Here is a 72,089-nt window from a genome sequence, read left to right on the forward strand (position 1 = left end):
GCACAGTAACGTAATTACTGCAAGGCAGAAGTTTCACAGTTATTCAATTCACCTCACAGAAGAAAATCCTCTTGTCTTCCCTTTACTCTGCTTCCCCAAATACTTGTGCTGCCTCCCCAGCTATAATACTGGATTGTGTCACTTCCTCCTTTACCTATGGATGTCCCCTGGTATGACTTTTCATAATTAACTTGTGCAGGAGAATTATGACAATTTTCAGAAAAGTTTTTTAAAATATAGTGCCCTACTATGGCTAAAGAAAATCCAACAAATAAAATAGCCATCTTCAACTTACCAGAAAACATCAGCACCAGCGTATACGCGTTTACATACACTCAGGTTTGTGCCTTCGCCATCTGGTGGCAAAGCACGATCATAGCATGTCCATAGAGCTGAGAAAGTTTTTGGACCGTATATATTTGTTTGAAAATAGGGATTCTAAATTAATAAGTAAGATGGTTGAGAAAGTTTCCGTTTTTCAACGTTTATTGATAATACCATCAGTTATATATACACATCATTTGGAGATCTTCTATTTTGTAAATAGGTGATACTTATTGTTTACTGCTGCTACTTGTTTTAATGTATTATCTTGTAATTATATTGTACTGACCAACATTGCATTGCATCATATCTGAGCATTGTGGCACAAAAATATCCGACATGCTCTTTTCAGATAGTTGACTATGCATCTAGTCATAGGCTTGAGCAAAAGGCTGTCCCAGCTTATTGCAGTTAGAGCTGAGCACATTGATTTATCTTACCCAAATTTAAACCTCCGCAGAAGATTTGAGTTCATCTGACCTCACCAATCTAATCTTCCTTTAAGGTGTAAAAAAAAAGGGCACTTCTTGGGCACTGTTCATCTTTTCTTAGAAGAGACATCTTCATACCCCGGGATCCATGAATCTTCTTTGTAAACTATGAAGAACACGAGATGAACAGCTTAGGTGAAGGCGATTACTTCTGAGATCATATCTCTTACATCATAGAGAGCCAAAGCGCATACAGCAAAAACCTCACATCTTGTCCTTCCAACTGGGGAATCCAAGTCAGTGAGTGTAATTATAACCTGGTTACTTTCTCATGTATCCTGAAATATTGGAGCTGAGAAAGATATCTGAGCCATATTACATACTAAGATCAAATTTAAAAAAAAATTACTTCTTCTTTTTTCTAACTCTTACATTATGTAGGAGGGGATTTACTAGTTGCACTGGTTAGTATGAAATTTGCATTTGCCTGGCCTTAGAAATTGGTAGCTGAAAGATCTATTTCCCATCTCTAGTTTCTTTGCTATGAAGGATGGCCATTCATTTTCTTACACCCACTGCTTAATCCTGCCTGCTACAACACTGGATTTCAACACAGGTGGAGTTGCTTGCTTTCTCAGCTGGGAAGTAACATCTGTGTTCACTTTGGAAGTTCTTGTATGATCCAAGCATAAGTTGCTATGTAATTGCTTGCAAGTCTTCTTCTTCTTTTTTATTTTCCCCCAATAAGGACTGGATTATTTACCAGATTTGCTTATAGACCCTTGATCTCCAGATGTCTATACATACATATAGAAGCTCCATCGTTAACCAGATGAAAGCCTGTTCAGATCTCCTTCTTTTTCAGAGTGCTGGGTATTACCAAGAGTGGAATAAATCCAAATCTTCTCAACATTTTGGAAAGAGACCATCTCTGTTATACAAAACTGAAATAACAGAGATAAAGTCTGTTTCTATTTAAAAGTAGACTGAAATTTAGCAAAACATCATGTCAGGACAATGTGGAAGTAGAATACTACAGTATAGGAATCCTAGAATAGCCTCATTTTCACACGTGTTCTTTGTGGCTTCTATGTCCAATTTATTGATAGAATTGATACAGCAGCAGCAGCAGCAGACTGTAGTGATGTATTCTTCTGTGCAAACAAATTGCAGTTACTTACCTTTGGTTTAATAAAGACATGATAAGTGAAAATGGATATGAATTTAACTCTTTTCATAGTCCTGGAGTTTAAGTGCAGCTGACATCTACTCTGGAATATCATTGTAATCCCATGCAGACAAATGCATGTGAAACCTTATTTTCCCCAGAGATGCTGACCATCCATTTCTGTCTTCACAGGTAACTCTGTATATCCTGCACACCTTCAAAAGTCAGCTCATGAATTCATACATCCATTTACCTACTAGTAGACAGTCAGTTTGTTATGAGTGAGAATGGAGCTTGGTTTGGTGCAGGAACGAGCAGAATTAATCAAAGAGTGTTTTCTATCAGACATTTGTCTAGTAGAATGCCATCAAGTTGACTGGAAACAGTTGGAATCCAAACAGCGGACTTTAATATCTTTTTCTGAATACAAAAAAAATATTAGTATCACAGTTATAAGTAAGGCACTGAAGGAATAGTTGGTTTATTTGTAATAAATCTGGAGTAGCTCTACATGCATATGCCTGCTTATGGAATTCATCTCACCTAGAGATATACCTTTAAGCATGCCTTTGTTTCTGTCTTCCATCTTAGTTTCTTCTCAATAGGGAGGGGGAGGAAAAAAAAAGTAACAGGTGTTTTTACAGAATGGTTCATGTGAGTATCTTAGACATCTGCTACCTGATGAGATGAGTTATGCCACAGAAGTGCCCATTTTTTCTTCCTTTTCCCTGTTCAGGATGTGTAGAATGATAAGTTCAGGAGGCTGCAGCCAGGGCCTGTCCCTCTGGCCCTGAGCCAGGTGGGCAGAGAAGACCTAGAGATGGTAGCCGAGTTCAACCAAGAGTCCAGATGACCAGGAGAGTTCCTGGTGATGAAGCAGGTATGAGGTCAAGCTGAGAAGTCAGCCTGCGGGTCAGAGTCAGGATCAGGCCTGGTGAGGGTAACCAGGGACAGAGAGAGTCCAGTGCCTACTGGGCAGGCCCAAAGTGACAAGATAGGTCCAGGGTCAAGCTGGGAAGTCAGTCCACAGGGCAGGGTCCACAGCAATGGAGCCTGCACGCTGAGCTGAGCTGGAGATCAGTGCTCCTCTAGGGAAGCTCAGACAGAAACTGAAGGCCCAGGGTTGAGCTTAAATGGGGCTCCTGGGCTCATGGGGCAGGAGGTGCAAGTAGCTGCCACAGGCGAGGATGATCAGGCCCATTAAGGCCTGTTAGTGCCCTCAGACCCTGAAAACAGTAGTAATATTAAATATGAAATATTAAAAATAAATATTAAATATTAAAAACTTTTCTGTAATAGCAAGAGCTACAGCTTTACTGTGAGAAAGTACAATTGTGACACTTTTGACGGTGATTAGTTTCACCTAAGTTTTTACTTTCAAGTTTGATGCCTTGAAGATATCCCAGCTTTGTTTTCAACTGTTGCTAACTAGTACCAGTTCAGCAGTATTGCTTCCATGTTCTGTTTCCATTCCCTTACCTCATACATCCTTGTAGTCTTTTTTTTCCTGACTCCCAGTCTGAAGGTGATCATTAACCTTTTAGCAATAGTGGGTCACATTCATCAGGCACCTTAGACTGTTTACAGTATTAGTGATGTGGGTGACTCGAGTCTTCCATGCAAGAACAAAGTTACCACACAGCAGATGGTCCTGAGGGACAGCCTACCCTCTTTTGTTGTGGGTGAATATCCTTGAACCAATTCACATTCATCGCAGGCTAAAAATGTGCACACAGAAGAATTTTTTACAAATGCTGAGGCTGGGATTCATCTTACTTAAGTTTAGACTTCTGTTAATGAGCTGCCAAAGCATAAACCAAACTTGTAGGCTCTTTCTATAGCTCATGAAGGCAAATAAAAGTCTGTTTGCCTCCATAGTTTTGGAAGAGAGGTTGATCACACCTGTCTCTGTCTCCCTTGAAAGGTCTATATTTATATCTATGAATTACAGGAAGAGTGTAGAGTGACCAGCTCAGGTTTATGGAATTATTTCAAGTCCACGTTAATGCAGCTTAATGCTGCCCTGAGTTCTGGTTTTGGATCGCATTCCATCTGACTCAGGGAGCTGGCTCTCAGAGAACAAAAAGCCACTGGCTTCAGTAGAGAAAGACTTCAGTCTCAGCTGCTTTGGCCATGGAAGTAGCACAGAGAAGGAAACGGAACCTGCTATAACACTGCCTCAACACACAGAGTTATTGGACAAATGGGTGTAAGACCATTTTTCCCTATCCTTAGGAAGGACTGCAAGTAAAGGTCCCATAAAAAGCTACACTCCCTCTCACTGGGGGTCATCACTCAGAGCAACCCATTCTGCCCATCCTGAACCACTTAGACCCCTTAATGTGTAAACGTAGTGTCTGAGGAAGAAATATGTTCCACTCTTCCATATCCTTAGCTTTATCATTAAGACTGACAGGTGTCATTAAACAATAACCAGTCAGTTCCCAGAGCAACTCTGGCAGGATCTAGAAGCACAAATTTTCTGCAAGCAAACATTTTCATGCTTCCTAGAATACCATGGAGGTTTCAGATATTCCTGACTAAACTGTGAGAGAGGACTACAGGAAAGAAAGATAAATAACCCAGACAAGCAATACCTGTTGATCCACTTTTAACCCAGCTATCTTCTGAACACCATGGCTTTCTCATAGTCTAGACGAGAACTCCGGGAGCCATTACATTGCCAGTCTAATGCAGTCTGGAAGAGGACTCAGTCCAGTGCAAATACATTGCAGACCTCATGGTGCAGCCCAAAGAGACGAGCTTCCCTCACTCATCATCTTACACATGGCACTGCACATTCCTTGTCCCGGGAGTCGCCCCCACTCCACAACACGAGCAGCCACTGTAAGCACAGTCTAACTAAGGCTGCGTTACCTGGGACATTTCTGCCTGCCTAAGCCCCACTGATGACTTTCCCTGCTAGGGACGGTCAGAGCAGATCACTCTTCAGCTGAGTAACCCAATTCAGCTCTCTGCTCTGAAGGCCAACAGTTTGTCGAACAACCTCTAAGCCCTCGAAGTAGCACAAGTAAGCTAGCTTTTCTGGCAGGTAGAGATGTCCTTAAACTCCTGCCAGAATCAGGGGAAGGGTCTTTGTTCGTATGTCTCAAAGGCTCCTCAGCTTCGCAGAACAGCTTTCTTCATCATCTTATCGTAAAGTAATTTCAATAAGTGTCCAGTGATATTGCAAGAACAGAGAGAGGTTAATGGCAAGCTGTTACTAAAGCATGATATCTATGTCAACATCTTCCAATAGACCATTATTTTTCTTTTCCTTAAAAGAGTTAATTATTCAAGGACCTTAGAAGAAAAATATATGTGGGATTGGGTGCAAGTGCAAAGGCAGTGTTAAGGCAGAGGCACCAGAACTCTAAGCAAATCACCAGCGATTACCTACCTGAAGAATTTTCTATCTGCATTTGAAGAAAAATCTACGCCGATGGATGGACACATAATCTGAGCCTGGATGGTCCACAGATGAACAGGTTATCACAGCAAAATATCTGCTCCACAGATGAGCAGGCTGCCTGAAACTAGATGGTCCATGAGCCAAAGAGGTTATCTAACAAAGGACACGAGTCCAAGGGTAGATGTGTTATTAGAGACAACAGGAGTCTTCTGTGGAAAAACCAGCTAATTGTGTATCAGGACTGTGCATTTTAATGAGAGGAAGAATTATCAAGTTTGATCATAATTAATAACAGAGGTGGATTCACATTCAGATGGCATACTTAATGCTTAAACTCCACAGAGTTGCACTGCAGCTCTTCAGAGTCAGATAAGCAGAACTGATTCCTCTGATATCTTACACTGTACTGCTATTTACGTGAATATGGTCTTGTTATTATTAAAAAAATTTGTATTAAAGTTTGCAGTCTAAAGCTTTGTTAAGCTTTTTTTGTGAGTTGATAGGGACAGACTAGGGTTCACTGAATTTGCTAGGACACTTATGTCATCAGTTTCACTAGTAAAAAGTGGTAAGGGCAGGGAATGAGATGGGCATGTCCTGTAATCAATGACAACAAAGACACCCTTAGAGGATGATTCCTTCTGCTTATCACACTTATCTTAAGATGGGATGAATTGTCCTTTGAAGGTGATATTGCTTCCTTTGTCTATAGGAGGAGCCCAGAATAGATGTTGACTAGACCCCTAACCAAGGGTAGGGGAAATTAATTCACAGAAAGATTCTTCATTAGAGTGCATCTGCTGAGACTCCTAATTAAGGCCTGGTGTCTTGCAGGAGATCTAATTTACAGACAATAAACTGCATCGAGAGTCATAAATACACCAAGTACTTCAGTAACACCATTTTTCTGAAGAAAGAATTCCGAAGCGGCAAGCTGAGTGTTAGAATATCACATTTAGAATATCACATTTCATATTGAAGTTGTTTCTCAGCATGTCACTCCACTAATGTTTCACAACGCCCAGGCTGCAGGTCAGCTGCAACATACAGGGAAAAGAATGAGCTCTTGCTCTAAAGGCAGTACTGAATTGCATAGTTCTGCAAACATCGAAGCAAAGAACATTTATCTGGGCATTTATCTGGAGCAGGGAGGGGCTCTACTGCAAGTGTGAAGTCCTAAAGTTTTTCTGTTTAGATAAATCTTCTGATTTGTTTCATTAAGATGTCTTTGAAGTGAAGAAGGAAGCTACTCCTCCTACGAAGGTACATGAAATGTTTGTAGCTTTTGAAATAAGAGTTTATTTCTGGGATCAATACTGCCTAAAATATCTCGCACCTTCATGCAAGGAAGGTAGGCCTATTTCTTCATTTTAGAGATCAAAAAGATCATTTTCAATCTGCAGATAGAATCATAGAATCATTTAGGTTGGGAAGGATTTCTGGAGGTCATCAAGTCCAACCTCCTCCTCAGAGCAGGTTCAGTCAGATCAGATTGCTCCGGCCCGATCCAGCTGAATTTTAAATGTCAGCACAGATGGAGATTCTACAAATTTGCACCTAATCCAGTGTTTGATCACTCACGTTGGGGCAGGAGAGGGAAATTTCCTCCTTCAGTTTCCCAAGTAGTCCATGGAAGAGAGCAACCTGTTGATAGCAAGCTCATTGAAGCCCTTTTCTGAGAATTAACTGGGCTAGTTGCTGTGCTTTAGGGCAGAAAAGGTTGGGTAGGTTGGAGATAAACAACAGCCAGCTATGCAAAGATAACTCAGTGTGTAAAGGCAGTCTGGTCTTTTGTGCATCTAAGCAGGGTAAGCATTTTGCTCACTTAAACTGTGTACCTAACCATTATAGGCTGGTTTTAATCCTGCTGTCTTGAAATGGGCAAGTACTTCTGAAGATTTGGTTCAAGCAGGGAATAAACTGGCTTGGTATGTACAGTATCTACTCTTGTCTTACTGGATAAAACAGCTCAGTATTTCATTTGGTGACTCTTCCCAATTTATTCCTGAGCAGAAAATGGCCACTTTTCCTTGACAACGGGGATGCAAGCAAATGAGAAATCCTTTCTCAGCCAAACCTGAACGATCTTGTGGTATCTCCTCCTCTTTGGGAAGATGCAAAGCTGAGTTTTCCTGCTGCTGTTGCCATTTAGTGCTTGCCGCCATTTCTTTCAAAAGAGGAAACTCTTACTTTCTTCTGCCAGGTTGTGGATTTGTTATTTGTATGTTTACAAGTTGCAGTCCCAAAGGTCAGGCTGGTGGAGGTCCATGTAATTAAGGCAGGTCCTACCAACTTGGCACAGCTGCAGCCTAACCATTATATTCCTATTTCAGCAAGGCTGAACAGGGGCTGCTTTGCCCTTTTAATGGACTTTGTGGCCGATACTGAGCTATAACTACACTGCTACCAATGCCCGGGGGAGTTAGCTAAGAGGCAAAAAATGTATTGGTGATTGCAATACAGGAAGAATGATGTCTGAACTAGTGTCAAGACCATGTATCTTCAGGAACAAGCGGGCCATTGCCCTTGGAGTGGGCCATTTGGATGATCCTGTACACGCAACCGTGGCCACGAGTGAGGGGAGAAGAGTGCTCCATAGATGTCCTCAAGAAAAGCAGACTTTTTTCCTTAAAAGAGGAGAAAGAGGGCACACGAAAACCATTGTAGTGCCAGACTAGGAGTGGTGTTTCACAGTGCTGCTGCTGCCTTTTGAATAAATTATTTTATCTTTCTGCGCTTTCTTATCTCACCTGAAAAATAGGAACAGTACTCCCTTGTATCACAAGTCATTTCAATGTGTAATTAAAGAAGTCTAGTCAGAAGCTATGAAGAAAATGCACCGTACTTCCTTGTGCCTACTGAGACAATCAATTGTGTGTTGCCAGTTTCCCATTACTTCTAGGTGTTGAAGCAGTTTCTTGTCGGGAGATTATATGAGTGTGCTAGCAACATGCCTGAGAGGAATCACTGTGTGGCCATTGATTTTATCCTCTCTGGACTAACAGAAAGCCAAGAGGTGAAGGTAACCCGCTTTTTTTAAGCACATTAATAGGGAATCTTGGAAGGATCATGTAGATGAAGGTTGATCCCCCGGCTTCACACACTGTGTACCTTTCCCTCAGTAACTTGGCTTCTGTGGATTTCTGTTACTCCTCAGCTATCTCCCCAAGGCTGCTGGTGAACTCTTCAGCAGTGAGGAGAGCCACTTCAGTCAGTGCCTGTGTGGCACAGCTATTCACTTGTCTCCTCATGGCTAGTGCTGTGTGTCTCCTGCTGGCAGTAATGGCATATGACTGCATGTGGCTCTCTGTAACCCTCTCCTTCATGCAACTGTCATGTCCTCAAAAGCCTGTACAGAGATGGTAATCATCTCCTGTTTCATTGGCTTTGTCCACACACTTGCACAAACTATCTCCACCTTCACATTCTCTTTCTGTGACTTCAGTGTTATCAGTCATTATTTCTGTGACATCCCCCTAGGATCCAGCTTTCATGCTCTGACACCTATAGCAAAGAGATGGTACTTCACATTTTTGGTGTGTTTCGTGGCATCTTCACATCTCTGGCAATTCTCATCTCCTCCATCTACCTCATCTCCACCACCCTGAGGATCCACTCCTCCAAGGGCAGATGCAAAGCCTTCTCCACCTGTGCTTCCCATCTGAGAGCTCTCTTCTTGTTTTATGGGAGCACCGTTTTTATGTGCGGTAGCCCAATATGCAGCTACTCATTGGACTGAGATAAATGGGCCCCTCTTTTCTCTACAGTGGTGACTCCAGTGCTGAATCTTATCAGCTACAGCCTAAGGAATAAGGAGGTGAAGGATGCTCTGAGGAGAGTTTTAGGTCATATCAGAGAAACTTCAGCAGACTTGTTAGAAAGAGAACTTTGTTTGGGGAAAATTTATCAAAACCTTGGTACAAAGAGTAGGACTTCCAAGGAAGATTTGATCCGCTTCCAAGGGTGAGATTCAGAAAGGTACTTAATTGTTAGAAGTGCTTTTAGGTGGACTTTTAACTGGTTGTATCTGCAACTTCTATCTTGAAAGACTGTGTTCCTCTGCTGCTGAAAGCTGGAGGAATCCTGACTCTTAACTTGCAAGTTCCAAGCACAACCAGGACTCCTGCCTGAGGAGTGCGTGGCACAGAATTGCAGTTCTCTGTTCTTTTAGGAACGTTTGCTCATGTAGGAAAAACACCACTCTGTCAAGATGAGAAAAAGCTTTCAAAGATATTCAAGAGGAGAAAAGCAATGTGATTTGAATTTATGGCCACTTCTCCTACATCTTCAGTATTTGAAAGGAGTAGCCTCTTCCAGTGCAACACACAGAACCTGAAGTTCTGGAAAGGAAATCTTGGAGAGGAGACACCCGTGGTTTTGCCCCCCAAACACTAGGGAAAGTAACTGTCCCTCTTCTGTTAAATCTCCCTCTTCTGTCACTCATTACTACCTCCTTTTTCCCCTTCTGCCTGGAAACATGAAAAAACTACAGAAATGCAAAAAAGACTGACTTCTAATTTTGCTACCATTGTGAAGTAACAAGAACTTATTCCTGCTTTTCATCTCCACATATCAGCAATCCACTTGAGGCAACTGAGTGAACTGGTAGTTATTTTAAGGACATTGGACATAATCTGAAAGTTAATCAAGCTGCAGTGTTCTTTCACTTAAAAGAATGACGGAATAAGATGGTGACTTACCAACTACATGTCTGTCGTAAATGTGATTTTGAGAATAAACGACCAATCATTTCTGGGAGATGAGAAAGTTGGGAAAGGCTTTGGAATCCTTTTATCAATTCAACTAAGCTAGCTCTAAGGATAGGTGTTCTATCACTAGTAGATGTTTCATCCCTTCTGGCTGAGTTTACAAATGCTGTCCCTCAGTTGGCAGAAGGAGTTGAAATCTTTATTGAGCTGAAAGTGACAGAATTAATCTCAGACAGGTGAGAGGTTCCTGCCTCTGCATAAGGTTTACAATCAAAGGGGGATGGAAAGAAGTCTTGCGGATTCCCTTTGCATTTCACTGCAAGCCTGTTAGGGCTGTTATTTCCCCTGACTTCCTCTCCTTAAAGCTGTGCATAACTGTAGCAAAGATTGTGTCCCTGTGATCATCTATGGCACCCTAAAGAAGGATTTTACAAGTCTCAGGAAAATGTAGCCTTTTGGTCCTGCTAGTTGCCATCTTTCTGTTGCTGCAGAGGCTGAAGCTCAAGGTTTATCTCTTGTTTCTGATTATTAAGTATCATCAGATATGTGAAGATCACAGTTTTTACACGTATCAATGTTGTGCTTTCCTTATCTTGAACAGAGAAGTGAGATTTTTAAACCAGATTTCTGAGGTGTCCAAAATTGTCTCTTTCAGTGGACTCCCAGCTTACAGGAAGGAAATAGCTTGAGAAAAAACCACAGGCATCATTTTACTTTACTGTGTATGTTTACAGGTCTCTGGGAAGAGCAATGTACAATACTACTCTTCCAGAAAAAGACAGGTAGATTGTCATCAAAGAGCTTCCCTGCACAGCAATGAGTCATGTCTGCACACCTCTCTCTGCGCTGATGTTTAAGATAGTCAAAGCCATCTAGAGCTAAGCATCAGCAGAACCGGCAGCATGTTTCAATCAAGAATCACAATCTCAAACCTAAATATGCTTTCTGACAAATATCATCAAAAAGAACAGATTTTCATAAGCCCCACATTCATCTAAGTCCTGCATTCACCTATCCCTTAGTCTCCACCTCGAGAAACCCAGACAAAATTAGGGAATTTAAAAAGTTAAAGAGCTGCTGTCTCTTCAAATCTACAGTTTGCTTTTCTAAGAAAGCCTTCTGATCCACCATCCAGAATCCTGTTCCTCTTCTTTCCTTCCCCAAATCTCAGTTCCAGGAGGAGAATTGGGAAAATCCCTGCCTTGAATCACTTGTCATGACAGCAATGCTAAAGTAAGTCCATTTGCGGTAGAACAGCATTGCCCAGAGTCAGGAGGTCGTAGGGGCATTTGGGGGTTTCCCTGCTGCAAACAGCTGAGGAAAACTCGATGGATCAAGAACAGTACTGTTAAGAATTTTAGGGAAATTTTCAGTGTTCAGCTAGGAATTAGGTTATATTGTGTGGAGTATGGAGAGATATTGGATCCCCGTATTTCCACTGAGATACCTATTCCTTAGATCTTTATAGTGTAAAGCACCAGACGACTGGCCAAAGTATGAAACTTCATCCAGTCTCTAAATAAAGCCGTGAAAAATGTCCCGATAATTGAACTGGATTGTGGCTCCAACATTGACTATGGTATTTAACCATGCTTGGATTGCTGCTCTGATAGATTACAAAGCTCAGCTATGACATAAGGTCAAGGCCTTGGAAAGGTGTTAGCAGAGCTCCTTTAAATGAAGCGTTCCCGGAGACACCAGGTTGGCACAGACTGATGAAAATCGGAGTGAATGCCTGGCATCGGGGAACGGCCTCTGTGCCCACCAGTGTTCCTGGGAGCCTTGGAAAGTCTAGTACAGTGTATGTCACCCTTCACTGTAAGGCAGACACCTAGTGCAGCATCCTGCTCCTCTCATGCTCCTATTTACTATGCAATGAATCGCAGTCCCCTCAAAGATCTCTTGCTGTCTTCAGCAGCTCTCTCAAGTTGAGGCACCTCATGTCAGCACACCAATATATGTGAGATGAAACCTGCTTGTGCTGTGCCATCCTGAAGGATTTGCTTTCTCTTGGAAGCTTAGCACCACCATCACTTTTTTTGTGTAGAAACGTGAGCAGACACCACTCTCTGAAGCTCGTAGGAGCTAGTGGGAAAGCATACCCTCTCAAAATACCTAGTTATTCCTCTTAATGCCAGGAGAAGCCTAGACCTGAGACTTACACAGCTCTAAGGTGTCTAAAGGTAAAAGCCACAATACCACCCCAAAGGCTTGGGTTTGACTGGTGACAATATGCTCACATCGTTTTGACTGACAATTTCCAAAGAAAGATGAGAGCTACATGAAACCTTGAATTTAGTTTCAGTTCTACTCTTGTCTTCTGAGAAGATGGTGGAAGGGCGCATATAGATGAAAACGCATGGCCCAAAGAACAGAAGTGCAACAGTGATATGGGAGGTGCAGGTAGAGAGTGCTTTGAGACGCCCTTTGGAAGAGTGTGTCCTCAAAGAGACCAAAATAATGACACAGGACACAACAAGAACAAGCAAAGAGCCCGAGGAAATCAGACCACTATTGGCAACCACTATGCAACCAACCACGTAGGTGTCAGTGCAGGCCAGCTTCAGCAAAGCGTGTACATCACAGAAGTAGTGGTTGATCTCATTGGGCCCACAAAACACTAGCTGAGCGGTCAGCAGGGTCTGCACCGGGGAGTGCACACAGCCTCCCACCCACGAAGCTGCCACCAGCCGGCCACACACATGCTTGTTCATAATGCCTGTGTAATGAAGCGGCTTGCATATAGCAGCGTAACGATCATACGCCATTGCTATGAGGATGAACATCTCCGTGCAGGCAAAGAGATGGACCCCAAAGAGCTGTGCTATGCAGCCCACAAAAGAGATGGTCTTCTTTTCAGCAAGAAGGTGATAAATGAGTTTGGGAACTGTGACAGTAGAGTAACTGATATCTACAAAGGACAAGCAGCTCAGGAAGAAGCATGGGGTGGGAGAGTCCAGCTGTTGACTGTTCTGTATAGTGATGATGATAAGCAGGTTTCCAAGAATAATAGTGGCATAGAAGACTAAGAAGAATGTGAAGCATACTTTTGCTAATGTATCATCTTGTGTGAGTCCCTGGAATACAAACTCCATCACATTGTTCTTGTTCTTCATGTACATCACGTAGACAGGACCTGAAGCACAGAATAAAGCCACCTGTGATGGCATTAGAAACACAGTGTTATCAGTACACATCCATGTCGATCACTGGTATGTTCAATATCAATGTATTCCCTTTTATGCCTTTTGGGGAAAGTTTCCTTTCAAAGTCAATGCTTCTCTCAAGGAGTGACAGTTGATATCTAACTCAGAATGTATTACTGAAGTGTGTATTAGTGAGCTCCACTTATTTGCTTGAGGGAGTTGGTGGAAATATCCTCCAGATTCATATTTCTGATCTTTGCCCCTTTTAAAAAGGAAGACTACCTACTAGGTTACCTAAACATCCACTTTTGTTGTGTTGATTTGGAAACGAAAAACTGACTGAGAAGGGTAGTGCATGTTTTGATTTGAGTCTCAACACATTAGTCATGCCCTAAGGAATTCTGCTCAAGCAGTGAATGTACCTTCTTTTTCAACCCTCTGAGGGAATTCAACAGAACTAGTCCTTGCTATTGCTCTCTGACTCTGGTAGAATGTCCATGCATTTTTGTGCAACCATCAGTATTCACATCATGACACAAGGCAGCTGGCTAATTAACATCACTTCAACTATCAGTGTAGATCCTTCTGGAGGAGGTAAAGTGGACACCTACCTCATGTCTGTCTAGCAGAGATGTGCCTTTAGGCACAAATTGTCTTTAAGGTGCCCTAAGTGAAATCAGACCATGTTCAAGGGATGCCAGGAAACCTGAAGCAGGAGAGTCATTGTCCTATAAGTGCTGTACTGGGCTACATCTTGTGTGGATTGGTTCCAGTTATTGCTTATGAGTTTCTGGGTTGCGACCTCAGTCTCCAAAAGAGCGGGCTTGTATTTTCTCAGACCACCTTTCCTACAGCACATGGGTGAATACTGGAGATAATCTGCATTAATGATGTGTCAGTAAGGTTTTTGTACACCTCAGCCAAGTTCTGGACTAGGCATGGAAACCCCCATAAACACACCTGTGATGCCCCTGGGGTAATAAATACACCACTGCTGAATCTCCTTTACTCACCAACACCCTTGTATTCACCTTTGCTGCACTCTAGTGCAGTACGCAAGTATCACTAGTGTTCCGTTTCTACACTGAAAAGATAGATGGCAAGAGCTGCATAACAGTGTCCACAATACTGGCAAGTCCTTTGGGCTCTTAATCCTGTTCCACAATCACAGGTCAATCACTTCCTTCTCACGAGATCTCTGCCTCTTCCACCCTCCAACTTCAGCAGCAGAGGAAATATTCTTTCATGTCTCCGTCCCTATCTCCATGCCACTCCGTGGGCAGAGGGAAAGCAGTGTGGGGAGGCCCAAAGCGTGTGTGTTAAGAGCATTGTTGCCACGATGTGTACAGCTAGAGGGGACAAGTTAAGACTGAGTACATAGGCAGTGCTGCAGCTACCTATTGACTCCTTGACTCTGTAACACCAGAAACTTCCTTTTGACAGATATTTCTGGAAATGGCATATAACTGAAAAATAAGCAAAGACGACACCAATTAAAAGAAAGGGTAAAAAAAAATTGAGTTCTTTCTACTTCATAAAATGCACCTCACAAAAGTCACTCAACAATAACGCCTCTTTTCAAAGGCAGGATTTCATAGTCATGCTTGAACAAAGCAAAGAAGCAAGATCAGAAAACTTGCACAGTTTATATTTGCTAGTCTCCAACAGTTTGCCTGCTATTCTCCTCTGATGACCTTCTCGGACCACTTCAGGCAGTTTCATCAAAACCTCTCAGCTCCAAGCTGCTTCTTATGTGTCACGAGAGCAGTCCACATCTCTGCCAGGGCTGAAAACTGCAGAGGATGAAACGGACAGCCTGAATGTCTAGCTCCATTTCTCATTCTGCTAAAACAACTTCCAAGAGCATCTGCAAGAACAACTCTCTCTCTCCAGATGGGGAAGTTGTGGCAGAAATATTTCAAGTAAATTGCACAGCAGAAGCACAAGCTTACCAGAAGCAATGAGATCGCAGAGGCATGTGAAGTTTTCTTTGTCAGAAAGAATCAGTGGACGGGGAGCTAAAATATATATTTTGGACAGCTATTAGAGTAATCTCTACAGGGTGACTCTGGAGCGTGATCACCTAGACCATGTCACATTGTGTGGGGGTTTGCTTGCTTTCTTGCTTGCTTTCCAATGCTGTCCAGATAAATGGACTTCATTTAGTATTAGCTATGTGCTTCTTTTGGAAACATTTCTATTTAAAATCAATGTCATGGCTGACCATTTGCAAGAGTTTGTGTTCACATTGCCCTTGCAATCAAACATTTTTTGAGTAAAGATGTCTCTTACACGTGTCAGATATTTTTTCCCTTCCAAAACAATATTTCACATATGCTTTCTTATTTCTTATTAACTTGCTCTTACCATTGCATGTTTGCAGCATAAATAAATATCAGAAATGTGCTATATGACTGTTGGCACTTAGACATCTGGTCTGTACACGTTTGAAACAAGAAGTAAACGAGGAAATTATTTCAAGACTTTAAAAATGTTTGTGGTCAGGCCTCACTACTTGCCAGGTATTTTTACTCAGGCAATGCAAAATATAGAAGCAGCTGTTTAGTCCTCATATTAAGTCATTATAAGAATCTGGGCCAATGTGTAGAGGAATCAAATGTTGTTGTTGACGCCTTCCATAAGCTATGGTCCCGCTGTTGCCTGCTAGCATCCAGCAGCCGGAAGAGAAATCAGAAAAATCATGGCGTTCTTCCCCAAAAGATTTAAAAAAAAAAAAACAGTTTTAAAATTATAAGCCTTAGCTTGAACTGGCCGTGTGCCCTAACCCCTCAGCAGTTTCAGTATGAAGGGGGTCAGTGGGCCCCATCTGTCTTTCTACCTGCCCCACCCCGGGTGAGACAGACCAACCTCTGAAGGCGCCTGTCCCTCTCTGTTGACAAGGGTGCTGAGCTATACAACTGTCCTTCATTGCATGAAGAATTTAGACTGCTACAAATAGGTGGGGCTGGTCCCACCTTTAGCTGTGCCCACAGAGTGTGAATGCTGGGTGAGGGACATGCTGACCCGGGCCTGAGGGACACTATCCCTCTAAGCCTTGAGAATCAGGATTTATCCCAGTTCCGTCCTGCTGGCTGCCACCCACATAACCCACCACGGTGAGGAGAAGACACTGAGACGTCTGCAGTGTGCTGGTGCGTGCCTGTGAAATGGGAACCCACTCTGCCACCCCCTGCATAGAGCAGAGGACATTCAGGGAAGCAGAGCATTTCTGACATTGTCCCAGGGTTTGGTCTGTAGATCTGCCGCTCTCCTGTGCAGGGAACACCTTCTTATCTTGAACCACACTTAAGCCATGTTAAGGTGCAACACAAGTGCAAGCAAGTGTTTATAGGGAACATGAAGTGAAGGAAGGAAAAAGAAAGTGCTTTAGTTACTTTCAGAGTGCATTACACAGATGTCTTTCTCCCTCACGCAGCTGATCTGCTCTTTTCCTCCTGGCAAGGTAGAAGTCAGGGTCCCGTGGCTCCTCGTGGCTCCTTCGTCCTTGTGGAGAACCTTAGCTGCTACAACTAACCTCCCTGTGGCAGCTGTGACTGGCTCTGAGATGATTTAATCTTCCATCTTCACATTTCTTCTCTTCCCTCCTGCAGGAGTAGCTGCTCCAGCTATTCCCTTGGAATACATGTTTCTTCCTTTGCCTGGGCCTGTAGATGTGCCCTGTTGGGCTAGGAGTTATCCTGCGTACAGGAATTATTCCCAAACAACTCTTTTTTTTCACTGACACATAAAATTGTGCCCCCAAATGCTTTCTTTGGTGGCGACAATTTCCTACAGTGAGCAATTTATCTTTCACTTGGACCTTTGATTCTCTATTAGTCTAAACAGTAAAATGCAAAATCTGAGGCAGAGATGAAGGGCAGAGGGGATGGTTAGGAAGGAGGGCATTAGTGATAGCTGAACTGCTGCAGAAAGGCATAGAGTTGCTGCACTGGAATGGGAAGGGGAGAAGCTTCTCCTCATATCATCTGCATCAGCAAATGACCCAACCCACATCTAATATCAGCAGTTTAACTGCTAACCCATGGATTCAGCATATGACAATGCAGTACTCATAAGAAGGCATTCATTTATTTATTTGCTGGTGTCTCGACAGTGCTTGGAAGCCCCAGTCCTGGGCCTGTGCTATTCAAAAAGAGAACATAAAGGGAATCCCTGCTAGTCACAGAGTTTACAATGCCATTCCAATCAAAACATGAACTTTCAGCGTCTTCCTAATTACTGCAACAGCTAAAACCAAGCTTTTCTTCAAAAGGGAGCTTTCAGTAAATTTTCCAAAATGGAATTATAGTGAGAGAGACTTGATTTTCTCAGCTCCTGAGAAAATGTTACCACAGTTCTACACCTCACCCTTTTCACTCCAGACTTTTCTATTCCACAGTTTTCTCATGGCACTTTTCACCTCCTCATTTCTCAGCGTGTAGATGAGTGGGTTCAGCATGGGCGTGATGACAGTGTAAAAGACAGCTACCCTCTTCTCCTCCGAGAGACTGCTGGATGGGCGTATGTAGGTGAATGTGCATGGCCCAAAGAAGAGAATCACCACAGCAATGTGGGACCCACAGGTGGAGAGGGCTTTGTACCGCGCTTCGGACGTTTGCCTTTTCAAGGATAACAAAATGACAATGTAGGACGTGACCAGGATGAAGAAAGAGACCAAAGAAATCATTCCACTGTTGGCAACGACAATGATGCCCACAACATAGGTGTCGGTACAGGCCAGTTGTAGTAGGGGATGGACATCACAGAAGTAGTGGTCAATTTTGTTGGGGCCGCAAAAAGGGAGGCTAATGGTTATGAGGGTCTGCACCAGGGAGTGCACAAAGCCCCCCACCCATGAACCCATCGCCATCCAGCCACACACACGCCTGGTCATGAGGGTGGTGTAGTGCAGGGGTCTGCATATGGCAAAGTAGCGATCATAGGCCATCATTGTGAGGATGAAGATCTCAGCGCCGCCAAAGATATGAAACCCAAAAAGCTGTGCCATGCAACCCCCAAAGGAAATGGTTTTCTTCTCAACAAGGAAGTCAGCAATCATTTTGGGAGCTGTGACAGAAGAGAGGCAAATATCTGCAATGGACAGGTGGCAGAGAAAGAAATACATGGGGGAGTTCAGACGTTGACTGCTAACTACAGTGACAACGATGAGCAGATTTCCTGCCACAGTAACAATATAGAAGAACAAAAACACCACAAAACATTTTCTGCACCCCTTGGTTCTTTGAAAGGCCCAGAAGAATGAATTCCTTCACACTGCTTACATTCTCCATGTTGATCAGTCAGGTGCCAATATGCAATATACACCTTATACACCTGGGAAAACAAAGACAGACACATGATTCATCAGCATTTTTTCATTATTAATAATGAATTCTATATCAGAAGTGGATACAAACCAAGAAAGATATAGCATTAGTATTAAGCTTATGAAATGTTTAGTTTCTGTCATGTATTTTTTCACAGCTATTTAATTCTCCACAGTACAAAGCTTCTGCCATGGCTTTGGTGGCATGGAGATAGGTGCACTCTGTGATATGTTCCTTAATCCTGGTCCTCCAGGATTTTGAAGGACTGGCTCCATGGCTGGTAGCCTTCCATGCACTAAGGACACGGCCAGAGTGTTCACCTTGGGCACTACAAGGCAGATAATGCAGCATGTTTGCCCTCAGGGTAGACAAAGTTCCTGACAGCAATCTTTGTAAAATGGGTGTCTTTAAGAGTACCTGGAAATATTGCTCAGAATGATGATTTGCTTTATAAGTACACGTGATCTTTGAATTCTTGTTTAGAAGGGAAATGTAACCACATGCAGAGAAAAGAACTCTCTTGTGTATAGACATTTTGAAACGTAAATATGAAATGTCACAGGCTGAAAAATGAATTCTGGGAAGGTTATCTATCATGGAGGGGAAAAAAATTGCACATATGACTTAATGTAGTATTTCACATTGTTCTAAATCTCAGCATTGTTTCTATCAGAGGAAGGAAGAATGAAAGACTCTTGTGAGATCTTCTGTAGCAGCATTGTACTGATTTTACCTAGTATGATTTTTGATACGCTCTGCGTGATGCTTTCAAGGGTTAACTTAGCTTAATGAAGCTAATCTAACTAAACTCCTTCAACAGCCAGTATAAGTCTGATTCATAGGCTGATTCAGAATGACTAAATGAGGGTCCTTTGCAGAACCCTTTTTTCCTCCACTCACTATGAGGAGCTTAAGCAAATTAGCACCACCAGGTTAGAATGACCTTTGGAGAATAATCCCTTTTGGTGCCTGAAAGTAGCTCAGAGCTTTTTGTAATGCCATCCACCTTTTTCAGGTTATGGCTGAGCTCCTTGTCCCTAGGCATTTCTACATCCATACAGTTTCTCATTCGAGACAAGGTCACATTCCAGCATAAACATGGGACTTCTTTGGTTCACCCTGTGTTCCACCTACAACCCATCAAGCATTACATGTCACTAATAAATGAATAGCCCACATCTTTAGAAAGAGTGTAATGTCTCTAGCTTGCCATTATGCACCCAGACCACCAGAGTTCCTTTGGTCAAAGAAGTCTGGGAACCACCAGATTAAACTCTTCACAGAGAGTTTAAGGTCAGCCAAAAGCAGGCACTCTTTTAATAAAAATATCCACTGTATGGGCTTCCTTCTAGCATCAAAACATTCCCCGTCAGCTGGTGTTAAAATGCACCATTTTAAGTCCTGCAGAATTACATCACAACGAGGTCTTCTCATTTGTCTTGGTGATCTGTGAGCAAATCGGCAGAATGATTCAGTTAATCCAAGTTATCTACCAACTACTTCCATCTGCAGCATAATCAGAAATTCTCGTGCAGGCACAAAGTGATGAAGCATCCACAGGAAACACTGAAACTGAGAAAACCCAAGATTACTTTCAAACCCACAAAGTGAAGCCGAGAGAGGAAGTGGAGAAAAGTAGGGACTTTTCCTATGCTTACAGTTGTACTTACACTAGATGAAAGTTTTTCAAGCAGAAGGGTAAACTTTACATGGATGGTTCCCTTTCAGATATTTCAACAAGGAAAAGGATCAGTAAGAACAACGGGAGGTCAGTTTCTCCCTCGTCGTATCAAGTCGTGATCCTTTCTACCCCTCTTCCTTCTACTGAGCAACGACGTAGACTTCTCAACAGAATAAATGACAGGGATGAAATGAGCACACCTTTATGGCTGTGCAGTACCCAGTCGAAAAGAAATAGCTGGGCTCCATCCAAGCCAGAGCATGACTGGAAGCATACCACAGCAATCGCAGGGCCATATTTAGGCAGTCAGAAAGGAGCGACCAAGAGAGAAATGGTCAGGGGAAACTATGTGCCTGAATACCAGCAGATGGCAAATTCCTGAGCTAGAAACATGGTGTGCATCTACAAAAGGACCGATTCACAATTCAGACAGCTCGACTATGTATCTTGCTTGATAAAGTCCTTTCCATCACCACCAAACTGCATTTAACAAACTACCCATCTGTCTGATCTCATCTCATCGCCTTAAGTCATGTAGGCACCTGTACCTAAGCTAGGCATATTACACCTGACCAGTCTACTTGTAGATGTGATGAATCATGTGCTGCAGGTACCCATTTCTTACTGTTGACTCCAAGAGGATTACTAGAATGACTAATTCAGTAGAGGATTGCCACCAGTTATGGCTTATCTCTTCAAGTGCCTTTGCAGGGGTAGACCTGAGCTATATGACATAATGCAATCAGCTGCAAAATAAAATGAATCTCATGTGTACTCTTAACATCTCAAAAAGGGTGAGAAATTGCACCATCTCCTTACTGCATGCATTCTTCCCTAAAATCTCAGGTGGTTATGGGAAACAAAAGAATAATTTCGAAGCAATCTAATCTGCGGCTGTAGAACTAGCTCTGTGTATGATTCTAGCCAAAGACAACTAGAGACAGTTGATAACTTCAGTGGAAGTTCCTTTCTGTATTTTCACATTTGTGCAAGAAGAAAGGAAAAGGAAGAGGAAAGCAAAGCAAAACAAAGCAAAGCAAAGCAAAGCGAGAAGCCAGAGAAGCTGCAAAACTTACCTCGCCTGTGTTTAGAGATCTAATTTTTTGTGTAAGGGCTGTACAGCTTTATCTCCTCAACTTCTGTGTTCCCTGATATGAATGTGTTAGAGCACAGCACCTTTAAAGAACATAGAATGGCTTCTGGAAAGCTTCCAAAACTTGCTTAGGAGGTGGCTGTCAGTGTATAATCCAACCCCATCTAATTTATTACTTGCTTTCGTGTGTCACAAGTGTATCTTGATGTTTCCTGCCTGTGTGAGAAGTGGTTTAATAGGCTGTGTGGATGATGTGACCTGGGTGTGCTGAATGATGCTTTCATATCCCAGGACTGAGAAGAAAACCATTTAAGCACCAACCTTTAACCCTCTCCCAGGAAATCTTCCACCTGAAGGGCTCTTGTGGCTGGAGGAGGGAGGGGTGGAGGCTTAGTGAAGGGAAGGCGTGAAAGAAAGAGGCAAAGGAGGAGAATGAGTTCTGTCTTGACTGAAAAGTTTAAGTAAATACATTTTAAAGAAACAGTGGTCAGTCAATGCTTTTATAATGATATCACAAAGGCATTTCAGGGTTTCTCCATAAGAAATAACACTCAAAGGAGTAGCTGAGTATTCAGCTGGACAAGCATATGCATGGACCTATCCAGTTAACACTTCTCGGAGTTCTTCCTTACTCCAAGCTGATAGTTGTATGGATTTCCCATGTGTAAAGGGCCATTAGGTCCACTGCTCTGGCTTCCTAGCATTGTGAATGCTAAAACAGTCCATTTGTAATCTAGATATTTTCTCTCCTTTTTTCACTTCTGTGTGTTCCAAAAAACATGTAAAAGAGAAATCCTCATTAAAGGAAAAAAAGAAAGAAACCTCAAGCTGTAGGAAGAGTCACCATCCTCCAGGGATGGTAAAGAATTCCTATCGCAGGAGTCTTTTAAGGACAGCTTGGGCTCATTTCTCTCAGGAGTGGTACAATTAAGCTTTTATAGGGACAGAAGATGTCCTGGGTGACCTCTTGATGACCCTCCAAGTCCTATCTCACCAGAAATTTCATCACTGAAAATCCAGTGAATAAAGCCTCTTTGCAAGAATTTGCATGTTTTAACAGAGGTCAGTGAATTACCAAGTCAGTCAAAAAAATCCTTCATTTACTAGTTGGGAAACTGAGGGAGGAAGTCACCTATTTAATGCCGATGGAAGTCAGCGAGTTTAACCCTGACTTAGTCACTCTAGGCTCTTCTGTGGAAAAAAATGAATGTCTCTGGAGGCAGATGCATCTGATCTACCTCAGAACTGATTTTAGGATGCGATTAGGTGTGAAATAGACATCTAGCTTTTAAAGAAAACAACCTAGGGCGGACAACTCTCAACTGTCATGATGGGCCCCATCTTTCTTAACCCGAGCAGCTGCAGTCAAAGGTGAACCTATGAAATGAAACCAACGAAGCAAATAGACATGCTGATTTATATCAGCATATCATCTCAACCAAGGCCCAAGTCAAATTCATCATGGCTCTGAACTCTACCGTGTATTTGTAGCTTATGCCTCATGGATGTCAGGAAAGACATTGTCTCAGCTACTGTCCTTTGCTTTGTTTTGCTGAAATTTCTGGAAATGTGGAATGGCCTGATAGCAACATAGTTAATGTCTCCATCTCCTCTGCACAGAATGCCAGCGATCTCCACACTGAAAACAGAAATCCTACAGTTAATGAGAATAAATACTGGTAAAGAAATGCCTTGGTGAAAATAGTCCCCTAACTTAAATATCCTTTTACTGTCACCTGGAGTCTTGGGCAGCTTAATGAGGGTTAACAGTAGTCACTACAGGAAACAAGAGTATTGGGTAAGAAGGTAAACAAAGTCTTACAGTCTTTGGGAAGGGAAGAGGAACAGCAGATGACAGAAGCCAGAGATCAGGCCAATAGCATCTGGCCTGCTAACCTAGTATGAGTCAGCCTGCCACTTTCTGTACCCAGTGGCACACATGGCAGCAACTTGGCTAGCATCACATTCATGTCCTTTTGTTTCCCTAGCCAAATGGACTACCAGAGGTGACTTAATGCACAACTCCAAATGAAGAATTGCTGCTACCTCCTGCTGCAAAATAATTCCCCGTTGGGGTGCGCTTAGTGCCAGGAAAGGAGAAAGGTCTTTTCTCCATTTTCATTCCACTTACCTTGGCACCTGGCTCTGGACACCACTATGGCAGCAGGTCATGCTTGGGGAGCTGTGATTTGGACAAGGAGGGACTGTGCATGATGAGATGAATGAGGTTTTGCAGCTGGATAGTGAATACTGGCAAGGGGGTTGTTCATAGAGCCATGGTGAGTGTGTGTTGTGAATTTGATGATGGGCAGGATGGGGACAAGGCAGGGTGTGGAGGGAAGTTGTGAAACTTGAAATGGATGCTACATGGCCAGGGGCTGTCTTCGTGGAGTTTGTGAAATCAGAAGTGCCTGAGGTGTGGTGAGGGACTGTGCTGAAAGACAGTATGAAGTGGCAGGCAATACTGTGGGTGCTAAGCTGTGTTGAAAGACCTTGTGACATCAGAAGCGGACATCATGTATTGAAGGGTAACACTAGGGGAGGTTGCAAAATTGTGGCTGCTGAGGTGTCATAAGGCTGGCTTCAGAGTTCAAGGAGACCCTACAGTAGAACAGGTAGTGTGAAGTAGTAGGGGACAATGTATGGTGACAGCTTGTGTTGGGAGAGGCTTTGAGGTCAGAAGAGGACACTCGGTAGTGAGGAATGTGCTAAGGGAGGTTCTGCAGTGACAGTGGACCCTTGGGGAATGAGAAGCTGTGTTGAGGGAGGTTGTGAAATCAGCAGCAGGCATTATGGAAGAGGACTGACAACTTCTCAATCTGTGTGACCCTGAGCAGCAGTAGAGCATCTTCTGCAAGGTCTGTGAAACTAGAGCTGCTCATGGATGCAGCTGGGAAGCAAAGCATCAGTGCAAGAGTCAAGCTATAACTTTGGACAGACAGTTCTTGAGTTCTTTATATCGTGAGACTGTCTGAAGAAGGGAGAAGTAGTGAAAAAGCATTTCCTAAGCCATGACAGTGACAGGTTCTGTGCTGGGAGGGAAGGGGGAGGTGGTTGAAATCTAAGTGACCACATGCGAAAAACTAGATACTTCCTCAAGAGAGTGACTGGCTCTTTCTCCAGATGTCACATTGAAATGACCATGGCTTTTTTAACAGTGTCTAAACAGCCCAGCACCAGGATTTGATTTTACAGCACAAGGATTTTATCTGGACCATCAGTCACAGAATTCAGGTGACAATTTTCACCAGCAGATCCACACCAGGCAGTTGCTGCAAATAGTCCCTGAAATACCAAGGAACCCACAAGAAGGTGAGAAACTCCTGGATGGCTGCAGCGGTCTTTGCCATTGCCCTCTGTCTCTTGCTTTCTGCCATGATTTTGGAGAGATGGTGAGGGGAAGGGAGGAGAAAAAAGAACTGGGGGAAAGGAGCTCCAATATTTTCCTTTCCTGCTGGTTAGAAATTGGCTATAGCTACACAATTGTCTTGATCATCTTCAAGATAAGGAGATCTTCATTCTAGGGATCTTTTTCCAAGAACAAATGCTATTGCATTGCCCTAACTGCCCATCTGTCATAGAAGGTGGCATTCTTCAGAGATCAAACACTAGCAGTTTTGGTCTTAGATGATCAATTAAGATTAGCTGAGAAAACACAACAGCATAACTCTGTGTCCAGACAAGGAGATGTCTTTGTGGTGTCAAGTTTGTTCAGACTAACAGCTGCCACAAGAACTATCCTGTACTCAGCATGCAAACCACAGGAAGGATGTTTAATCTCAAGGGAAAGAAAGACCAGCTAGACTGCTGCTATTTGATGCAGGCTTTCATTAATTAGTTTCATTAAGGAAGTAGACTCAGGTTTTGAATATGCTTTGGAGGCAGGAGTCTTACCAAAGGAGTCTACCAAAGTCTTATAAGAGATATACGAGAACTGTGAGCAACTTTTCCACTTGCTTTTGCATGGTCTATGGAAGTCAAAGGATGGTTACTTCACTTGCATTATATGGAATGCAAAGTTTTTGATGATTCGGCATATCTCCACAGGGCATCCATTACAACCAGTATGACACTACGTGACAGTACACTATCAATGGCCCAGGCTGATGCTATTTAACATTATGAAATCTGATTGAAATGCCTTAGAGAGAAACGTAATCACCTGACATTCCCTGAATGCCCAATGGAGAGAGAGGCACCTCCAGAGCCTGACCCACATTTCAGGTGGGGTGAATTGCCTTGTGGAGATGATGGCAGCAGGGAGGTAAAACCACCACTTTCTTAATGTGAGCACCTGGTCAGAAGTTTGGAGTGGGCAAAGGCAGAGGTAGGTGCCACTCAAATAGTTGCGTCCTCTTTAAATCAGTTGGCAAATTGCTTCAGGTCACACAGAGAGGTTGGGGCAGAGGAGTGTGCTGCAACTGGATTCTCCAAAGCGTAGGTAACCACTAACCATCGGGTCTTCCTTTCTCCTCACAGCAGACTTGGTTCACAGAATTAGCAACTGCTTCAGGTACTTTCTACTGTGGATCAAGGTCTGATAATTTTTCATTGTGGGAGATCTGCTGCCACCCCACAACCAGATGGAGAGGAAGTGGACACAGTCATAAGGCCATGTATTTTCAGTGGGCTTGCTACAGATGTTCAGGGAGCAGGTAGCCTTGTGAGTGCTGTTGGGCAAGCAGTAAGCTACTCTACTAAGATAAAGAAACAGAAGGTGAGTTTGGACTCAGATGTTATATGCAGCACTTACCAACCTGTTCTGAAACAAACTGTGCTACAACAGACATTCCTTGCTTTCTGAAAGAGACAATGCTTTTTATTTCCCTTAGTCCGTTTCAGAAGTACATACTTAAATTCTTTCTTGGATCTAACAGGCTCTAAAGGCTTGATGTTAGAAACACTTGAGGTCCCATAATGGCTGAGGATGGAATCTTCTAGCTCCCTACAAAAGAGTATGCTGCAGTGCCAGAAGTTCCCTGGGTTCAGTCAACCCTAAAAGACACATCCTGCAAGCTGTGGTGATGACATTAAGGGTGCAGTTCACCTCACCTGCCTTCAGCCATCCAGATGTTAAGCCACTAGGTGAAGCTAGCACCATGGGATGTGTCTGCAGTCAGCAGAGAAAGACAGGCAGCTGACTGTGCACACCTAAGACACCTATCTTAGGGCCAAAATATTACCCTTGCAGGTGCTCCTAAACCTCCATTAATTCTAATGGTAGCTTTAAAAGCTAAGTGCAATGAGACGTTTGTATTCTTAATGCATAAAGTTAGGTGCAATGGTTCCACTTGGATTCCCAACCAAGCACTGCCGGTGTATATGCCTGTCGCAGACTCATGCGGCAAAACTATCCCCGCTGCCCCGGCCATCAGCTGGACGAGGAGATTACCTGCATAGTCTTTCCATGTAGCACTGGAGACAGGGTGGGCTGTTCAGATGAAACAATAATGTTTCAATTTGTCACATTTCACCCATTCAGGCAGTCTGTCCCCCCACATGCTGTGGCATTTGACAAGGAACTATTACTAACAAGGTAAGGAACTATTCATGCCGGTTAGATATCCCATGATTCACCTCTTCACCGCTGTCCTTATTTTGACTTGTTTCTCTCTTCTTTTTGACTATCTCCTGCTGTCTTTCATGGCACTTCTCTATCTTGTCATGTCCAAATTAACAGCTGGCAGGGCGAGTAGGAAAGAGTCACACAGTTTGACCTCATGGGACAAAAATGGAGTGAATTTTATTTCTGGACCTTTGGTTTTGGGGGGTTTTGGGAGGGCAAGATTCTCATTCAAATCCCAGTATCATGGGGGAGGGAGCAGGGTGAATTGACAGAACAGTGTGAAAGAATTATTTAAGCCACAATTCCAATGTCATGTGAGGGTCAGACACTTTCTCCTACACATGCTTCTTAAAACTTCTGAGAAAGAAATTAGTAAGGCCTGACTCTGTCAGGCTGAATTATTATCTATACATAAGGTTCCAGAGGCCAAACCAATCACATTAAACTACATTTCATTAAAATAGAAATCAGTCATCAACATAAAAAACTACCAGCTACATGACTACTCGATGATGTTTTCTGGGAGTATGGATAGGAAAAACTCGGTCTGATTTAAAGCTGCCTAAATTTGTATGTTGACTATCTACAACTTTCATACACTTTTGACAATATTCATCTCACCTAATCGTAGCTCTATGAAGCAAAGACAATTATATCTGGGCTAATATCCCTGGGTTCTCTTTTTATTAAGACAAGAAAATGAGGAACTTTTTGGGTATGATCAATCTGAGCTAACATTGCTTTATTTTAGCCTACTTGTTTCCCACCACTGGCTGTAAAAGGAGCCTCAAGAAATAAGTTCAAAAAGAGACACATACATTGTAATCTAGCTTTTCCTACATGCCACACACAATTTGGCCTCAGATACGGTGTTTTAAATGACACATAGAAGCTCTGGGCTCCAAGTCCAAACACAGCAATCCTTTCCTGAATCTACCTCTGGCTACAAAGAGCTGGAAAGGCATTGCAAACACCACCAGATGATCACGAGAGAAAGTCACACGAGCTACCACCTCTGTGCTCTCTGCTTACAGGTCTGTGTGAAATCAGAGACAGTGACAGATCAGTACTTCACAGTGAAGCCCTCATTATGAGTGCTAAAACTACATCAGCCTTCCTTCCAAATACAACCAGCCTGGCTGAAGGGGCTAATTACAGTGGGACTGTGCAAAAGGCAGAGCCGTCATAGGCTCTCCTCAAGTTCATGGAGAGCTTCTGCCTCATCAGCTCTGCCTCTGGCATGGTGGGAAATGGCATGGTTCTGTGGTACCTCGGCTTCCGCATCCGGAGGAACCACTTCACTGTCTACATCCTGAAGCTGGCTGCCGCTGACTTTGGCTACCTACTCTGCATTGCCATCGAAACAGTTCAGTACTTGATGCACTTCAATGTGGGAGTGCAGTTTGGGATATTCCTCTTCCTGGATCTTTTCACGTACGGAACTGGCTTGTATCTCCTGACAGCCATCAGCATTGAGAGGTGCCTGTCTGTCCTCTGTCCCATCTGGTGCCGAAGCCATCGCCCAAAGCACTTGTCCGGCATCATCTCCGGCCTGCTCTGGAGCCTCTCGCTGCTGCTGAACATGCTGGGGTACGTTTCTTGCACTGTTCGCCCCTCTAGCAACTGCCACATACTCCTCATCACCATTGGAGTCCTGGACTTCCTCTTCTGCACGCCCCTCATGCTGGTATTCAGCCTCACCCTCTTCCTCAAAGTCAACTGCAGCTCCCAGCACCTCCAAACAGGCAGGCTCTTCACCCTGATTATGCTCACCGTCCTCTTCTTCCTCATTTTTGCTGTTCCGCTGAACGTCCTGATCCTCTTTGACTTCTGGGGCTATAAATTTCTCTACTCCCCAGAGACTGGTTTTGTGCTGTCCTGCGTCAATAGCAGCCTCAGTCCAGTTCTTTACTTCATTGTGGGCAGCTACAGGGATCGGAGGATTCGGCTCACCCTTCCAGGCTGGCCAATCCTTGAAGATTCAGCAGATGACAAAGATGAATGGGAAAGCCACAAAACAATAACTATGCCCTCTTAAATTCATCCCTTCTTTTGCCTGAACACCTTCTGCATTGGAGACAAAAGGAAAGAGAGAGGAAGACTGTGAAGATTCCTTTAAACCATTGGACTCTAGAAATCGGGGCGGGGGGGAAGTGAACATAAGGCTTTAATTTAGGGTTATCCCAAGCCATGTTGCTAGTCCGCTACATTAAGCCCATATTCAAATGCCCTTTGTTCATTTAGACTCCTGCACAATATGGCATGAGAAGCAGGCTGCATAGCTTTCTATCTCTGCTTACTGTCACTGTCCTTGGGTGCTAAATTTATTAAACACCTTTTTAAAATGTATCAGCCTGGTCTTTGTTTGCTTCTTGCTTTCAGCCTTCACGCTAATTGAGAGCAAAAATCTCAGCTCCTCCATCAATTTTCTTGCTCCTAAAGCCATTGCATAGACCACATATTGTCAAAAGTGTCTGGTCAAAAATAATTTCAAAAACAATTATTTTTGGCAATAAACCATATAAGGGATCTCTCCCCACCCCTCAACATTCATTTTTGGGAAAAAAAGAAGGTTTTCTAAAAGAAATGTGGAAGGAAGAATGACCACAATGTATTGAAGGAAGGGAGAGCTATATGGGGATGCATGTTCTCCTCTGCTTGAGTGCTTTTCCCTAGGTGTCTGCCTGGATGCTGTCCCTGCTTACCAGAAGGAACAGGCCAACCTCCCTCCAGCCACAAACTGAAAGCTCTCCCTGAAAAAGGAAGAGATGCAGGGTGAGGCAGCATGCAGGCTGTGAGAATACACATGAAAAAAGGGATGTGAGTGTGTCAGAGTTCAAAGGAAGGAATCCTAAGGGAATAACGAAGAGTCCCCCTGCTGCCACAAAACTCCCACCATCTGTGGGGCACAGGACTGTGTAGGAAGTTCCTCAGGGCAGAGAGAAGGGAAGACTGACAAATTCCCATCCCAAAGAAGCCACTAGAGGTAGGAGAGAACTTGGCTAGCCCTGACCTTGCAAAGGAGGTAGCAGGAGGTGCAGTGGGTCGACCACCTGATTTGCTGGCAAAGGTTGCTGGGTAGAGCCAAGCCCCCTTGCAGGCCAGAAGCACTCCTGTAAAACAGCAGCAAGCTGGGGAGGCAGTGAGGCTCTATCAGACACACAAGAGCCTGCGGGGGCAGCGAAGGAAGGCACACAGCAGGCGGTCCCCTTTCTCCTGGAATCTGCTCCAAAGACCCGCGAGGGCCCTGTGAAAACCTGGCCAGAAGTAATCCAGAACATCTTTTGAAGGATCACAGGGGGAAGAACAAGGTGTTGGAGAATACAGGCAGGATTGACCTGTCAAGGACATCATCTCACTCTGAGCTCATCATGACTCTCAAGTAGTGTGACACATCCCTGCAGTAAAATGGGCTGATAGGGTTAATGCAAGAAATTCAGCCAAATAGAGAGCTGGGGCCAAAGCTGACTGCATGGTCTCTTGTACACTTTCCATGTCATCCGTCATGTCAGAGGTAATCCTCAATAGGCCATTCACTCTCTTTCTTCTTAAAAGAACAGATGTGATCTGAGAGGGGAAGTAATATGCTAATGCTACTTAAGATGACACAATTACGCGAAACTTAAAAGTACAGATACTATTTTTCTGCTTTTCCTGTTCAGCTTAGTAAAGTGCGAGTACATCTGCCCTGGCAGTTAACTGGTCAGGAATCTGGACTGTTATGAGCTGCTGCTTATCCCTTCCTGGGGATTTTTATCAGTTGTGTAAGGATACAAGGATATGGAAGAGCAGGGAGGAGAGTGCTGGAGGGTGAGGGAGGGAGAGAGGCAGTGGAGCAGTAAACACAGAAAGAAGCCCAGACTTGGGCCAGCAGTCCTTCACATTTTTCCCCAAGAAACCCTGCAGTCTGTATTGCATCCTTATGGAAACTGGCCTAAAGTGGATTGGCCACACACTCCCTATATATCTCAAGAACTCATCGTAATTCTTACTGGAAGGTTGCTCTTGGCTACCCACATTCAGAATACCCTTTCCAGGAAAAGCAGCCAAATCCTATCGTGGTTGTCCTTTCTAAGCTGTGCAAGGTTGGACACCAACTTAACCCTACATTTTCTGAACACTAGATGGTTTCCGAGCTCATCAGGATTACCGTTCTTTTGAAACTGATCTCTAACAGGAAATAGCCTGCTAAAGACCATATCTCAGGAGAGAGATACTATCAAAAACCATTTTTACCTGTTGTAGACAGAGTGCAGTCCAAACACATTTGTTAGCATGAAAATTAGAACCCTTGTACAAATTATACATATGCAAAGAGGAATTAGGGACACATTTGTCCAACAATTTTAAAAAGAACTGATGCTTTTTGTCATGTTCTGACATAGTGAATCGATCCCTGCAGCTCAAACCTGTCTCTGTCAGAGGCAAGGACTCCTTACAAAGCTTTCCTTGCTGGTGTTTCTGGCCCTGCTTTTCCCCTTCCTCTCCCATCCCTTAAGCAACCTTGTCACTTGGAAAGCTAGTATTTCCCAGCTGCATGATAGCTGGAATTTGTCCCCTCAACATCCCTCAGGACTTTTCATGAAGAGGTCGCTCTACACCAGCTCAAACTGAAGGAGAATTGAGCTCACAAAGTCTGGTTTTGTCTGAACATGGAGCAAGTTTCAGGGCATTCAGCCATGCTCTTGACTTCTAATCCTCTCTGTGTAGAGGAAATGACTCATGGAAAGAAAGTTCAGAAGACAAACAGGGCAAAAAAAAAAAAAAAAAATTTAGCTGACAGAGATTCCTATTTTGTATAGATTGTTTCTGTCCTGGTAATCAGATGAATATTAGCACCCACTTAATAGTGAGATTTGGTGGTGGTGGTGGTGGTGTTCTCTGCTCTTCATGGATCTCATGCATATTTGGTAATATATTTTCTCCATCTGAAAATCCATCTGATTTTCTCAGTCCATTTTGCATTTTCTGGAGCTGCCTTAGGATGTGTTTCCGTTATAGCTGTGCTTTGCATTAGAGTAGCAACATATGCATCACCCATTTTGTGGGATGTTCCTGACAAAGAAAAGGGATCTGAGAAGAATCGAGAATACCCATCGTACAATGTGTGGTGGAGGGAATACTATTAAAACTACTGTCAAAGAGAACCCTAAATATAAGGCAAATCATACTGAAAAGAAATAAAGGGAAAACAAAAGGAAAAGGAAATGGTGACTGGACCAGGTAAATACTTTTTTATGTAAGACACAGGAAAAATCTTTGCTGAAAGATTCAGTGTGGGCTGAAAAAGGACAAACAAAAAGCCAAGGTTATTTGAGAAGAGCTAACTCCAGCCATGCTAGTCTGGTACTAAACAGCTGCACTTGCTCTTTGGCAAGGGAATAACATGTCCTGCAGTGATTTCAGAGGGAGCAGGACCAGTCCCTATGTGATTCAATGAACTACATATGAGGATTTAGCATGCTTGGCCTATTCCCTTGCAGCTGGCCTGCCCAAGTGGATCTTTTGTCATGCAAACAATTTATAGCATCCCTGTTACCCAATTCCACCCTGTAACATGTTTGATCTGGGTCCCAAGATGGCTCTTCATGTTCCACCTTTACCATACCGGCCTCAGTCCATCCTGTGCTTAATAAACTCCAGGCCTCAAGTGCTCCTCCCGTGCCATGCTCCTGACCTCATCAGACATTTGTGCTTGGGTAAACACCTGGCTGTTGGTCACAGCTTCTTACGGCTGCCTTGGTCCACACAAGAGCAAGGCTTTCCTGTGAACTGCATTTGTGTGAGCTCCAGCAAGATGCAGAGGTATTACCTAAACCTACAAGTCCCCCCCAAGACTATCACAAGAAAGAGCAACACTTCTACTAGTTATGGTCATTTTCCCTTCTCTCGTATTGTTCAAGAAAACGTCATTTAGAGATAAAATAAATGTAAAGTATTTAGGGTGGGAAGGATTTATCTTTAGTCTTGGTAAAAGCTAAGGGTAGGATTTAGGTCACCGGACTTTGGGTCCTCACAGTGTAGGTGTGCCAGGTGCCTAGGATCCCACTACAACCACAGAGATCCAGGAAATGCAGTCAGTGGAGCCGAAAGAACAAGTGGATATAGAAGGAGAACAGCAGAGAGGTCTCATGGTTTCTAGTGAAATCTCTGCTAAAGCAATATTATAATTAACTGTCAAAGGGCTTCTCCAAACCTTGTTAACTGACATGAAATGGCTTCAGGAGTACTGTTACTCCATAGAATTAAAACAAACAAAAAAGAGAAGTTTTGACCCCTGTTAGTTCTTTGAACTAGTGGGATAGCTCGCATGACTGGAATGCTGTCATGGATGGCTACGTGCTTTTTAGGAAAGACAGGCCAGGACAGCGAGGTGGTGGAGTTGCTCTTTATGTGAGAGAGCAACTGGAATGTATTGAGCTGTGCCTAGGGGTGGATGAAGAGCGAGTCGAGAGCTTATGGGTAAGGATCAAAGGGCAGGCTAGCATGGGTGACACTGTTGTGGGTGTTTACTACAGGCCACCTGATCAGGATGAGGAAGTCGATGAGGCCTTCTACAGACAGCTGGAAGTAGACTCACAGTCCCAGGCCATGGTTCTCATAGGGGACTTCAACCACCCTGAGATCTGCTGGAAAGACAACACAGCTAGGCACAAACAGTCCCGGAGGTTCCTGCAGAGCATTGGTGACAACTTCTTGACACAGGTGGTGGAGGAGCCAACAAGGAGAGGTGTGCTGCTGGACCTCGTACTAACAAACAAAGAAGGACTGGTGGAAGATGTGAAGGTCGGGGGCTGCCTTGGCTGCAGTGACCATGAGATGGTGGAGTTGAGGATGCTGAGAGGAGGAGGCAGGGCACTGAGTAGGATCGCGACCCTGGACTTGAGGAGAGCAAACTTGGGCCTCTTCAGGGACCTACTTGGAGGAATGCCATGGGTTAGGGCCCTAGAAGGAAGGGGCGTTCAAGAGAGCTGGTTAATATTCAAACATCACTTCCTCCAGGCTCAAGAGCGGTGCATCCCTATGAGTAGCAAGTCAAGCAAAGGGGGCAGGAGACCTGCATGGATGAGCAAGGAGTTCCTGGCAAAACTCAATCAGAAGGAGGAAGTCTACAGAAAGTGGAAAGGGGGACAGGCCACTTGGGAGGAATATAGGAACATTGTCAGAGTATGCAGGGATGCAACGAGGAAGGCTAAGGCCCGTTTGGAATTACATCTGGCGAGAGATGTCAAGGACAGCAAGAAGGGCTTCTTCAAATACATCAGTAGCAAGAAGAAGACTAGGGAAAATGTGGGCCCTTTGCTGAATGGGGAGGGTGCCCTGGTGAGGAAGGATGCAGAGAAGGCAGAGTTACTGAATGCCGCCTTTGCTTCAGTCTTTCCTGCTCAGGCCAGCCCTCAGGAACCCCAGACCCTGGAGGCAAGAGAGAAAGTCTGGAGAAAGGAAGACTTTCCCTTGGTGGAGGAGGATCGGGCTAGAGATCATTTAAGCAAACCTGACACCCACAAATCCATGGGCTCCGATGGGATGCACCCACGAGTGCTGAGGGAGCTGGCAGATGGTATTGCTAAGCCACTCTCCATCCTCTTTGAAAGGTCTTGGAGAACAGGAGAGGTGCCTGAAGACCGGAAGACAGCCAGTGTCACCCCGGTTTTCAAAAAGGGCAAGAAGGAGGACCCAGGGAACTACAGGCCAGTCAGCCTCACCTGCATCCCTGGAAAGGTGATGGAGCAGCTCATCCTGGAGGCCACCTCCAAGCATGTGGAGGACAAGAAGGTGATCAGGAGTAGTCAGCATGGCTTCGCCAAGGGGAAATCATGCCTAACCAATCTGATAGCCTTCTCTGATGGAATGACTGGCTGGGTAGATGAGGGGAGAGCAGTGGATGTTGTCTCCCTTGACTTGAGGAAGGCTTTCGACACTGTCTCCCATAGCATCCTCATAGACAGGCTCAGGAAGTGTGGGTTAGATGAGTGGACAGTGAGGTGGCTTGAGAACTGGCTGAATGGCAGAGCTCAGAGGGTTGTGATCAGTGGCACAGAGTCTAGTTGGAGGCCTGTAGCTAGCGGTGTCCCCAAGGGGTCAGGACTGGGTCCAGTCTTGTTCAACTTCTTCAACAGTGACCTGGATGAAGGGAAAGAGTGCACCCTCAGCAAGTTTGCTGACGATACAAAACTGGGAGGAGTGGCGGATACCCCAGAGGGCTGTGCTGCCATTGAGAGAGACCTGGAGAGGCTGGAGAGGTGGGTGGAGAGGAACCTCCTGAAGCTCAACAAAGGCAAGTGCAGGGTCCTGCACCTAGGGAGGAATAACCCCATGCACCAGGACAGGTTGGGGGCAGACCTGCTGGAAAGCAGCTCTGCGGAGAAGGATCTGGGAGTGCTGGTGGACACCAAGTTAAGCATGAGGCAGCAATGTGCCCTTGTGGCCAAGAAGGCCAATGGTATCCTGGGGTGCATCAGGAAGAGTGTTGCCAGCAGGTCGAGGGAGGTGATCCTCCCCCTCTACTCAGCCCTGCTGAGGCCACATCTGAAGTACTGCGTCCAGTTCTGGGCTCCCCAGTACAAGAGGGATGTGGCACTACTGGAGCAAGTGCAGCGAAGGGCCACAAAGATGATTAGGGGACTGGAGCATCTCTCTTATGAGGAAAGGCTGAGAGAGCTTGGCCTGTTTAGCTTGGAGAAGAGAAGGCTGAGAGGAGATCTTAATAACGTGTACAAGTATCTGAAGGGAGGGTGTCGAGAGGATGGAGCCAGACTCTTTTCAGTGGTGCCCAGCAACATGACGCGAGGCAACGGGCACAAACTGAAACACAGACAGTTCCATCTGAACATGAGGAAAAACTTCTTCGCTGTGAGGGTGACAGAGCACTGGAACAGGTTGCCCAGAGAGGTTGTGGAGTCTCCTTCTCTGGAGATATTCAAAAATCCGCCTGGGCGCGATCTTGGGCAACTGCTCTAGGTGACCCTGCTTGGGCAGGGGGTTGGACTAGATGATCTCCAGAGGTCCCTTCCAACCTCAACCATTCTGTGATTCTGTGAAATGGCTTCAGGAATACTGTTACCCCACAGAATTAAAATGAACAAAAAAGAAAAGTTTTGACCCCTGTTAGTTCTTTGAATGTTCTGGTGCAGACATTTTCCCTTCTTTCTCTGCTTTCAACTTAATTTCAAAAAATCAGATTTAGATCCATTCCTTTTAAATCCAGCCCTTCACTTGCTCACAAACTGTTTTAGTGTTAATTCGATCCACGCACCAGCCAACCCAGAAAGAGAGTAATGGAGACACAAAGGAGGGAAGGATTGAGGGCAGGAGCCAAAAAAACCAAAAAACAAATAGAAAGTCTGGAGAGCTGGATGGAGAGGCAGAGAAATGCCCTTTCAGCCCTGCAGCAACAGGCAAGTGCCAGTGCCAGGAAGAGAGGTGACCCTCCCAGCAGCTACTGGGAAGACAGTGAGATAAGGTGCTGTGGCTGGGAGCTGAAAGCTTTCTCAGAAGCACTAGGGTGAGAGGCCTTGCATGGCACTGCGTAAGGGGAGCGAGGCATCCGCAGTGTGGGGCGAGACGGTGGTGGGGAAGAGATTTGGCACAGGGACAGGAGGGTGGCTGATGGCTCAGCAGGAGCTGTGTGCTGCAGCCACATAGGGAAGGGAAAAGCTCCTTACAAGCACCTTTCTCTCCACTGCCTGTACAGGCAGCCTAGGGCAACTAAGTCATCTGGAGATGGCCATCTTGGGCGAAAGCTGGGAGAGATGAGTTGAGATGTCCTCTGGGGACAGCGATGGAGAGGCTCAGGGTGTAGGTGAGGAATTGGTGCTCTTCTCTACACACACAGAAGCACCACGCATCACTCCAGGACCCCTGTGTGTTGACCAGAGCAGCCGTGGCACCAGCTGAACGGTCCCCTAGGTGTTCAGACCTGAAGGATGTTTCTATACAAGCCCAAAATAGCCAGGATGAAATTCATCCCTGCTGAGAGTGGCCTCCCAGGAGCTGCCAGAATGCACTGGAGTCCTGCAGGCTTGGCCTCAAGTCAAAGTGAGGGAAGAGACTCCCTGTAAGGTTCAGGGTCCCAAAGACATGCCCAGCATCCTGGGTCACTCTTCCTCCCTCCACTCTGCCTAGCCATGCTCTGTGCACCATGTCCCCTTCCACAAGGGGGGACCACGTAATGAGAAGAGGCCCTGGCATGGTGTGCAGACAAGGCTCGCTCTCACCCAGCTCCCTGGTCCCCAGCACAGCCCTGCTCGCAAGGGGCACGTCACCAGCTGAGCTGCTCCCACTGCAGTGGAGATGCCCTGGCTCTGCTGGGGGCTGAGCACTGCTGCCCACCTCCCCTCAGTCCCCTCTGCAGGCTGCCCCACCCTCCCACACCTCCTCGCCAGCAGGGATTTATACAGCAGTCTCTGCAGCAGTGTCTCTGGGCTCTTGGCCTCCTTCTCTGCATGTTGCTTTCTCTGCAAACGCTTTTCAGAAGGTGACTTTCCCAGAGCCATGGAGCTGGTGGTGACGGTTGCTCCTGAAGAGGAAGTAAATGACCGGGTTGGTGCTGCTGTCCCAGAGAGATGAGCCAGGGACCATCAAAAATGGGAATTTACCAATGTTTGGCATGCAATAGTAATGCTTTTTCACTACTTCTCCCTTCTTCAGACAGTCTCACGATATAAAGAACACAAGAACTGTATGTCCAAAGTTATAGCTTGACTCTTGCACTGATGCTTTGCTTCCCAGATGCATCCATGAGCAGCTCTAGTTTCATAGACCTTGCAGAAGATGGCCTACTGCTGCTCAGGGTCACACAGATTGAGAAATGGTCAGTCCTCTTCCATAATGCCTGCTGCTGATTTCACAACCTCCCTCAACACAGCTTCTCATTCCCCAAGGGTCCACTGTCACTGCAGAACCTCCCCTAGCACATTCCTCACTACCGAGTGTCCTCTTCTGACCTCAAAACCTCTCCCAACACAAGCTGTCACCATACATTGTCCCCTACTACTTCACATTACCTGTTCTACAGTAGGGTCTCCTTGAACTCTCTAGCCAGCCTTATGACACCTCAGCAGCCACAATTTTGCAACCTCCCCTAGTGTTACCCTTCAAAACACGATGCCCGCTTCTGATGTCACAAGGTCTTTCAACACAGCTTAACACCCACAGTATCACCTGCCACTTCATACTATCTTTCAGCACAGTCCCTCACCACACCTCAGGCACTTCTGATTTCACAAACTCCATGAAGACAGCCCCTGGCCATGTAGCATCCATTTCAAGTTTCACAACTTCCCTCCACACCGTGCCTTGTCCCCATCCTGCCCATCATCAAATTCACAACACACATTCACCATGGCTCTGTCAACAACCCCCTTGCCAGTATTCACTATCCAGCTGCAAAACCTCGTTCATCTCACCATGCACAGTCCCTCCTTGTCCAAATCACAGCTCCCCTGAGCATGACCTGCTGCCATAGTGGTGTCCAGAGCCAGGTGCCAAGGTAAGTGGAATGAAAATGGAGAAAAGACCTTTCTCCTTTCCTGGCACTAAGCGCACCCCAACGGGGAATTATTTTGCAGCAGGAGGTAGCAGCAATTCTTCATTTGGAGTTGTGCATTAAGTCACCTCTGGTAGTCCATTTGGCTAGGGAAACAAAAGGACATGAATGTGATGCTAGCCAAGTTGCTGCCATGTGTGCCACTGGGTACAGAAAGTGGCAGGCTGACTCATACTAGGTTAGCAGGCCAGATGCTATTGGCCTGATCTCTGGCTTCTGTCATCTGTTGCTCCTCTTCCTTTCCCAAAGACTGTAAGACTTTGTTTACCTTCTTACCCAATACTCTTGTTTCCTGTAGTGACTGCTGATAACCCTCATTAAGCTGCCCAAGACTCCAGGTGACAGTAAAAGGACATTTAAGTTAGGGGACTATTTTCACCAGGGCATTTCTTTACCAGTTTTTATTCTCATTAACTGTAGGATTTCTGTTTTCACTGTGGAGATCGCTGGCATTCTGTGCAGAGGAGATGGAGACATTAACTATGTTGCTATCAGGCCATTCCACATTTCCAGAAATTTCAGCAAAACAAAGCAAAGGACAGTAGCTGAGACAATGTCTTTCCTGACATCCATGAGGCATAAGCTACAAATACACGGTAGAGTTCAGAGCCATGATGAATTTGACTTGGGCCTTGGTTGAGATGATATGCTGCTATAAATCAGCATGTCTATTTGTTTCGTTTGTTTCATTTCATACGTTTACCTTTGACTGCAGCTGCTCGGGTTAAGAAAGATGGGGCCCATCATGACATTTGAGAGTTGTCCACCCTAGGTTGTTTTGTTTAAAAGCTAGACGTCTATTTCACACCTAATCGCATCCTAAAATCAGTTCTGAGGTAGATCAGATGCATCTGCCTCCAGAGACATTCATTTTTTTGCGCAGAAGAGCCTAGAGTGACTAAGTCAGGGTTAAATTTGCTGACTTCCACTGGCATTAAATAGGTGACTTCCTCCCTCAGTTTCCCAATTCGTAAATGAAGGATTTTTTTGGTTGACTTGGTAATTCACTGACCTCTGTTAAAACATGCAAATTCTTGCAAAGAGGCTTTATTCACTGGATTTCCAGTGATGAAATTTCTGGTGAGATAGGACTTGGAGGGTCATCAAGAGGTCACCCAGGACATCTTCTGTCCCTATCAAAACTTAATCGTAACCACTCCTGAGAGAAATGAGCCCAACCTGTCCTTAAAAGACTCCTGTGATAGGAATTCTTTACCATCCCTGGAGGATGGTGACACTTCCTACAGCTTGAGTTTTCTTTCTTTTTTTCTTTAATGAAGATTTCTCTTTTACATGTTTTTTTGGAATACACAGAAGTTAAAAAAGGAGAGAAAATATCTGGATTACAAATGGACTGTTTTAGCATTCACAATGCTAGGAAGCCAGAGCAGTGGACCTAATGGCCCTTTACACATGGGAAATCCATACAACTATCAGCTTGGAGTAAGGAAGAACTCCGAGAAGCGTTAGCTGGATAGGTCCATGCATATGCTTGTCCAGTTGAATACTCAGCTACTCCTTTGACTGTTATTTCTTATGGAGAAACCCTGAAATGCCTTTGTGATATCATTATAAAAGCATTGACTGACAACTGTTTCTTTAAAATATATTTACTTAAACTTTTCAGTCAAGACAGAACTCATTCTCCTCCTTTGCCCCTTTCTTTCACGCCTTCCCTTCACCAAGCCTCCACCCCTCCCTCCTCCAGCCCCAAGAGCCCTTCAGGTGGAAGATTTCCTGGGAGAGGGTTAAAGGTTGGTACTTAAATGGTTTTCTTCTCAGCCCTGGGATATGAAAGTGTCATTCAGCACACCCAGGTCACATCATCCACACAGCCTATTAAACCACTTCTCACACAGGCAGGAAACATCAAGATACACTTGTGACACACGAAAGCAAGTAATACATTAGGTGGGATTGGATTATACACTAACAGCCACCTCCTAAGCAAGTTTTGGAAGGTTTTCAGAAGCCATTCTATGTTCTTTAAAGGTGCTGTGCTCTAACACATTCATACCAGGAGAGACAGAAGTTGAGGAGATAAAGCTGTACAGCCCTTACACAAAATATTAGATCTCTAAATACAGGCGAGGTAAGTTTTGCAGCTTCTCTGGCTTCTCGCTTTGCTTCGCTTTGTTTGCTTTGCTTTGCTTTCCTCTTCCTTTTCCTTTCTTCTTGCACAAATGTGAAAATACAGAAAGGAACTTCCACTGAAGTTATCAACTGTCTCTAGTTATCTTTGGCTAGAATCATATACAGAGCTAGTTCTACAGCCGCAGATTAGATTGCTTCGAAATTATTCTTTTGTTTCCCATAACCACCTGAGATTTTCGGGAAGAATGCATGCAGTAAGGAGATGGTGCAATTTCTCACCCTTTTTGAGATGTTAAGAGTACACGTGAGATTCATTTTATTTTGCAGCTGATTGCATTATGTCATATAGCTCAGGTCTACCCCTGCAAAGGCACTTGAAGAGATAAGCCATAACTGGTGGCAATCCTCTACTGAATTAGTCATTCTAGTAATCCTCTTGGAGTCAACAGTAAGAAACGGGTACCTGCAGCACATGATTCATCACATCTACAAGTAGACTGGTCAGGTGTAATATGCCTAGCTTAGGTACAGGTGCCTACATGACTTAAGGCGATGAGATGAGATCAGACAGATGGGTAGTTTGTTAAATGCAGTTTGGTGGTGATGGAAAGGACCTTTTCAAGCAATATACATAGCCGAGCTGTCTGAATTGTGAATCGGTCCTTTTGTAGATGCACACCTTGTTTTTAGCTCAGGAATTTGCCATCTGCTGGTATTCAGGCATATAGTTTCCCCCGACCATTTCTCTCTTGGTCACTCCTTTCTGACTGCCTAAATATGGCCCTGCGATTGCTGTGGTATGCTTCCAGTCATGCTCTGGCTTGGATGGAGCCCAGCTATTTCTTTTCGACTGGGTACTGCACAGCCATAAAGGTGTGCTCATTTCATCCCTGTCATTTATTTTGTTGAGAAGTCTACGTCGTTGCTCAGTAGAAGGAAGAGGGGTAGAAAGGATCACGACCTGGTAAGACGAGGGAGAAACTGACCTCCCGTTGTTCTTACTGATCCTTTTCCTTGTAGAAATATCTGAAGGGGAACCATCCATGTAAATTTTACCCTTCTGCTTGAAAAACTTTCATCTAGTGTAAGTACAACTGTAAGCATAGGAAAAGTCCCTACCTTTGCCCACTTCCTCTCTCGGCTTCACTTTGTGGGTTTGAAAGTAATCTTGGGTTTTCTCAGTTTCAGTGTTTCCTGTGGATGCTTGATCCCTTTGTGCCTGCACGAGAATTTCTGATTATGCTGCAGATTGAAGTAGTTGGTAGATAACTTGGCTTAACTGAATCATTCCACAGATTTGCTCACAGATCACCAAGACAAATGAGAAGACCTCGTTGTGATGTAATTCTGCAGGACTTAAAATGGTGCATTTTAACACCAGCTGACGGGGAATGTTTTGATGCTAGAAGGAAGCCCATACAGTGGATATTTTTATTAAAAGAGTGCCTGCTTTTGGCTGACCTTAAACTCTCTGTGAAGAGCTTCATCTGGTGGTTCCCAGACTTCTTTGAGCAAGGGAATTCTGGTGGTCTGGGTGCATAATGGCAAGCTAGAGACGTTACACTCTTTCTAAAGATGTGGGCTACTCATTTATTAGTGACATGTAATGCTCTATGGGTTGTAGCTGGAATACAGGGTGAACCAAAGAAGTCCCATGTTTATGCTGGAATGTGACCTTGTCTCGAATGAGAAACTGTATGGATGTAGAAATGCCTAGGGACAAGGAGCTCAGCCATAACCTGAAAAAGGTGGATGGCATTGCAAAAAGCTCTGCGCTACTTTCTGGCACCAAAAGGGATTATTCTCTAAAGGTCATTCTAACCTGGTGGTGCTAATTTGCTTAAGCTCCTCATCGTGAATGGAGGAAAAAAGGGTTCTGCAAAGGACCCTAATTCAGTCATTCTGAATCAGCCTACAGAGAGACTTATACTGGCTGTTGAAGGAGTTTAGTTAGATTAGCTTCATTAAGCTAAGTTAACCCTTGAAAGCATCACGCAGAGTGTATCAAAAATCATACTAGGTAAAATCAGTACAACGCTGGGACAGAAGATCTCACAAGAGTCTTTCATTCTTCCTTCCTCTGATAGAAACAATGCTGAGATTTAGAACAATGTGAAATACTCCATTAAGTCATATGTGCAATTTTTTTCCCCTCCATGATAGATAACCTTCCCAGAACTCCTTTTTCAGCCTGTGACATTTCATATTTACGTTTCAAAATGTATATACACAAGAGAGTGCTTTTCCCTGCCTGTGGGTACATTTCCCTTCTAAACAAGAATTCAAAGATCATGTGTACTTATAAAGCAAATCATCATTCTGAGCAATATTTCCAGGTATTCTTAAAGACACCCATTTTACAAAGATTGCTGTCAGGGACTTTGTCTCCCCTGAGGGCAAACATGCTGCATTATCTGCCTTGTAGTGCCCAAGGTGAACACTCTGGCCGTGTCCTTAGTGCATGGAAGGCTATTGGCCATGGAGCCAGTCCTTCAAAATCCTGGAGGACCAAGATTAAGGAACATATCACAGAGTGCACCTATCTCTGTGCCACCAAAGCCATGGCAGAAGCTTTGTACCGTGGAGAATTAAATAGCCGTTAAAAAAAAATACATGACAGAAACTAAACACTTCATAAGCTTAATACCAATGCTATATCTTTCTTGGTTTGTATCCACTTCTGATATAGAACTCATTATTAATAATGAAAAAAATGCTGATGAACCATGTGTCTGTCTTTGTTTTCCCAGGTGTATAAGCTGTATATTGCATATTGGCACCCGTCTGATCAACATGGAGAACGTAAGCAGTGTGAAGGAATTCATTCTTCTGGGCCTTTCAAAGAACCAAGGGGTGCAGAAAATATGTTTTGTGGCGTTTTTGTTCTTCTATATTGTTACTGTGGCAGGAAATCTGCTCATCGTTGTCACTGTAGTTAGCAGTCAGAGTCTGAACTCCCCCATGTATTTCTTTCTCTGCCACCTGTCCATTGCAGATACTTGCTTCTCTTCTGTCACAGCTCCCAAAATGATTGCTGACTTCCTTGTTGAGAAGAAAACCATTTCCTTTGGGGGTTGCATGGCACAGCTATTTGGGTTTCATATCTCCGGCGGCGCTGAGATCTTCATCCTCACAGTGATGGCCTATGATCGCTACTTTGCCATATGCAGACCCCTGCACTACACCACCCTCATGACCAGGCGTGTGTGTGGCTGGATGGTGATGGGTTCATGGGTGGGGGCCTTTGTGCACTCCCTGGTGCAGACCCTCATAACCGTTAGCCTCCCTTTTTGCGGCCCCAACAAAATTGACCACTACTTCTGTGATGTCCGTCCCCTACTACAACTGGCCTGTACAGACACCTATGTTGCGGGCATCATTGTTGTTGCCAATACTGGAATGATTTGTTTGGTCTCTTTCTTCATCCTGGTCACGTCCTACATTGTCATTTTGTTTTCCTTGAAAAGGCGAACGTCCGAAGCGCGGTACAAAGCCCTCTCCACCTGTGGGTCCCACATTACTGTGGTGATTCTCTTCTTTGGGCCATGCACATTCACCTACATACGCCCATCCAGCAGTCTCTCGGAGGACAAGAGGTTAGCTGTGTTTTTCAGTATCATCACGCCCATGCTGAACCCACTCATCTACACACTGAGAAATGAGGAGATGAAAAGTGCCATGAGAAAACTGTGGAATAGAAAAGTCTGGAGTGAAAAGGGTGAGGTGTAGAACTGTGGTAACATTTTCTCAGGAGCTGAGAAAATCAAGTCTCTCTCACTATAATTCCATTTTGGAAAATTTACTGAAAGCTCCCTTTTGAAGAAAAGCTTGGTTTTAGCTGTTGCAGTAATTAGGAAGACACTGAAAGCTCATGTTTTGATTGGAATGGCATTGTAAACTCTGTGACTAGCAGGGATTCCCTTTATGTTCTCTTTTTGAATAGCACAGGCGCAGGACTGGGGCTTCCAAGCACTGCTGAGACACCAGCAAATAAATAAATGAATGCTATCAAAAATATTAAAATGTGTTCCAGGCAGAGCATCCCATTAGTCCGAGCTCTCCCAGGTGTAAACTTTCCGTCAGACAAACTCCATCTACTCTGTAATCTACTCAGCTAGGAAACGATGGCCCAAGGTGTCTGCAAGGCTGTTGGTCCCCTGCTGCTGGAAGCAATTGTACCAAAGGCTTCCTTCCCCTTTACTTTGGAGTAAATGCCTTCTTAGGAGTACTGCATTGTCATATGCTGAATCCATGGGTTAGCAATTAAACTGCTGATACTAGATGCTGGTTGGGTCATTTGCTGATGCAGATGATATGAGGAGAAGCTTCTCCCCTTCCCATTCCAGTGCAGCAACTCTCTGCCTTTCTGCAGTAGTTCACCTGTCACTAATGCCCTCCTTCCTAGCCATCCCCTCTGCCCTTCATCTCTGCCTCAGATTTTGCATTTTAATGTTTAGACTAATAGAGAATCAAAGATCCAAGTGAAAGATAAATTGCTCACTGTAGGAAATTGTCGCCACCAAAGAAAGCATTTGGGGGCAAAGAAAGCATTGGGGGGCACAATTTTATGTGTCAATGAAAAAAAAGAGTTGTTTGGGAATAATTCCTGTACGCAGGATAACTCCTAGCCCAACAGGGCACATCTACAGGCCCAGGCAAAGGAAGAAACATGTATTCCAAGGGAATAGCTGGAGCAGCTACTCCTGCAGGAGGGAAGAGAAGAAATGTGAAGATGGAAGATTAAATCATCTCAGAGCCAGTCACAGCTGCCACAGGGAGGTTAGTTGTAGCAGCTAAGGTTCTCCACAAGGACGAAGGAGCCACGAGGAGCCACGGGACCCTGACTCCTACCTTGCCAGGAGGAAAAGAGCAAATGAGCTGCGTGAGGGAGAAAGACATCTGTGTAATGCACTCTGAAAGTAACTAAAGCACTTTCTTTTTTCTTCCTTCACTTCACGTTCCCTATAAACACTGGCTTGCACTTGTGTTGCACCTTAACATGGCTTAAGTGTGATTCAAGATAAGAAGGTGTTCCCTGCACAGCAGAGCGGCAGATCTACAGACCAAACCCTGGGACAATGTCGCAAATGCTCTGGTTCCCCGAATGTCCTCTGCTCTATGCAGGGGGTCGCAGAGTGGGTTCCCATTTCACAGGCATGCACCAGTACACTGCGGACATCTCAGTGTCTTCTCCTCACCGTGGTGGGTTATGTGGATGGCAGCCAGCAGGACGGAACTGGGATAAATCCTGATTCTCAAGGCTTAGAGGGATAGTGTCCCTCAGGCCTGGGCCAGCATGTCCCTCACCCAGCATTCACACTCTGTGGACACAGCTAAAGGTGGGACCAGCCCCACCTATTTGTAGCAGTCTAAATTCTTCATGCAATGAAGGACAGTTGTCTAGCTGAGCACCATTGTCAACAGAGAGGGACAGGTGCCTTCAGAGGCTGGTCTGTCTCACCCGGGGTGGGGCAGGTAGAAAGACAGATGGGGCCCACTGACCCCCTTCATACTGAAACTGCTGAGGGGTTAGGGCACACGGCCAGTTCAAGCTAAGGCTTATAATTTTAAAACTGTTTTTTTTTTTTTAAATCTTTTGGGGAAGAACGCCATGATTTTTCTGATTTCTCTTCCGGCTGCTGGATGCTAGCAGGCAACAGCGGGACCATAGCTTATGGAAGGCGTCAACAACAACATTTGATTCCTCTACACATTGGCCCAGATTCTTATAATGACTTAATATGAGGACTAAACAGCTGCTTCTATATTTTGCATTGCCTGAGTAAAAATACCTGGCAAGTAGTGAGGCCTGACCACAAACATTTTTAAAGTCTTGAAATAATTTCCTCGTTTACTTCTTGTTTCAAACGTGTACAGACCAGATGTCTAAGTGCCAACAGTCATATAGCACATTTCTGATATTTATTTATGCTGCAAACATGCAATGGTAAGAGCAAGTTAATAAGAAATAAGAAAGCATATGTGAAATATTGTCTTGGAAGGGAAAAAATATCTGACACGTGTAAGAGACATCTTTACTCAAAAAATGTTTGATTGCAAGGGCAATGTGAACACAAACTCTTGCAAATGGTCAGCCATGACATTGATTTTAAATAGAAATGTTTCCAAAAGAAGCACATAGCTAATACTAAATGAAGTCCATTTATCTGGACAGCATTGGAAAGCAAGCAAGAAAGCAAGCAAACCCCCACACAATGTGACATGGTCTAGGTGATCACGCTCCAGAGTCACCCTGTAGAGATTACTCTAATAGCTGTCCAAAATATATATTTTAGCTCCCCGTCCACTGATTCTTTCTGACAAAGAATACTTCACATGCCTCTGCGATCTCATTGCTTCTGGTAAGCTTGTGCTTCTGCTGTGCAATTTACTTGAAATATTTCTGCCACAACTTCCCCATCTGGAGAGAAAGATTTTTCTTGCAGATGCTCTTGGAAGTTGTTTTTGCAGAATGAGAAATGGAGCTAGACATTCAGGCTGTCCGTTTCATCCCCTGTAGTTTTCAGCCCTGGCAGAGATGTGGACTGCTCTCGTGACACATAAGAAGCAGCTTGGAGCTGAGAGGTTTTGATGAAACTGCCTAAAGTGGTCCTAGAAGGTCATCAGAGAATAGCAGGCAAACTGTTGGAGACTAGCAAATATAAACTGTGTAAGTTTTCTGATCTTGCTTCTTTGTTTTGTTCAAGCATGACTATGAAATCCTGCCTTTGAAAAGAGGCATGACTGTTGAGTGACTATTGTGAGGTGCATTTTATGAAGTAGAAAGAACTCAATTTTTTTTACCCTTTGTTTTAATTGGCGTCTTCTTTGCTTTTTTTTCAGTTATATGCCATTTCCAGAAATATCTGTCAAAAGGAAGTTTCTGGTGTTACAGAGTCAAGGAGTCAATAGGTAGCTGCAGCACTTCCTATGTACTCAATCTTAACTTTGGGATTAAGATCCCAGAGGACTTGCCAGTATTGTGGACATTGTTATGCAGTTCTTGCTGTCTATCTTTTCAATGTAGAAACTGAACACTAGTGATACTTGCGTACTGCACAGAGTGCAGCAAAGGTGAATACAAGATGTAGCCCAGTACAGCACATATAGGACAATGACTCTCCTGCTTCAGGTTTCCTGGCATGCCTTGAACATGGTCTGATTTCACTTAGGGTGCCTTAAAGACAGTTGGTGCCTAAAGGCACATCTCTGCTAAACAGACATGAGGTAGGTGTCCACTTTACCTCCTCCAGAAGGATCTACACTGAGAGTTGAAGTGATGTTAATTAGCCAGCTGCCTTGTGTCATGATGTGAATATTGATGGCTGCACAGAAATGCATGGACATTCTACCAGAGTCAGAGAGCACTAGTAAGGACTAGTTCTGTTGAATTCCCTCAGAGGGTTGAAAAAGAAGGTACATTCACTGCTTGAGCAGAATTCCTTAGGGCATGACTAACATGTTGAGACTCAAATCAAAACATGCGCTATCCTTCTCAGTCAGTTTTTCATTTCCAAATCAACACTTCAAAAGTGAATGTTTAGGGAGCCTAGCAGCTAGTCTTCCCTTTTAAAAGGGCAAAAATCAGAAATATGAATCTGGAGGATATTTCCACCAACTCCCTCAAACAAATAAATGGAGCTCGCTGTTACACACTTCAGTAATACATTCTGAGTCAGATATCAACTGTCACTCCTTGAGAGAAGCATTGACTTTGAAAGGAAACTTTCCCCAAAAGGCATAAAAGGGAATACATTGATATTGAACATACCAGTGATCAATATGGATGTGTACTGATAACACTGTGTTTCTAATGCCATCACAGGTGGCTTTATTCTGTGCTTCAGGTCCTGTCTACGTGACATATATGAAGAACAAAAACAATGTGACGGAGTTTGTCCTCCAGGGACTCACACAAGATGATACATTAGCAAAAGTATGCTTCACATTCTTCTTAGTCTTCTATGCCACTATCATTCTTGGAAACCTGCTTATCATCATCACTATACGGAACAGTCAACAGCTGGACTCTCCCACCGCATGCTTCTTCCTGAGCTACTTGTCCTTTGTAGATATCAGTTACTCTACTGTCACAGTTCCCAAACTCATTTATGACCTTCTTGCTGAAAAGAAGACCATCTCTTTTGTGGGCTGCATAGCACAGCTCTTTGGGGTCCATCTCTTTGCCTGCACGGAGATGTTCATCCTCACAGCAATGGCGTATGATCGTTACACTGCTATATGCAAGCCACTTCATTACACAAGCATTATGAACAAGCATGTGTGTGGCCGGCTGGTGGCAGCTTCGTGGGTGGGAGGCTGTGTGCACTCCCTGGTGCAGACCCTGCTGACCGCTCAGCTATTGTTTTGTGGGCCCAATGAGATCGACCACTACTTCCGTGATGTACACGCTTTGCTGAAGCTGGCCTGCACTGACACCTACGTGGTTAGTTGCATCGTGGTTGCCAATAGTGGTCTGATTTCCTCGGGCTCTTTGCTTGTTCTTGTTGTGTCCTATGTCATTATTTTGGTCTCCTTGAGGACACACTCTTCCAAAGGGCGTCTCAAAGCACTCTCTACCTGCACCTCCCATATCACTGTTGCACTTCTGTTCCTTGGGCCATGCATTTTCATCTCTATGCGCCCTTCCACCATCTTCTCAGAAGACAAGAGTAGAACTGAAACTAAATTCAAGGTTTCATGTAGCTCTCATCTTTCTTTGGAAATTGTCAGTCACAAGGATGTGAGGATATTGTCACCAGTCAAACCCGAGCCTTTGGGGTGGTATTGTGGCTTTTACCTTTAGACACCTTAGAGCTGTGTAAGTCTCAGGTCTAGGCTTCTCCTGGCATTAAGAGGAATAACTAGGTATTTTGAGAGGTTATGCTTTCCCACTAGCTCCTACGAGCTTCAGAGAGTGGTGTCTGCTCACGTTTCCACACAAAAAAAGTGATGGTGGTGCTAAACTTCCAAGAGAAAGCAAATCCTTCAGGATGGCACAGCACAAGCAGGTTTCATCTCACATATATTGGTGTGCTGACATGAGGTGCCTCAACTTGAGAGAGCTGCTGAAGACAGCAAGAGACCTTTGAGGGGACTAAGATTCATTGCATGGTAAAATAGGAGCATGAGAGGAGCAGGATGCTGCACTAGGTGTCTGCCTTACAGTGAAGGGTGACATACACCGTACTAGACTTTCCAAGGCTCCCAGGAACACTGATGGACACAGAGGCCGTTCCCCGATGCCAGGCATTCACTCCGATTTTCATCAGTCTGTGCCAACCTGGTGTCTCTGGGAACGCTTCATTTAAAGGAGCTCTGCTAACACCTTTCCAAGGCCTTGACCTTATGTCATAGCTGAGCTTTATAATCTATCAGAGCAGCAATCCAAGCACGGTTAAATACCATAGTCAATGATGGAGCCACAATCCAGTTCAATTGTCGGGACATTTTTCACCGCTTTATTTAGAGACTGGATGAAGTTTCATACTTTGGCCAGTCGTCTGGTGCTTTACACTATAAAGATCTAAGGAATAGGTATCTCAGTGGAAATATGGGTATCTAATATCTCTCCATACTCCATAAGATATAACCTAAATCCTAGCTGAACACTGAAAATTTCCCTAAAATTCTTAACAGTACTGTTCTTGATCCATCGAGTTTTCCTCAACTGTTTGCAGCAGGGAAACCCCCAAATGCCCCTACGACCTCCTGACTCTGGGCAATGCTGTTCTACCGCAAATGGACTTACTTTAGCATTGCTGTCATGAGAAGTGATTCAAGGCCGGGATTTTCCCAGATCTCCTCCTGGAACTGAGATTTGGGGAAGGGAAGAAGAGGAACAGGATTCTGGATGTTGGATCAGAAGGCTTTCTTAGAAAAGCAAACTGTAGATTTGAAGAGACAGCAGCTCTTTAACATTTTAAATTCCCTAATTTTGTCTGGGTTTCTCGAGGTGGAGACTAAGGGATAGGTGAATGCAGGGCTTAGATGAATGTGGGGCTTCGGAAAATCTGTTCTTTTTGATGATATTTGTCAGAAAGCATATTTAGGTTTGAGATTGTGATTCTTGATTGAAACATGCTGCCGGTTCTGCTGATGCTTAGCTCTAGATGGCTTTGACTATCATCTTAAACATCAGCGCAGAGAGAGGTGTGCAGACATGACTCATTGCTGTGCAGGGAAGCTCTTTGATGACAACCTACCTGTCTTTTTCTGGAAGAGTAGTAGTGTACATTGCTCTTCCCAGAGACCTGTAAACATACACAGGAAAATAAAATGATGCCTGTGATTTCTTTTCAAGCTATTTCCTTCCTGTAAGCTGGGAGTCCACTGAAAGAGACAATTTTGGACACCTCAGAAATCTGGTTTAAAAAGCTCACTTCTCTGTTCAAGATAAGGACAACGCAACATTGATACGTGTAAAAACTGTGAACTTCACATATCTGATGATACTTAATGATGAGAAACAAGAGATAAACCTTGAGCTTCAGCCTCTGCAGCAACAGAAAGATGACAACTAGCAGGACCAAAGGGCTACATTTTCCTGAGACTTGTAAAATCCTTCTTTAGGGTGCCATAGATGATCACAGGGACACAATCTTTGCTAGAGTTATGCACAGCTTTAAGGAGAGGAAGTCAGGGGAAATAACAGCCCTAACAGGCTTGCAGTGAAATGCAAAGGGAATCCGCAAGACCTCTTTCCATCCCCCTTTGACTGTAAGCCTTATGCAGAGGCAGGAACCTCTCACCTGTCTGAGATTAATTCTGTCACTTTCAGCTCAATAAAGATTTCAACTCTTTCTGCCAACTGAGGGACAGCATTTGTAAACTCAGCCAGAAGGGATGAAACATCGTTTAGCGCTAGAACACCTATCCTTAGAGCTAGCTTAGTTGAATTGATAAAAGGATTCCAAAACCTTTCCCAACTTTCTCATCTCCCAGAAATGATTGGTCGTTTATTCTCAAAATCACATTGATGCCAGACATGTAGTTGGTAAGTCACCATCTTATTCCGTCATTCTTTTAAGTGAAAGAACATTGCAGCTTGATTAACTTTCAGATTATGTCCAATGTCCTTGAAATAACCACCAATTCACTCAGTTGCCTCAAGTGGATTGCTGATATGTGGAGATGAAAAGCAGGAATAAGTTCTTGTTACTTCACAATGGTAGCAAAATTAGAAGTCAATCTTTTCTGCATTTCTGTAGTTTTTTCATGTTTCCAGGCAGAAGGGGAAAAAAGGAGGTAGTAATGAGTGACAGAAGAGGGAGATTTAACAGAAGAGGGACAGTTACTTTCCCTAGTGTTTGGGGGGCAAAAACACGGGTGTCTGTTCTCCAAGATTTCCTTTCCAGAACTTCAGGTTCTGTGTGTTGCACTGGAAGAGGCTACTCCTTTCAAATACTGAAGACGTAGCAGAAATGGCCGTAAATTCAAATCATATTTCTTTTCTCCTCTTGAATATCTCTGAAAGCTTTTTCTCATCTTGACGGACTGGTGGTTTTCCTACATGAGCAAACGTTCCTAGTAGAACAGAGAACTGCAATTCTGTGCCACGCACTCCTCAGGCAGGAGTCCTGTTTGTGCTTGGAACTTGCAAGTTAAAAGTCAGGATTCCTCCAGCTTTCAGCAGCAGAGGAACACAGTCTTTCAAGATAGAAGTTGCAGATACAACCAGTTAAAAGTCCACCTAAAATCACTTCTAACAATTAAGTACCTTTCTGAATCTCACCCTTGGAAGCTGATCAAATCTTCCTTGGAAGTCCTACTCTTTGTACCAAGGTTTTGATAAATTCTCCCCAAACAAAGTTCTCTTTCTAACAAGTCTGCTGAAGTTTCTCTGATATGACCTAAAACTCTCCTCAGAGCATCCTTCACCTCCTTATTCCTTAGGCTGTAGCTGATAAGATTCAGCACTGGAGTCACCACTGTAGAGAACAGAGAGGCCCATTTATCTCAGTCCAATGAGTAGCTGGATGTTGGGCTACCGCACATAAAAACGGTGCTGCCATAAAACAAGAAGAGAGCTCTCAGATGGGAAGCAGAGGTGGAGAAGGCTTTGCATCTGCCCTTGGAGGAGTGGATCCTCAGGGTGGTGGAGATGAGGTAGATGGAGGAGATGAGAATTGCCAGAGATGTGAAGATGCCACGAAACACACCAAAAATGTGAAGTACCGTCTCTTTGCTGTAGGTGTCAGAGCATGAAAGCTGGATCCTAGGGGGATGTCAAAGAAATAATGACCGATAACACCAAAGTCACAGAAAGAGAATGTGAAGGTGGAGATAGTTTGCGCAAGTGCGTGGACAAAGCCAAAGAAAGAGGAGATGATTACCATCTGTGTACAGGCTTTTGAGGACATGACAGTTGCATAAAGGAGAGGGTTACAGAGAGCCACATGCAGTCATATGCCATTACTGCCAGCAGGAGACACACAGCACTAGCCATGAGGAGACAAGTGAATAGCTGTGCCACACAGGCACTGACTGAAGTGGCTCGCCTCACTGCTGAAGAGTTCACCAGCAACCTTGGGGAGATAGCTGAGGAGTAACAGAAATCCACAGAAGCCAAGTTACTGAGGGAAAGGTACACAGTGTGTGAAGCCGGGGGATCAACATTCATCTACATGATCCTTCCAAGATTCCCTATTAATGTGCTTAAAAAAAGCGGGTTACCTTCACCTCTTGGCTTTCTGTTAGTCCAGAGAGGATAAACTCAATGGCCACACAGTGATTCCTCTCAGGCATGTTGCTAGCACACTCATGCTATCTCCCGACAAGAAACTGGTTCAACACCTAGAAGTAATGGGAAACTGGCAACACACAATGGATTGTCTCAGTAGCCACAAGGAAGTACGGAGCATTTTCATCATAGCTTCTGACTAGACTTCTTTAATTACGCATTGAAATGACTTGTGATACAAGGGAGTACTGTTCCTATTTTTCAGGTGAGATAAGAAAGCGCAGAAAGATAAAATAATTTATTCAAAAGGAAGCAGCAGCACTGTGAAACACCAGTCCTAGTCTGGCACTACAATGGTTTTCGTGTGCCCTCTTTCTCCTTTTTTAAGGAAAAAAGTCTGCTTTTCTTGAGGACATCTATGGAGCACTCTTCTCCCCTCACTCGTGGCCACGGTTGCGTGTACAGGATCATCCAAATGGCCCACTCCAAGGGCAATGGCCCGCTTGTTCCTGAAGATACATGGTCTTGACACTAGTTCAGACATCATTCTTCCTGTATTGCAATCACCAATACATTTTTTGCCTACTAGCTAACTCCCCGGGCATTGGTAGCAGGGTAGTTAGAGCTCAGTATGGGCCACAAAGTCCATTAACAGGGCAAAGCAGCCCCCGTTCAGCCTTGCTGAAATAGGAATATAATGGTTAGGCTGCAGCTGTGCCAACTTGCTAAGACCTGCCTTAATTACATGGACCTCCACCAGCCTGACCTTTGGGACTGCAACTTGTAAACATACAAATAACAAATCCACATCCTGGCAGAAGAAAGTAAGAGTTTCCTCTCTTGAAAGAAATGCTGGCAAGCACTAAATGGCAACAGCAGCAGGAAAACCCAGCTTTGCATCTTCCCAAAGAGGAGCAGATACCACAAGATCCTCCAGGTTTGGCTGAGAAAGGATTTCTCATTTGCTTGCATCCCTGTTGTCAAGGAAAAGTGGCCATCTTCTGCTCGGGAATAAATTGGGAAGAGTCACCAAATGGAATACTTTCCATTTAGAGGGTGGAAAATCTCATGCTAAAAGGGAAGGAATCCTGAACAAGAAGGGAATCAGTCATCCCTGTAAAGGTTCTACCAGCTTCACCTCACATGAAAAATTATTGTTAATCTATTGGAGGTTACCAGTAACCTGGCTGATGCTCTCAAAGCGGAGTTCTTATCATGTGGGTGACTGAATGGAGGTTTCAGTTCTTGCTGAGGTCTGTTTCTAGCATAGGCTTCAAGGTATTGCATAGGTACAAAACTATTCTCTTACTGACCTGTTTCATCCAGAAAGACAAGAGTAAATACTGTGGATACCACGCCAGTTTATTCCCCCCGTGAGCCATATCTTCAAAAGTACTTGCCCATTTCAAGAAGCAGACAGCAGGATTAAAACCAGCCTATAATGGTTAGGTACACAGTTTAAGTGAGCAAAATGCTTACCCTGCTTAGATGCACAAAAGACCAGACTGCCTTTACACACTGAGTTATCTTTGCATAGCTGGCTGTTGTTTATCCCCAACCTACCCAACCTTTTCTGCCCTAAAGCACAGCAAGTAGCCCAGTTAATTCTCAGAAAAGGGCTTCAATGAGCTTGCTATCAACAGGTTGCTCTCTTCCATGGACTACTTGGGAAACTGAAGGAGGAAATTTCCCTCTCCTGCCCCAACGTGAGTGATCAAACACTGGATTAGGTGCAAATTTGTAGAATCTCCATCTGTGCTGACATTTAAAATTCAGCTGGATCGGGCCGGAGCAATCTGATCTGACTGAACCTGCTCTGAGGAGGAGGTTGGACTTGATGACCTCCAGAAATCCTTCCCAACCTAAATGACTCTATGATTCTATCTGCAGATTGAAAATGATCTTTTTGATCTCTAAAATGAAGAAATAGGCCTACCTTCCTTGCCTGAAGGTGCGAGATATTTTATGCCGTATTGTTGCAGAAATAAACTCTTATTTCAAAAGCTACAAACTTATGAGGCCTTCTACAGACAGCTGGAAGTAGCCTCACGATCCCAGGCCCTGGTTCTCATGGGGGACTTCAACTACCCTGAGATCTGCTGGAAAGACAGCACAGCTAGGCACAAACAGTCCCGGAGGTTCCTGCAGAGCATTGGTGACAACTTCTTGACACAGGTGGTGGAGGAGCCAACAAGGAGAGGTGTGCTGCTGGACTTTGTACTAACAAACAAAGAAGGACTGGTGGAAGATGTGAAGGTCGGGGGCAGCCTTGGCTGCAGTGACCATGAGATGGTGGAGTTCAGGATGCTGCGAGGAGGAGGCAGGGCACTGAGTAGGATCGCAACCCTGGACTTGAGGAGAGCAAACTTTGGCCTCTTCAGGGACCTACTTGGAGGAATGCCATGGGTTAGGGTCCTAGAAGGAAGGGGTGTTCAAGAGAGCTGGTTAATATTCAAACATCACTTCCTCCAGGCTCAAGATCGGTGCATCCCTATGAGTTGGAAGTCAAGCAAAGGAGGTAGGAGACCTGCATGGATGAGCAAGGAGCTCCTGGCAAAACTCAACCAGAAGAAGGAAGCATACAGAAAGTGGAAAGGGGGACAGGCCACTTGGGAGGAATATAGGAACATTGTCAGAGTATGCAGGGATGCGATGAGGAAGGCTAAGGCCCATTTGGAATTAAATCTGGCGAGAGATGTCAAGGACAACAAGAAGGGCTTCTTCAAAGACATCAGTAGCAAGAGGAAGACTAGGGAAAATGTGGGCCCTTTGCAGAACGGGGAGGGTGCCCTGGTGACGAAGGATGCAGAGAAGGCAGAGTTACTGAATGCCGCCTTTGCTTCAGTCTTTCCTGCTCAGGCCAGCCCTCAGGAACCCCAGACCCTGGAGGCAAGAGAGAAAGTCTGGAGAAAGGAAGACTTTCCCTTGGTGGAGGAGGATCAGGTTAGAGATCATTTAAGCAAACTTGGCACCCACAAATCAATGGGCCCCGATGGGATGCACCCACGAGTGCTGAGGGAGCTGGCGGATGGTATTGCTAAGCCACTCTCCATCCTCTTTGAAAGGTCATGGAGAACAGGAGAGGTGCCTGAAGACTGGAAGAAAGCCAATGTCACCCCAGTCTTCCAAAAGGGCAAGAAGGAGGACCCAGGCAACTACAGGCCAGTCAGCCTCACCTGCATCCCTGGAAAGGTGATGGAGCAGCTCATCCTGGAGGCCGTCTCCAAGCATGTGGAGGACAAGAAAGTGATCAGGAGTAGTCAGCATGGCTTCACCAAGGGGAAATCATGCTTAACCAATCTGATAGCCTTCTGTGATGGAATGACTGGCTGGGTAGATGAGGGGAGAGCAGTGGATGTTGTCTACCTAGACTTGAGGAAGGCTTTCGACACTGTCTCCCATAGCATCCTCATAGACAAGCTCAGGAAGTGTGGGTTAGATGAGTGGACAGTGAGGTGGATTGAGAACTGGCTGAATGGCAGAGCTCAGAGGGTTGTGATCAGTGGCGCAGAGTCTAGCTGGAGGCCTGTAGCTAGCGGTGTCCCCCAGGGGTCAGGACTGGGTCCAGTCTTGTTCAACTTCTTCATCAGTGACCTGGATGAAGGGACAGAGTGCACCCTCAGCAAGTTTGCTGAGGATACAAAACTGGGAGGAGTGGCAGATACGCCAGAGGGCTGTGCTGCCATTCAGAGAGACCTGGAGAGGCTGGAGAGGTGGGTGGAGAGGAACCTCCTGAAGCTCAACAAAGGCAAGTGCAGGGTCCTGCACCTGGGGAGGAATAACCCCATGCAGCAGTACAGGTTGGGAGCTGACCTGCTGGAAAGCAGCTCTGCGGAGAAGGACCTGGGAGTGCTGGTGGACACCAAGTTAAGCCTGAGGCAGCAATGTGCCCTTGTGGCCAAGAAGGCCAATGGTATCCTGGGGTGCATCAGGAAGAGTGTGGCCAGCAGGTCGAGGGAGGTGATTCTCCCCCTCTACTCAGCCCTGCTGAGGCCACATCTGGAGTACTGTGTCCAGTTCTGGGCTCCCCAGTACAAGAGGGATGTGGCACTACTGGAGCAAGTGCAGCGAAGGGCTACAAAGATGATTAGGGGATTGAAGCATCTCTCTTATGAGGAAAGGCTGAGAGAGCTGGGCCTGTTTAGCTTGGAGAAGAGAAGGCTGAGAGGAGATCTTATTAACGTGTACAAGTATCTGAAGGGAGGGTATCAAGAAGATGGAGCCAGACTCTTTTCAGTGGTGCCCAGCAACATGACGCGAGGCAACGGGCACAAACTGAAACACAGACACTTCCATCTGAACATGAGGAAAATCTTCTTCGCTGTGAGGGTGACAGAGCACTGGAACAGGTTGCCCAGAGAGGTTGTGGAGTCTCCTTCTCTGGAGATATTCAAAAATCCACCTGGACGCGATCTTGGGCAACTGCTGTAGGTGACCCTGCTTGGGCAGGGGGTTGGACTAGATGATCTCCAGAGGTCCCTTCCAACCTCAACCATTCTGTGATTCTGTGAAATGGCTTCAGGAATACTGTTACCCCATAGAATTAAAATGAACAAAAGAGAAAAGTTTTGACCCCTGTTAGTTCTTTGAATGTTCTGGTGCAGACATTTTCCCTTCTTCCTCTGCCTTCAACTTAATTTCAAAAAATCAGATTTAGATCCATTCCTTTTAAATCCAGCCCTTCACTTGCTCACAAACTGTTTTAGTGTTAATTCGATCCACGCACCAGCCAACCCAGAAAGAGAGTAATGGAGACACAAAGGAGGGAAGGATTGAGGGCAGGAGCCAAAAAAACCAAAAAACAAATAGAAAGTCTGGAGAGCTGGATGGAGAGGCAGAGAAATGCCCTTTCAGCCCTGCAGCAACAGGCAAGTGCCAGTGCCAGGAAGAGAGGTGACCCTCCCAGCAGCTACTGGGAAGACAGTGAGATAAGGTGCTGTGGCTGGGAGCTGAAAGCTTTCTCAGAAGCACTAGGGTGAGAGGCCTTGCATGGCACTGCGTAAGGGGAGCGAGGCATCCGCAGTGTGGGGCGAGACGGTGGTGGGGAAGAGATTTGGCACAGGGACAGGAGGGTGGCTGATGGCTCAGCAGGAGCTGCGTGCTGCAGCCACATAGGGAAGGGAAAAGCTCCTTACAAGCACCTTTCTCTCCACTGCCTGTACAGGCAGCCTAGGGCAACTAACTCATCTGGAGATGGCCATCTTGGGCGAAAGCTGGGAGTGATGAGTTGAGATGTCCTCTGGGGACAGCGATGGAGAGGCTCAGGGTGTAGGTGAGGAATTGGTGCTCTTTCTACACACACAGAAGCACCACGCATCACTCCAGGACCCCTGTGTGTTGACCAGAGCAGCCGTGGCACCAGCTGAACGGTCCCCTAGGTGTTCAGGCCTGAAGGATGTTTCTATACAAGCCCAAAATAGCCAGGATGAAACTCATCCCTGCTGAGAGTGGCCTCCCAGGAGCTGCCAGAATGCACTGGAGTCCTGCAGGCCTGACCTCAAGTCAAAGTGAGGGAAAAGACTCCCTGTAAGGTTCAGGGTCCCAAAGACATGCCCAGCATCCTGGGTCACTCTTCCTCCCCGCGCTCTGCATGCTCTGCATAGCCATGCTCTGTGCACCATGTCCCCTTCCACAAGGGGGGACCATGTAATGAGAAGAGGCACTGGCATGGTGTGCAGACAAGGATCGCTCTCAGCCAGCTCCCTGGTCCCCAGCACAGCCCTGCTCGGAAGGGGCACGTCACCAGCTGAGCTGCTCCCACCGCAGTGGAGATGCCCTGGCTCCGCTGGGGGCTGAGCACTGCTGCCCACCTCCCCTCAGTCCCCTCTGCAGGCTGCCCCACCCTCCCACACCTCCTCGCCAGCAGGGATTTATACAGCAGTCTCTGCAGCAGTGTCTCTGGGCACTTGGCTTCCTTCTCCGCACGTTGCTTTCTCTGGAAACACTTGTCAGAAGGTGACTTTCGCAGAGCCATGGAGCTGGTGGTGACGGTTGCTCCTGAAGAGGAAGTAAATGACCGGGTTGGTGCTGCTGTCCCAGAGGGATGAGCCAGGGACCATCAAAAATGGGAATTTACCAATGTTTGGCAGGCAATAGTAATGCTTTTTCACTACTTCTCCCTTCTTCAGACAGTCTCGCGATATAAAGAACACAAGAACTGTCTGTCCAAAGTTATAGCTTGACTCTTGCACTGATGCTTTGCTTCCCAGATGCATCCATGAGCAGCTCTAGTTTCATAGACCTTGCAGAAGATGGCCTACTGCTGCTCAGGGTCACACAGATTGAGAAATGGTCAGTCCTCTTCCCTAATGCCTGCTGCTGATTTCACAACCTCCCTCAACACAGCTTCTCATTCCCCAAGGTCCACTGTCACTGCAGAACCTCCCCTAGCACATTCCTCACTACCGAGTGTCCTCTTCTGACCTCAAAACCTCTCCCAACACAAGCTGTCACCATACATTGTCCCCTCCTACTTCACACTACCTGTTCTACGGTAGGGTCTCCTTGAACTCTCTAGCCAGCCTTATGACACCTCAGCAGCCACAATTCTGCAACCTCTCCTAGTGTTACCCTTCAAAACACGATGTCCGCTTCTGATGTCACAAGGTCTTTCAACACAGCTTAACACCCACAGTATTACCTGCCACTTCATACTGTCTTTCAGCACAGTCCCTCACCACACCTCAGGCACTTCTGATTTCACAAACTCCACGAAGACAGTCCCTGGCCATGTAGCATCCATTTCAAGTTTCACAACTTCCCTCCACACCGTGCCTTGTCCCCATCGTGCCCATCATCAAATTCACAACACACATTCACCATGGCTCTGTCAACAAACCCCTTGCCAGTATTCACTATCCAGCTGCAAAACCTCATTCATCTCACCATGCACAGTCCCTCCTTGTCCAAATCACAGCTCCCCAAGCATGACCTGCTGCCATAGTGGTGTCCAGAGCCAGGTGCCAAGGTAAGTGGAATGAAAATGGAGAAAAGACCTTTCTCCTTTGCTGGCACTAAGCACACCCCTACGGGGAATTATTTTGCAGCAGGAGGTAGCAGCAATTCTTCATTTGGACTTGTGCATTAAGTCACCTCTGGTAGTCCATTTGGCTAGGGAAACAAAAGGACATGAATGTGATGCTAGCCAAGTTGCTGCCATGTGTGCCACTGGGTACAGAAAGTGGCAGGCTGATTCATACTAGGTTAGCAGACCAGATGCTATTGGCCTGATCTCTCGCTTCTGTCATCTGTTGGTCCTCTTCCTTTCCCAAAGACTGTAAGACTTTGTTTACCTTCTTACCCAATACTCTTGTTTCCTGTAGTGACTACTGTTAACCCTCATTAAGCTGCCCAAGACTCCAGGCGACAGTAAAAGGACATTGAAGTTAGGGGACTATTTTCACCAAGACATTTCTTTACCAGTATTTATTCTCATTAACTGTAGGATTTCTGTTTTCACTGTGGAGATCGCTGGCATTCTGTGCAGAGGAGATGGAGACATTAACTATGTTGCCATTCCACATTTCCAGAAATTTCAGCAAAACAAAGTAAAGGACGGTAGCTGAGACAATGTCTTTCCTGACATCCATGAGGCATAAGCTACAAATACACAGTAGAGTTGAGAGAAAAGATGAATTTGACTTGGGCCTTGGTTGAGATGATATGCTGATATAAATCAGCATGTCTATTTGCTTCGTTTGTTTCATTTCATAGGTTCACCTTTGACTGCAGCTGCTCGGGTTAAGAAAGATGGGGCCCATCATGACAGTTGAGATTTTTCCGCCCTAAGTTATTTTGTTTAAAAGCTAGATGTCTATTTCACACCTAATCGCATCCTAAAATCAGTTCTGAGGTAGATCAGATGCATCTGCCTCCAGAGACATTCATTTTTTTCTGCAGAAGAGCCTAGAGTGACTAAGTCAGGGTTAAACTCGCTGACTTCCATCGGCATTAAATAGGTGACTTCCTCCCTCAGTTTCCCAATGCGTAAATGAAGGACTTTTTTGACTGACTTGGTAATTCACTGACCTCTGTTAAAACATGCAAATTCTTGCAAAGAGGCTTTATTCACTGGATTTCCAGTGATGAAATTTCTGGTGAGATAGGACTTGGAGGGTCATCAAGAGGTCACCCAGGACATCTTCTGTCCCTATAAAAACTTAATCGTAACCACTCCTGAGAGAAATGAGCCCAACCTGTCCTTAAAAGACTCCTGTGATAGGAATTCTTTACCATCCCTGGAGGATGGTGACTCTTCCTACAGCTTGAGGTTTCTTTCTTTTTTTCCTTTAATGAAGATTTCTCTTTTACATGTTTTTTGGAATACACAGAAGTGAAAAAAGGAGAGAAAATATCTAGATTACAAATGGACTGTTTTAGCATTCACAATACTAGGAAGCCAGAGCAGTGGACCTAATGGCCCTTTACACATGGGAAATCCATACAACTATCAGCTTGGAGTAAGGAAGAACTCCGAGAAGCATTAGCTGGATAGTTCCATGCATATGCTTGTCCAGTTGAATACTCAGCTACTCCTTTGACTGTTATTTCTTATGGAGAAACCCTGAAATGCCTTTGTGATATCATTATAAAAGCATTGACTGACAACTGTTTCTTTAAAATATATTTACTTAAACTTTTCAGTCAAGACAGAACTCATTCTCCTCCTTTGCCCCTTTCTTTCACGCCTTCCCTTCACGAAGCCTCCACCCCTCCCTCCTGCAGCCCCAAGAGCCCTTCAGGTGGAAGATTTCCTGGGAGAGGGTTAAAGGTTGGTACTTAAATGGTTTTCTTCTCAGCCCTTTGTGCAGCTGCTGGGATATGAAAGCGTCATTCAGCACACCCAGGTCACATCATCCACACAGCCTATTAAACCACTTCTCACACAGGCAGGAAACATCAAGATACACTTGTGACACACGAAAGCAAGTAATAAATTAGATGGGACTGGATTATACACTAACAGCCACCTCCTAAGCAAGTTTTGGAAGCTTTCCAGAAGCCATTCTGTGTTCTTTAAAGGTGCTGTGCTCTAACACATTCATACCAGGAGAGACAGAAGTTGAGGAGATAAAGTTGTACAGCCCTTACACAAAAAATTAGATCTCTAAACACAGGTGAGGTAAGTTTTGCAGCTTCTCTGGCTTCTCGCTTTGCTTTCCCTTGCTCGCTTTTCTTTCCTCTTCCTTTTCCTTTTCCTTTCTTCTTGCACAAATGTGAAAATACAGAAAGGAACTTCCACTGAAGTTATCAACTGTCTCTAGTTGTCTTTGGCTAGAATCATATACAGAGCTAGTTCTACAGCCGCAGATTCGATTGCTTCGATATTATTCTTTTGTTTCCCATAACCACCTGAGATTTCAGGGAAGAATGCATGCAGTAAGGAGATGGTGCAATTTCTCACCCTTTTTGAGATGTTAAGAGTACACGTGAGATTCATTTTATTTTGCAGCTGATTGCATTATGTCATATAGCTCAGGTCTACCCCTGCAAAGGCACTTGAAGAGATAAGCCATAACTGGTGGCAATCCTCTACTGAATTAGTCATTCTAGTAATCCTCTTGGAGTCAACAGTAAGAAACGGGTACCTGCAGCACATGATTCATCACATCTACAAGTAGACTGGTCAGGTGTAATATGCCTAGCTTAGGTACAGGTGCCTACATGACTTAAGGCGATGAGATGAGATCAGACAGATGGGTAGTTTGTTAAATGCAGTTTGGTGGTGATGGAAAGGACCTTTTCAAGCAATATACATAGCCGAGCTGTCTGAATTGTGAATCGGTCCTTTTGTAGATGCACACCTTGTTTTTAGCTCAGGAATTTGCCATCTGCTGGTATTCAGGCATATAGTTTCCCCCGACCATTTCTCTCTTGGTCACTCCTTTCTGACTGCCTAAATATGGCCCTGCGATTGCTGTGGTATGCTTCCAGTCATGCTCTGGCTTGGATGGAGCCCAGCTATTTCTTTTCGACTGGGTACTGCACAGCCATAAAGGTGTGCTCATTTCATCCCTGTCATTTATTTTGTTGAGAAGTCTACGTCGTTGCTCAGTAGAAGGAAGAGGGGTAGAAAGGATCACGACCTGGTAAGACGAGGGAGAAACTGACCTCCCGTTGTTCTTACTGATCCTTTTCCTTGTAGAAATATCTGAAGGGGAACCATCCATGTAAATTTTACCCTTCTGCTTGAAAAACTTTCATCTAGTGTAAGTACAACTGTAAGCATAGGAAAAGTCCCTACCTTTGCCCACTTCCTCTCTCGGCTTCACTTTGTGGGTTTGAAAGTAATCTTGGGTTTTCTCAGTTTCAGTGTTTCCTGTGGATGCTTGATCCCTTTGTGCCTGCACGAGAATTTCTGATTATGCTGCAGATTGAAGTAGTTGGTAGATAACTTGGCTTAACTGAATCATTCCACAGATTTGCTCACAGATCACCAAGACAAATGAGAAGACCTGGTTGTGATGTAATTCTGCAGGACTTAAAATGGTGCATTTTAACACCAGCTGACGGGGAATGTTTTGATGCTAGAAGGAAGCCCATACAGTGGATATTTTTATTAAAAGAGTGCCTGCTTTTGGCTGACCTTAAACTCTCTGTGAAGAGTTTAATCTGGTGGTTCCCAGACTTCTTTGACCAAAGGAACTCTGGTGGTCTGGGTGCATAATGGCAAGCTAGAGACGTTACACTCTTTCTAAAGATGTAGGCTACTCATTTATTAGTGACATGTAATGCTCGATGGGTTGTAGGTGGAACACAGGGTGAACCAAAGAAGTCCCATGTTTATGCTGGAATGTGACCTTGTCTCGAATGAGAAACTGTATGGATGTAGAAATGCCTAGGGACAAGGAGCTCAGCCATAACCTGAAAAAGGTGGATGGCATTGCAAAAAGCTCTGAGCTACTTTCAGGGACCAAAAGGGATTATTCTCCAAAGGTCATTCTAACCTGGTGGTGCTAATTTGCTTAAGCTCCTCATAGTGAGTGGAGGAAAAAAGGGTTCTGCAAAGGACCCTCATCTAGTCATTCTGAATCAGCCTATAGAGAGACTTATACTGGCTGTTGAAGGAGTTTAGTTAGATTAGCTTCATTAAGCTAAGTTAACCCTTGAAAGCATCACGCAGAGCATATCAAAAATCACACTAGGTAAAATCAGTACAGTGCTGGGACAGAAGATCTCACAAGAGTCTTTCATTCTTCCTTCCTCTGATAGAAACAATGCTGAGATTTAGAACAATGTCAAATACTACATTAAGTCATAGGTGCAATTTTTTTCCCCTCCATGATAGATAACCTTCCCAGGACTCATTTTTCAGCCTGTGACATTTCATATTTACGTTTCAAAATGTATAAACACAAGAGAGTTCTTTTCTCTGCCTGTGGGTACATTTCCCTTCTAAACAAGAATTCAAAGATCATGTGTACTTATAAAGCAAATCATCATTCTGAGCAATATTTCCAGGTATTCTTAAAGACACCCATTTTACAAAGATTGCTGTCAGGGACTTTGTCTCCCCTGAGGGCAAACATGCTGCATTATCTGCCTTGTAGTGCCCAAGGTGAACACTCTGGCCTTGTCCTTAGTGCATGGAAGGCTATCAGCCATGGAGCCAGTCCTTCAAGATCCTGGAGGACCAGGATTAAGGAACATATCACAAAGTGCTCCTATCTCTGTGCCACCAAAGCCATGGCAGAAGCTTTGTACTGTGGAGAATTAAATAGCTGTGAAAAAATACATGACAGAAACTAAAAACTTTATAAGCTTAATACTAATGCTATATCTTGCTTGGTTTTTATCCACTTCTGATATAGAATTCATTATTAATAATGAAAAAATGCTGATGAATCATGTGTCTGTCTTTATTTTCCCAGGTGAATAAGCTGTATATTGCATATTGCCATGCAACTGATCAACATGGAGAATGCAAGCAGTGTGAAGGAATTCATTCTTCTGGGCCTTTCAAAGAACCAAGGGGTGCAGAAAATATGTTTTGTGGTGTTTTTGTTCTTCTACATTGTTATTGTGGCAGGAAATCTGCTCATCGTTGTCACTGTAATTAGCAGTCAAAGTCTGAACTCCCCCATGTATTTCTTTCTCTGCCACCTGTCCATTGCAGATATTTGCTTCTCTTCCGCCTCAGCTCCCAAAATGATTGCTGACTTCCTTGTTGAGAAGAAAACCATTTCCTTTGGGGGTTGCATGGCACAGCTATTCATGGGACATGTCTTCGGCGGCGCTGAGATCTTCATCCTCACAGCGATGGCCTATGATCGCTACTTTGCCATATGCAGACCCCTGCACTACACCACGCTCATGACCAGGCGTGTGTGTGGCTGGATGGTGATGGGTTCATGGGTGGGGGGCTCTGTGCACTCCCTGGTGCAGACCCTCATAACCATTAGCCTCCCTTTTTGCGGCCCCAACATAATTGACCACTACTTCTGTGATGTCCTTCCCCTACTACAACTGGCCTGTACCGACACCTATGTTGTGAGCATCATTGTCGTTGCCAATACTGGAATGATTTGTTTGGTCTCTTTCTTCATCCTGGTCACGTCCTACATTGTCATTTTGTTATCCTTGAGAAGGCGAACGTCTGAAGGGCGGAACAAAGCCCTCTCCACCTGTGGGTCCCACATTACTGTGGTGATTCTCTTCTTTGGGCCATGCACATTCACCTACATATGCCCATCCAGCAGTCTCTCGGAGGACAAGAGGTTAGCTGTGTTTTTCAGTATCATCACACCCATGCTGAACCCACTCATCTACACACTGAGAAATGAGGAGATGAAAAGTGCCATGAGAAAACTGTGGAATAGAAAAGTCTGGAGTGAAAAGGGTGAGGTGTAGAACTGTGGTAACATTTTCTCAGGAGCTGAGAAAATCAAGTGTCTCTCACTATAATTCCATTTTGGAAAATTTACTGAAAGCTCCCTTTTGAAGAAAAGCTTGGTTTTAGCTGTTGCAGTAATTAGGAAGACACTGAAAGTTCATGTTTTGATTGGAATGGCATTGTAAACTCTGTGACTAGCAGGGATTCCCTTTATGTTCTCTTTCTGAATAGCACAGGCCCAGGACTGGGGCTTCCAAGCACTGCTGAGACACCAGCAAATAAATAAATGAATGCTATCAAAAATATTAAAATGTGTTCCAGGCAGAGCATCCCATTAGTCCGAGCTCTCCCAGGTGTAAACTTTCCGTCAGACAAACTCCATCTACTCTGCAGTCTACTCAGCTAGGAAATGATGGCCCAGGGTGTCTGCAAGGCTGTTGGTCACCTGCTGCTGGAAGCAATTGTACCAAAGGCTTCCTTCTCCTTTACTTTGGAGTAAATGCCTTCTTAGGAGTACTGCATTGTCATATGCTGAATCCATGGGTTAGCAGTTAAACTGCTGATATTAGATGCTGGCTGGGTCATTTGCTGATGCAGATGATATGAGGAGAAGCTTCTCCCCTTCCCATTCCAGTGCAGCAACTCTCTGCCTTTCTGCAGTAGTTCACATATCACTAATGCCCTCCTTCCTAACCATCCCCTCTGCCCTTCATCTCGGCCTCAGATTTTGCATTTTACTGTTTAGACTAACAGAGAATCAAAGATCCAAGCGAAAGATAAATTGCTCACTGTAGGAAATTGTCGCCACCAAAGAAAGCATTGGGGGGCACAATTTTATGTGTCAATGAAAAAAATAGAGGTATTTGGGAATAATTCCTGTGCTCAAGGCCTGTCCGCCGCCTAGCACAACAGTGCACATTCCAAAAGAAGCACATATCTAATACTAAATGAAGTCCATTTATCTGGACAGCATTGGAAAGCAAGCAAGAAAGCAAGCAAACCCCCACACAATGTGACATGGTCTAGGTGATCACGCTCCAGAGTCACCCTGTAGAGATTACTCTAATAGCTGTCCAAAACATATATTTTAGCTCCCCGTCCACTGATTCTTTCTGACAAAGAAAACTTCACATGCCTCTGCGATCTCATTGCTTCTGGTAAGCTTTTGCTTCTGCTGTGCAATTTACTTGAAATATTTCTGCCACAACTTCCCCATCTGGAGAGAGAGAGAGAGAGAGAGAGAGAGAGAGAGAGAGAGAGAGAGAGTTGTTCTTGCAGATGCTCTTGGAAGTTGTTTTTGCAGAATGAGAAATGGAGCTAGACATTCAGGCTGTCCGTTTCATCCTCTGTAGTTTTCAGCCCTGGCAGAGATGTGGACTGCTCTCGTGACACATAAGAAGCAGCTTGGAGCTGAGAGGTTTTGATGAAACTGCCTGAAGTGGTCTGAGAGGTCATCAGAGGAGAATAGCAGGCAAACTGTTGGAGACTAGCAAATATAAACTGTGTAAGTTTTCTGATCTTGCTTCTTTGCTTTGTTCAAGCGTGACTATGAAATCCTGCCTTTGAAAAGAGGCATTACTGTTGAGTGGCTTTTGTGAGGTGCATTTTATGAAGTAGAAAGAACTCTAATTTTTTTTTTACCCTTTGTTTTAATTGGTGTCTTCTTTGCTTATTTTTCAGTTATATGCCATTTCCAGAAATATCTGTCAAAAGGAAGTTTCTGGTGTTACAGAGTCAAGGAGTCAATAGGTAGCTGCAGCACTGCCTATGTACTCAGTCTTAACTTGTCCCCTCTAGCTGTACACATCGTGGCAACAATGCTCTTAACACACACGCTTTGGGCCTCCCCACACTGCTTTCCCTCTGCCCACGGAGTGGCATGGAGATAGGGACGGAGACATGAAAGAATATTTCCTCTGCTGCTGAAGTTGGAGGGTGGAAGAGGCAGAGATCTCGTGAGAAGGAAGTGATTGACCTGTGATTGTGGAACAGGATTAAGAGCCCAAAGGACTTGCCAGTATTGTGGACACTGTTATGCAGCTCTTGCCATCTATCTTTTCAGTGTAGAAACGGAACACTAGTGATACTTGCGTACTGCACTAGAGTGCAGCAAAGGTGAATACAAGGGTGTTGGTGAGTAAAGGAGATTCAGCAGTGGTGTATTTATTACCCCAGGGGCATCACAGGTGTGTTTATGGGGGTTTCCATGCCTAGTCCAGAACTTGGCTGAGGTGTACAAAAACCTTACTGACACATCATTAATGCAGATTATCTCCAGTATTCACCCATGTGCTGTAGGAAAGGTGGTCTGAGAAAATACAAGCCCGCTCTTTTGGAGACTGAGGTCGCAACCCAGAAACTCATAAGCAATAACTGGAACCAATCCACACAAGATGTAGCCCAGTACAGCACATATAGGACAATGACTCTCCTGCTTCAGGTTTCCTGGCATCCCTTGAACATGGTCTGATTTCACTTAGGGCACCTTAAAGACAATTTGTGCCTAAAGGCACATCTCTGCTAGACAGACATGAGGTAGGTGTCCACTTTACCTCCTCCAGAAGGATCTACACTGATAGTTGAAGTGGTGTTAATTAGCCAGCTGCCTTGTGTCATGATGTGAACACTGATGGTTGCACAAAAATGCATGGACATTCTACCAGAGTCAGAGAGCACTAGTAAGGACTAGTTCTGTTGAATTCCTTCAGAGGGTTGAAAAAGAAGGTACGTTCACTGCTTGAGCAGAATTCCTTAGGGGATGACTAACGTGTTGAGACTCAAATCAAAACATGCGCTATCCTTCTCAGTCAGTTTTTCATTTCCAAATCAACACTTCAAAAGTGGATGTTTAGGGAGCCTAGTGACTACTCTTCCTTTTTAAAAGGGGCAAAGATCAGAAATATGAATCTGGAGGATATTTCCACCAACTCCCTCAAATAAATAAACGGAGCTCGCTATTACGCACTTCAGTAATACATTCTGAGTTAGATATCAACTGTCACTCCTTGAGAGAAGCATTGACTTTGAAAGGAAACTTTCCCCAAAAGGCATAAAAGGGAATACATTGATATTGAACATACCAGTGATCGATATGGATGTGTACTGATAACACTGTGTTTCTAATGCCATCACAGGTGGCTTTATTCTGTGCTTCAGGTCCTGTCTACGTGACGTATGTGAAGAACAAAAACAATGTGACGGAGTTTGTCTTCCAGGGACTCACACAAGATGATACATTAGCAAAAGCATGCTTCACATTCTTCTTAGTCTTCTATGCCACTGTTATTCTTGGAAACCTGCTTAGCATCATCACTATACAGAACAGTCAACAGCTGGACTCTCCCATGTACTTCTTCCTGAGCTGCTTGTCCTTTGTAGATATCAGTTACTCTACTGTCACAGTTCCCAAACTCATTTATGACCTTCTTGCTGAAAAGAAGACCATCTCTTTTGTGGGCTGCATAGCACAGCTCTGTGGGGTCCATCTCTTTGCCTGCACGGAGATGTTCATCCTCATAGCAATGGTGTATGATCGTTACACTGCTATATGCAAGCCGCTTCATTACACAAGCATTATGAACAAGCATGTGTGTGGCTGGCTGGTGGCAGCTTCGTGGGTGGGAGGCTGTGTGCACTCCCTGGTGCAGACCCTGCTGACCGCTCAGCTATTGTTTTGTGGGCCCAATGAGATCGACCACTACTTCTGTGATGTACACCTTTGCTGAAGCTGGCCTGCACTGACACCTACGTGATTGGTTGCATCGTGGTTGCCAATAGTGGTCTGATTTCCTTGGGCTCTTTTGTGGTTCTTGTTGTGTCCTATGTCATTGTTTTGGTCTCTTTGAGGACACACTCTTCCAAAGGGCGTCTCAAAGCACTCTCTACCTGCACCTCCCATATCACTCTTGCACTTCTGTTCCTTGGGCCATGCATTTTCATCTGTATGCGCCCTTCCACCATCTTTTCAGCAGACAAGATAATCTCTGTGGTTTACACCATCATCACGCCTATGCTCAATCCCTTGATTTACACCCTCCGAAATGAAGACATGAAAAAAGCCTTGAAAAAGCTGTGGAGCAGAAAAGCAAAGAGGAGTGAGACATGAAACAACAGGGTGAGTGTTTGTAAGATGACTGTAGCTCAAGAAACCATGGGGAGGCAAAGAGAAGTGTTCAGGAGGGACTTTTCAGGAATGTTGTTCTATTTTTGGCGTGGCTGTTCAGAATAGAACTGAAAATAAATTCAAAGTTATATGCAGCTCTCATCTTTCTTTGGAAATTGTCGGTCAAAAGGATGTGAGCATATTGTCACCAGTCAAACCCGAGCCTTTGGGGTGGTATTGTGGCTTTTACCTTTAGACACCTTAGAGCTGTGTAAGTCTCAGGTCTAGGCTGGTCAGTCGTCTGGTGCTTTACACTATAAAAAAATCTAAGGGATAGGTATCTCAGTGGAAATACGGGGATCCAATATCTCTCCATACTCCACACAATATAACCTAATTCCTAGCTGAACACTGAAAATTTCCCTAAAATTCTTAACAGTACTGTTCTTGATTCATCGAGTTTTCCTCAACTGTTTGCAGCAGGGAAACCCCAAATGCCCCTAGGACCTCCTGACTCTGGGCAATGCTGTTCTACTGCAAATGGACTTACTTTAGCATTGCTGTCATGACAAGTGATTCAAGGCAGGGATTTTCCCAAATCTCCTCCTGGAACTGAGATTTGGGGAAGGGAAGAAGAGGAACAGGATTCTGGATGGTGGATCAGAAGGCTTTCTTAGAAAAGCAAACTGTAGATTTGAAGAGACAGCAGCTCTTTAACATTTTAAATTCCCTAATTTTGTCTGGGTTTCTCGAGGTGGAGACTAAGGCATAGGTGAATGCACGGCTTAGATGAATGCAGGGCTTATGAAAATCTGTTCTTTTTGATGATATTTGTCAGAAAGCATATTTAGGTTTGAGATTGTGATTCTTGATTGAAACATGCTGCCGGTTCTGCTGATGCTTAGCTCGAGATGGCTTTGACTATCTTAAACATCAGCGCAGAGAGAGGTGTGCAGACATGACTCATTGCTGTGCAGGGAAGCTCTTTGATGACAACCTACCTGTCTTTCTCTGGAAGAGTAGTAGTGTACATTGCTCTTCCCAGAGACCTGTAAACATACACAGGAAAATAAAATGATGCCTGTGATTTCTTTTCAAGCTATTTCCTTCCTGTGAGCTGGGAGTCCACTGAAAGAGACAATTTTGGACACCTCAGAAATCTGGTTTAAAAATCTCACATCTCTGTTCAAGATAAGGACAACGCAACATTGATACGTGTAAAAACAGTGATCTTCACATATCTGATGATACTTAATAATGAGAAACGAGAGACAAACCTTGAGCTTCAGCCTCTGCAGCAACAGAAAGATGACAACTAGCAGGACCAAAGGGCTACATTTTCCTGAGACTTGTAAAATCCTTCTTTAGGGTGCCATAGATGATCACAGGGACACAATCTTTGCTACAGTTATGCACAGCTTTAAGGAGAGGAAGTCAGGGGAAATAACAGCCCTAACAGGCTTGCAAAGGGAATCCACAAGACCTCTTTCCATCCCCCTTTGACTCTAAACCTTATGCAGAGGCAGGAACCTCTCGCCTGTCTGAGATTAATTCTGTCACTTTCAGCTCAATAAAGATTTCAACTCCTTCTGCCAACTGAGGGACAGCATTTGTAAACTCAGCCAGAAGGGATGAAACATCGTTTAGCGCTAGAACACCTATCCTTAGAGCTAGCTTAGTTGAATTGATAAAAGGATTCCAAAGCCTTTCCCAGCTTTCTTATCTCCCAGAAATGATTGCTCGTTTATTCTCAAAATCACATTGATGACAGACATGGTGTTGGTAAGTCACCATCTTATTCCGTCATTCTTTTAAGTGAAACAACACTGCAGCTTGATTAACTTTCAGATTATGTCCAATGTCCTTAAAATAACTACCAATTCACTCAGTTGCCTCAAGTGGATTGCTGATATGTGGAGATGAAAAGCAGGAATAAGTTCTTGTTACTTCACAACGGTAGCAAAATTAGAAGTC

The sequence above is a fragment of the Apteryx mantelli genome, chromosome 4, assembly GCF_036417845.1.
Source record: "Apteryx mantelli isolate bAptMan1 chromosome 4, bAptMan1.hap1, whole genome shotgun sequence".
Lineage (NCBI taxonomy): Eukaryota > Metazoa > Chordata > Aves > Apterygiformes > Apterygidae > Apteryx > Apteryx mantelli.